At 45.1% G+C, this 69,600-nt stretch overlaps 2 protein-coding genes across 2 annotated transcripts; one reads left to right on the top strand and one right to left on the bottom strand.

Annotated features, from left to right (window-relative positions):
- Positions 1–39,667: 39,667 nt before the first annotated feature.
- Positions 39,668–59,650, top strand: LOC138368453 (uncharacterized). The gene is made up of 18 exons (XM_069330970.1): positions 39,668–39,859; positions 42,257–43,352; positions 43,399–43,412; positions 43,459–44,606; positions 44,769–45,009; positions 45,811–46,733; positions 46,943–47,238; positions 47,295–47,784; positions 47,920–48,876; positions 48,910–50,400; positions 50,526–52,952; positions 53,044–53,916; positions 54,018–54,261; positions 54,415–54,658; positions 54,730–55,428; positions 55,580–56,819; positions 57,174–57,904; positions 59,520–59,650. Exons 1-18 carry the CDS (start codon positions 39,668–39,670, stop codon positions 59,648–59,650), a joined length of 13,437 nt encoding a protein of 4,478 aa, XP_069187071.1.
- A 584-nt stretch (positions 59,651–60,234) lies between these two features.
- Positions 60,235–63,437, bottom strand: LOC123748611 (ovarian abundant message protein-like). The gene is made up of 2 exons (XM_045730774.2): positions 63,324–63,437; positions 60,235–60,561 (listed from the first exon to the last, which is right to left on the bottom strand). Exons 1-2 carry the CDS (start codon positions 63,435–63,437, stop codon positions 60,235–60,237), a joined length of 441 nt encoding a protein of 146 aa, XP_045586730.2.
- Between the last annotated feature and the right edge of the window lie 6,163 nt (positions 63,438–69,600).

The following is a 69,600-nucleotide window of genomic DNA, read 5'->3' as shown; positions in this document are numbered from 1 at the left end:
AGTAGTGTTGCTGGAGTGTTGTAGTAGTGTTGCTGGAGTGTTGTAGTAGTGTTCCTGGAGTGTTGTAGTAGTGTTGCAAGAGTGTTGTAGTAGTGTTGTAATAGTGTTGTAGTAGTGTTGTAGTAGTGTTGTAGTAGTGTTGCTGGAGTGTTGTAGTAGTGTTGCTGGAGTGTTGTAGTAGTGTTGCTGGAGTGTTGTAGTTGTGTTGCTGGAGTGTTGTAGTAGTGTTGCTGGAGTGTTGTAGTAGTGTTGCTGGAGTGTTGTAGTAGTGTTGCTGGAGTGTTGTAGTAGTGTCGTAATAGTGTTGCTGGAGTGTTGTAGTAGTGTTGTAATAGTGTTGCTGGAGTGTTGTAGTAGTGTTGCTGGAGTGTTGTAGTAGTGTTGCTTGAGTGTTGTAGTAGTATTGCAGTAGTGTTGCTGGAGTGTTGTAGTAGTGTTGCTGGAGTGTTGTAGTAGTGTTGCAAGAGTGTTGTAGTAGTGTTGTAATAGTGTTGCTGGAGTGTTGTAGTAGTGTTGTAATAGTGTTGCTGGAGTGTTGTAGTAGTGTTGCTGGAGTGTTGTAGTAGTGTTGCAAGAGTGTTGTAAGAGTGTTGTAGTAGTGTTGCTGGAGTGTTGTAGTAGTGTTGCTGGAGTGTTGTAGTTGTGTTGCTGGAGTGTTGTAGTTGTGTTGCTGGAGTGTTGTAGTAGTGTTGCAAGAGTGTTGTAGTAGTGTTGCTGGAGTGTTGTAGTAGTGTTGCTGGAGTGCTGTAGTAGTGTTGCAAGAGTGTTGTAGTAGTGTTGTAATAGTGTTGCTGGAGTGTTGTAGTAGTGTTGTAATAGTGTTGCTGGAGTGTTGCTGGAGTTTTGTAGTAGTGTTGCAAGAGTGTTGTAGTAGTGTTGTAATAGTGTTGTAGGAGTGTTGTAGTAGTGTTGCAAGAGTGTTGTAGTAGTGTTGTAATAGTGTTGTAGTAGTGTTGCTGGAGTGTTGTAGTAGTTTTGCTGGAGTGTTGTAATAGTGTTGCTGGAGTGTTGTAGTAGTGTTGCAGAAGTGCTGTAGTAGTGTTGCAGGAGTGTTGTAGTAGTGTTGCAAGAGTGTTGTAGTAGTGTTGCTGGAGTGTTGTAGTAGTGTTGCAAGAGTGTTGTAGTAGTGTTGCAAGAGTGTTGTAATAGTGTTGCTGGAGTGTTGTAGTAGTGTTGCAAGAGTGTTGTAGTAGTGTTGCTGGAGTGTTGTAGTAGTGTTGCAAGAATGTTGTAGTAGTGTTGTAAGAGTGTTGTAGTAGTGTTGCTGGAGTGTTGTAGTAATGTTGCTGGAGTGTTGTAGTAGTGTTGCAAGAGTGTTGTAGTAGTGTTGCTGGAGTGTTGTAGTAGTGTTGCAAGAGTGTTGTAGTAGTGTTGCAAGAGTGTTGTAGTAGTGTTGCAAGAGTGTTGTAATAGTGTTGCTGGAGTGTTGTAGTAGTGTTGCTGGAGTGTTGTAGTAGTGTTGCAAGAGTGTTGTATTAGTGTTGCTGGAGTGTTGTAGTAGTGTTGCAAGAGTGTTGTTTTAGTGTTGCAAGAGTGTTGTAGTAGCGTTGTAATAGTGTTGCTGGAGTGTTGTAGTAGTGTTGTAGTTGTGTTGCAGTAGTGTTGTAGTAGTGTTGTAGTAGTGTTGCTGAAGTGTTGTAATAGTGTTGCTGGAGTGTTGTAGTAGTGTTGCTGGAGTGTTGTAGTAGTGTTGCAAGAGTGTTGTAGTAGTGTTGTAATAGTGTTGCTGGAGTGTTGTAGTAGTGTTGTAATAGTGTTGCTGGAGTGTTGTAGTAGTGGTGCTGGAGTGTTGTAGTAGTGTTGTAGTAGTGTTGCTGGAGTGTTGCTGGAGTGTTGTAGTAGTGTTGCTGGAGTGTTGTAGTAGTGTTGCAAGAGTGTTGTAGTAGTGTTGCTGGAGTGTTGTAGTAGTGTTGCAAGAGTGTTGTAGTAGTGTTGTAAGAGTGTTGTAGTAGTGTTGCTGAAGTGTTGTAGTAGTGTTGCTGGAGTGTTGTAGTAGTGTTGCAAGAGTGTTGTAGAAGTGTTGCTGGAGTGTTGTAGTAGTGTTGCATGAGTGTTGTAGTAGTGTTGCAAGAGTGTTGTAGTAGTGTTGCAAAAGTGTTGTAATAGTGTTGCTGGAGTGTTGTAGTAGTGTTGCTGGAGTGTTGTAGTAGTGTTGCAAGAGTGTTGTAGTAGTGTTGCTGGAATGTTGTAGTAGTGTTGCTGGAGTGTTGTAGTAGTGTTGCTGGAGTGTTGTAGTAGTGTTGCAAGAGTGTTGTAGTAGTGTTGTAATAGTGTTGTAGTAGTGTTGCTGGAGTGTTGTAGTAGTGTTGCAAGAGTGTTGTAGTAGTGTTGTAATAGTGTTGTAGTAGTGTTGCTGGAGTGTTGTAGTAGTGTTGTAGGAGTGTTGTAGTAGTGTTGCTGGAGTGTTGTAGTAGTGTTCCAGAAGTGTTGTAGTAGTGTTGCTGGAGTGTTGCAAGAGTGTTGTAGTAGTGTTGTAATAGTGTTGTAGTAGTGTTGCTGGAGTGTTGTAGTAGTGTTGTAGGAGTGTTGTAGTAGTGTTGCTGGAGTGTTGTAGTAGTGTTGCAGAAGTGTTGTAGTAGTGTTGCTGGAGTGTTGTAGTAGTGTTGCTGGAGTGTTGCAAGAGTGTTGTAGTAGTGTTGTAATAGTGTTGTGGAGTGTTGTAGTAGTGTTGCAGGAGTGTTGTAGTAGTGTTGCTGGAGTGTTGTAGTAGTGTTGCTGGAGTGTTGTAGTAGTGTTGCTGGAATGTTGTAGTTGTGATGCTGGAGTGTTGCAAGAGTGTTGTAGTAGTGTTGTAATAGTGTTGTAGGAGTGTTGTAGTAGTGTTGCAAGAGTGTTGTAGTAGTGTTGTAATAGTGTTGTAGGAGTGTTCTAGTAGTGTTGTAGGAGTGTTGTAGTAGTGTTGATGGAATGTTGTAGTAGTGTTGCAGAAGTGCTGTAGTAGTGTTGCTGGAGTGTTGTAGTAGTGTTGCAAGAGTGTTGTAGTAGTGTTGTAATAGTGTTGTAGTAGTGTTGCTGGAGTGTTGTAGTAGTGTTGTAGGAGTGTTGTAGTAGTGTTGCTGGAGTGTTGTAGTAGTGTTGCAGAAGTGTTGTAGTAGTGTTGCTGGAGTGTTGTAGTAGTGTTGCTGGAGTGTTGCAAGAGTGTTGTAGTAGTGTTGTAATAGTGTTGTGGAGTGTTGTAGTAGTGTTGCAGGAGTGTTGTAGTAGTGTTGCTGGAGTGTTGTAGTAGTGTTGCTGGAGTGTTGTAGTAGTGTTGCTGGAGTGTTGTAGTTGTGATGCTGGAGTGTTGCAAGAGTGTTGTAGTAGTGTTGTAATAGTGTTGTAGGAGTGTTGTAGTAGTGTTGCAAGAGTGTTGTAGTAGTGTTGTAATAGTGTTGTAGGAGTGTTGCTGGAGTGTTGTAGTAGTGTTGCTGGAGTGTTGTAGTAGTGTTGCTGGAGTGTTGTAGTAGTGTTGCAAGAGTGTTGTAGTAGTGTTGTAATAGTGTTGCTGGAGTGTTGTAGTAGTGTTGTAATAGTGTTGCTGGAGTGTTGTAGTAGTGTTGCTGGAGTGTTGTAGTAGTGTTGCAAGAGTGTTGTAAGAGTGTTGTAGTAGTGTTGCTGGAGTGTTGTAGTAGTGTTGCTGGAGTGTTGTAGTTGTGTTGCTGGAGTGTTGTAGTTGTGTTGCTGGAGTGTTGTAGTAGTGTTGCAAGAGTGTTGTAGTAGTGTTGCTGGAGTGTTGTAGTAGTGTTGCTGGAGTGCTGTAGTAGTGTTGCAAGAGTGTTGTAGTAGTGCTGTAATAGTGTTGCTGGAGTGTTGTAGTAGTGTTGTAATAGTGTTGCTGGAGTGTTGCTGGAGTTTTGTAGTAGTGTTGCAAGAGTGTTGTAGTAGTGTTGTAATAGTGTTGTAGGAGTGTTGTAGTAGTGTTGCAAGAGTGTTGTAGTAGTGTTGTAATAGTGTTGTAGTAGTGTTGCTGGAGTGTTGTAGTAGTTTTGCTGGAGTGTTGTAATAGTGTTGCTGGAGTGTTGTAGTAGTGTTGCAGAAGTGATGTAGTAGTGTTGCAGGAGTGTTGTAGTAGTGTTGCAAGAGTGTTGTAGTAGTGTTGCTGGAGTGTTGTAGTAGTGTTGCAAGAGTGTTGTAGTAGTGTTGCAAGAGTGTTGTAATAGTGTTGCTGGAGTGTTGTAGTAGTGTTGCAAGAGTGTTGTAGAAGTGTTGCTGGAGTGTTGTAGTAGTGTTGCATGAGTGTTGTAGTAGTGTTGCAAGAGTGTTGTAGTAGTGTTGCAAAAGTGTTGTAATAGTGTTGCTGGAGTGTTGTAGTAGTGTTGCTGGAGTGTTGTAGTAGTGTTGCAAGAGTGTTGTAGTAGTGTTGCTGGAATGTTGTAGTAGTGTTGCTGGAGTGTTGTAGTAGTGTTGCTGGAGTGTTGTAGTAGTGTTGCAAGAGTGTTGTAGTAGTGTTGTAATAGTGTTGTAGTAGTGTTGCTGGAGTGTTGTAGTAGTGTTGCAAGAGTGTTGTAGTAGTGTTGTAATAGTGTTGTAGTAGTGTTGCTGGAGTGTTGTAGTAGTGTTGTAGGAGTGTTGTAGTAGTGTTGCTGGAGTGTTGTAGTAGTGTTCCAGAAGTGTTGTAGTAGTGTTGCTGGAGTGTTGCAAGAGTGTTGTAGTAGTGTTGTAATAGTGTTGTAGTAGTGTTGCTGGAGTGTTGTAGTAGTGTTGTAGGAGTGTTGTAGTAGTGTTGCTGGAGTGTTGTAGTAGTGTTGCAGAAGTGTTGTAGTAGTGTTGCTGGAGTGTTGTAGTAGTGTTGCTGGAGTGTTGCAAGAGTGTTGTAGTAGTGTTGTAATAGTGTTGTGGAGTGTTGTAGTAGTGTTGCAGGAGTGTTGTAGTAGTGTTGCTGGAGTGTTGTAGTAGTGTTGCTGGAGTGTTGTAGTAGTGTTGCTGGAATGTTGTAGTTGTGATGCTGGAGTGTTGCAAGAGTGTTGTAGTAGTGTTGTAATAGTGTTGTAGGAGTGTTGTAGTAGTGTTGCAAGAGTGTTGTAGTAGTGTTGTAATAGTGTTGTAGGAGTGTTCTAGTAGTGTTGTAGGAGTGTTGTAGTAGTGTTGATGGAATGTTGTAGTAGTGTTGCAAAAGTGCTGTAGTAGTGTTGCTGGAGTGTTGTAGTAGTGTTGCAAGAGTGTTGTAGTAGTGTTGTAATAGTGTTGTAGTAGTGTTGCTGGAGTGTTGTAGTAGTGTTGTAGGAGTGTTGTAGTAGTGTTGCTGGAGTGTTGTAGTAGTGTTGCAGAAGTGTTGTAGTAGTGTTGCTGGAGTGTTGTAGTAGTGTTGCTGGAGTGTTGCAAGAGTGTTGTAGTAGTGTTGTAATAGTGTTGTGGAGTGTTGTAGTAGTGTTGCAGGAGTGTTGTAGTAGTGTTGCTGGAGTGTTGTAGTAGTGTTGCTGGAGTGTTGTAGTAGTGTTGCTGGAGTGTTGTAGTTGTGATGCTGGAGTGTTGCAAGAGTGTTGTAGTAGTGTTGTAATAGTGTTGTAGGAGTGTTGTAGTAGTGTTGCAAGAGTGTTGTAGTAGTGTTGTAATAGTGTTGTAGGAGTGTTGCTGGAGTGTTGTAGTAGTGTTGCTGGAGTGTTGTAGTAGTGTTGCTGGAGTGTTGTAGTAGTGTTGCAAGAGTGTTGTAGTAGTGTTGTAATAGTGTTGCTGGAGTGTTGTAGTAGTGTTGTAATAGTGTTGCTGGAGTGTTGTAGTAGTGTTGCTGGAGTGTTGTAGTAGTGTTGCAAGAGTGTTGTAAGAGTGTTGTAGTAGTGTTGCTGGAGTGTTGTAGTAGTGTTGCTGGAGTGTTGTAGTTGTGTTGCTGGAGTGTTGTAGTTGTGTTGCTGGAGTGTTGTAGTAGTGTTGCAAGAGTGTTGTAGTAGTGTTGCTGGAGTGTTGTAGTAGTGTTGCTGGAGTGCTGTAGTAGTGTTGCAAGAGTGTTGTAGTAGTGCTGTAATAGTGTTGCTGGAGTGTTGTAGTAGTGTTGTAATAGTGTTGCTGGAGTGTTGCTGGAGTTTTGTAGTAGTGTTGCAAGAGTGTTGTAGTAGTGTTGTAATAGTGTTGTAGGAGTGTTGTAGTAGTGTTGCAAGAGTGTTGTAGTAGTGTTGTAATAGTGTTGTAGTAGTGTTGCTGGAGTGTTGTAGTAGTTTTGCTGGAGTGTTGTAATAGTGTTGCTGGAGTGTTGTAGTAGTGTTGCAGAAGTGATGTAGTAGTGTTGCAGGAGTGTTGTAGTAGTGTTGCAAGAGTGTTGTAGTAGTGTTGCTGGAGTGTTGTAGTAGTGTTGCAAGAGTGTTGTAGTAGTGTTGCAAGAGTGTTGTAATAGTGTTGCTGGAGTGTTGTAGTAGTGTTGCAAGAGTGTTGTAGTAGTGTTGCTGGAGTGTTGTAGTAGTGTTGCAAGAGTGTTGTAGTAGTGTTGTAAGAGTGTTGTAGTAGTGTTGCTGGAGTGTTGTAGTAATGTTGCTGGAGTGTTGTAGTAGTGTTGCAAGAGTGTTGTAGTAGTGTTGCTGGAGTGTTGTAGTAATGTTGCTGGAGTGTTGTAGTAGTGTTGCAAGAGTGTTGTAGTAGTGTTGCTGGAGTGTTGTAGTAGTGTTGCAAGAGTGTTGTAGTAGTGTTGCAAGAGTGTTGTAGTAGTGTTGCAAGAGTGTTGTAATAGTGTTGCTGGAGTGTTGTAGTAGTGTTGCTGGAGTGTTGTAGTAGTGTTGCAGTAGTGTTGCAAGAGTGTTGTATTAGAGTTGCTGGAGTGTTGTAGTAGTGTTGCAAGAGTGTTGTTTTAGTGTTGCAAGAGTGTTGTAGTAGCGTTGTAATAGTGTTGCTGGAGTGTTGTAGTAGTGTTGTAGTTGTGTTGCAGTAGTGTTGTAGTAGTGTTGTAGTAGTGTTGCTGAAGTGTTGTAATAGTGTTGCTGGAGTGTTGTAGTAGTGTTGCTGGAGTGTTGTAGTAGTGTTGCAAGAGTGTTGTAGTAGTGTTGTAATAGTGTTGCTGGAGTGTTGTAGTAGTGTTGTAATAGTGTTGCTGGAGTGTTGTAGTAGTGGTGCTGGAGTGTTGTAGTAGTGTTGTAGTAGTGTTGCTGGAGTGTTGCTGGAGTGTTGTAGTAGTGTTGCTGGAGTGTTGTAGTAGTGTTGCAAGAGTGTTGTAGTAGTGTTGCTGGAGTGTTGTAGTAGTGTTGCAAGAGTGTTGTAGTAGTGTTGTAAGAGTGTTGTAGTAGTGTTGCTGAAGTGTTGTAGTAGTGTTGCAAGAGTGTTGTAGAAGTGTTGCTGGAGTGTTTGTAGTAGTGTTGCAAGAGTGTTGTAGTAGTGTTGCAAGAGTGTTGTAGTAGTGTTGCAAGAGTGTTGTAATAGTGTTGCTGGAGTGTTGTAGTAGTGTTGCTGGAGTGTTGTAGTAGTGTTGCAAGAGTGTTGTAGTAGTGTTGCTGGAATGTTGTAGTAGTGTTGCTGGAGTGTTGTAGTAGTGTTGCTGGAGTGTTGTAGTAGTGTTGCAAGAGTGTTGTAGTAGTGTTGTAATAGTGTTGTAGTAGTGTTGCTGGAGTGTTGTAGTAGTGTTGCAAGAGTGTTGTAGTAGTGTTGTAATAGTGTTGTAGTAGTGTTGCTGGAGTGTTGTAGTAGTGTTGTAGGAGTGTTGTAGTAGTGTTGCTGGAGTGTTGTAGTAGTGTTGCAGAAGTGTTGTAGTAGTGTTGCTGGAGTGCTGTAGTAGTGTTGCTGGAGTGTTGCAAGAGTGTTGTAGTAGTGTTGTAATAGTGTTGTAGTAGTGTTGCTGGAGTGTTGTAGTAGTTTTGCTGGAGTGTTGTAATAGTGTTGCTGGAGTGTTGTAGTAGTGTTGCAGAAGTGCTGTAGTAGTGTTGCAGGAGTGTTGTAGTAGTGTTGCAAGAGTGTTGTAGTAGTGTTGCTGGAGTGTTGTAGTAGTGTTGCAAGAGTGTTGTAGTAGTGTTGCAGGAGTGTTGTAATAGTGTTGCTGGAGTGTTGTAGTAGTGTTGCAAGAGTGTTGTAGTAGTGTTGCTGGAGTGTTGTAGTAGTGTTGCAAGAGTGTTGTAGTAGTGTTGCAAGAGTGTTGTAGTAGTGTTGCTGGAGTGTTGTAGTAATGTTGCTGGAGTGTTGTAGTAGTGTTGCAAGAGTGTTGTAGTAGTGTTGCTGGAGTGTTGTAGTAGTGTTGCAAGAGTGTTGTAGTAGTGTTGCAAGGAGTGTTGTAGTAGTGTTGCAAGAGTGTTGTATAGTGTTGCTGGAGTGTTGTAGTAGTGTTGCTGGAGTGTTGTAGTAGTGTTGCAAGAGTGTTGTATTAGTGTTGCTGGAGTGTTGTAGTAGTGTTGCAAGAGTGTTGTTTTAGTGTTGCAAGAGTGTTGTAGTAGCGTTGTAATAGTGTTGCTGGAGTGTTGTAGTAGTGTTGTAGTTGTGTTGCAGTAGTGTTGTAGTAGTGTTGTAGTAGTGTTGCTGAAGTGTTGTAATAGTGTTGCTTGAGTGTTGTAGTAGTGTTGCTGGAGTGTTGTAGTAGTGTTGCAAGAGTGTTGTAGTAGTGTTGTAATAGTGTTGCTGGAGTGTTGTAGTAGTGTTGTAATAGTGTTGCTGGAGTGTTGTAGTAGTGGTGCTGGAGTGTTGTAGTAGTGTTGTAGTAGTGTTGCTGGAGTGTTGCTGGAGTGTTGTAGTAGTGTTGCTGGAGTGTTGTAGTAGTGTTGCAAGAGTGTTGTAGTAGTGTTGCTGGAGTGTTGTAGTAGTGTTGCAAGAGTGTTGTAGTAGTGTTGTAAGAGTGTTGTAGTAGTGTTGCTGAAGTGTTGTAGTAGTGTTGCAAGAGTGTTGTAGAAGTGTTGCTGGAGTGTTGTAGTAGTGTTGCAAGAGTGTTGTAGTAGTGTTGCAAGAGTGTTGTAGTAGTGTTGCAAGAGTGTTGTAATAGTGTTGCTGGAGTGTTGTAGTAGTGTTGCTGGAGTGTTGTAGTAGTGTTGCAAGAGTGTTGTAGTAGTGTTGCTGGAATGTTGTAGTAGTGTTGCTGGAGTGTTGTAGTAGTGTTGCTGGAGTGTTGTAGTAGTGTTGCAAGAGTGTTGTAGTAGTGTTGTAATAGTGTTGTAGTAGTGTTGCTGGAGTGTTGTAGTAGTGTTGCAAGAGTGTTGTAGTAGTGTTGTAATAGTGTTGTAGTAGTGTTGCTGGAGTGTTGTAGTAGTGTTGTAGGAGTGTTGTAGTAGTGTTGCTGGAGTGTTGTAGTAGTGTTGCAGAAGTGTTGTAGTAGTGTTGCTGGAGTGCTGTAGTAGTGTTGCTGGAGTGTTGCAAGAGTGTTGTAGTAGTGTTGTAATAGTGTTGTAGTAGTGTTGCTGGAGTGTTGTAGTAGTGTTGTAGGAGTGTTGTAGTAGTGTTGCTGGAGTGTTGTAGTAGTGTTGCAGAAGTGTTGTAGTAGTGTTGCTGGAGTGTTGTAGTAGTGTTGCTGGAGTGTTGCAAGAGTGTTGTAGTAGTGTTGTAATAGTGTTGTGGAGTGTTGTAGTAGTGTTGCAGGAGTGTTGCAGTAGTGTTGCTGGAGTGTTGTAGTAGTGTTGCTGGAGTGTTGTAGTAGTGTTGCTGGAGTGTTGTAGTTGTGATGCTGGAGTGTTGCAAGAGTGTTGTAGTAGTGTTCTAATAGTGTTGTAGGAGTGTTCTAGTAGTGTTGTAGGAGTGTTGTAGTAGTGTTGATGGAATGTTGTAGTAGTGTTGCAGAAGTGCTGTAGTAGTGTTGCTGGAGTGTTGTAGTAGTGTTGCAAGAGTGTTGTAGTAGTGTTGTAATAGTGTTGTAGTAGTGTTGCTGGAGTGTTGTAGTAGTGTTGTAGGAGTGTTGTAGTAGTGTTGCTGGAGTGTTGTAGTAGTGTTGCAGAAGTGTTGTAGTAGTGTTGCTGGAGTGTTGTAGTAGTGTTGCTGGAGTGTTGCAAGAGTGTTGTAGTAGTGTTGTAATAGTGTTGTGGAGTGTTGTAGTAGTGTTGCAGGAGTGTTGTAGTAGTGTTGCTGGAGTGTTGTAGTAGTGTTGCTGGAGTGTTGTAGTAGTGTTGCTGGAGTGTTGTAGTTGTGATGCTGGAGTGTTGCAAGAGTGTTGTAGTAGTGTTGTAATAGTGTTGTAGGAGTGTTGTAGTAGTGTTGCAAGAGTGTTGTAGTAGTGTTGTAATAGTGTTGTAGGAGTGTTCTAGTAGTGTTGTAGGAGTGTTGTAGTAGTGTTGATGGAGTGTTGTAGTAGTGTTGCTGGAGTGTTGTAGTAGTGTTGCAAGAGTGTTGTAATAGTGTTGTTGTAGTGTTGTAGTAGTGTTGTAGGAGTGTTGTAGTAGTGTTGCTGGAGTGTTGTAGTAGTGTTGCTGGAGTGTTGTAGCAGTGTTGCAAGAGTGTTGTAGTAGTGTTTTAGTAGTGTTGCTGGAGTGTTGTAGTAGTGTTGCAAGAGTGTTGTAGTAGTGTTGTAATAGTGTTGCTGGAGTGTTGTAGTAGTGTTGTAGGAGTGTTGTAGTAGTGTTGCTGGAGTGTTGTAGTAGTGTTGCTGGAGTGTTGTAGTAGTGTTGCTGGAGTGTTGTAGTAGTGTTGTAGTAGTGTTGCAAGAGTGTTGTAGTAGTGTTGCAAGAGTGTTGTAGTAGTGTTGCAAGAGTGTTGTAGTAGTGTTGCAAGAGTGTTGTAGTAGTGTTGTAATAATGTTGTAGGAGTGTTGTAGTAGTGTTGTAGGAGTGTTGTAGTAGTGTTGCTGGAGTGTTGTAGTAGTGTTGCTGGAGTGTTGTAGTAGTGTTGTAAGAGTGTTGTAGTAGTGTTGTAATAGTGTTGCTGTAGTGTTGTAGTAGTGATGCTGGAGTGTTGTAGTAGTGTTGCAAGAGTGTTATAGTAGTGTTGCTGGAGTGTTGTAGTAGTGTTGCAAGAGTGTTGTAGTAGTGTTGTAAGAGTGTTGTAGTAGTGTTGCTGGAGTGTTGTAGTAGTGTTGCTGGAGTGTTGTAGTAGTGTTGTAAGAGTTTTGTAGTAGTGTTGCTGGAGTGTTGTAGTAGTGTTGCAAGAGTGTTGTAGTAGTATTGCTGGAGTGTTGTAGTAGTGTTGCTGGAGTGTTGTAGTAGTGTTGCCAGAGTGTTGTAGTAGTTTTGTAATAGTGTTGCAGGAGTGTTGTAGTAGTGTTGTAGGAGTGTTGTAGTAGTGTTGCTGGAGTGTTGTAGTAGTGTGTTTAATAGTGTTGCTGGAGTGTTGTAGTAGTGTTGCAAGAGTGTTGTAGTAGTGTTGCAAGAGTGTTGTAGTAGTGTTCTAGTAGTGTTGCAAGAGTGTTGTAGTAGTGTTGCAAGAGTGTTGTAGTAGTGTTGCAAGAGTGTTGTAGTAGTGTTGTAATAGTGTTGTAGGAGTGTTGTAGTAGTGTTGTAGGAGTGTTGTAGTAGTGTTGCTGGAGTGTTGTAGTAGTGTTGCTGGAGTGTTGTAGTAGTGTTGCAAGAGTGTTGCAGTAGTGTTGTAATAGTGTTACTGTAGTGTTGTAGTAGTGTTGCTGGAGTGTTGTAGTAGTGTTGCAAGAGTGTTGTAGTAGTGTTTCTGGAGTGTTGTAGTAGTGTTGCAAGAGTGTTGTAGTAGTGTTGCTGGAGTGTTGTAGTAGTGTTGCAAGAGTGTTGTAGTAGTGTTGTAAGAGTGTTGTAGTAGTTTTGCTGGAGTGTTGTAATAGTGTTGCTGGAGTGTTGTAGTAGTGTTGGTGGAGTGTTGTAGTAGTGTTGCTGGAGTGTTGTAGTAGTGTTGTAAGAGTGTTGTAGTAGTGTTGCTGGAGTGTTGTAGTAGTGTTGCAAGAGTGTTGTAGTAGTGTTGCTGGAGTGTTGTAGTAGTTTTGCTGGAGTGTTGTAGTAGTGTTGCTGGAGTGTTGTAGTAGTGTTGCTGGAGTGTTGTAGTAGTGTTGCAAGAGTGTTGTAGTAGTGTTGCTGGAGTGTTGTAGTAGTGTTGCTGGAGTGTTGTAGTAGTGTTGCTGGAGTGTTGTAGTAGTGTGTTTAATAGTGTTGCTGGAGTGTTGTAGTAGTGTTGCAAGAGTGTTGTAGTAGTGTTGCAAGAGTGTTGTAGTAGTGTTGTAATAGTGTTGTAGGAGTGTTGTAGTAGTGTTGTAGGAGTGTTGTAGTAGTGTTGCTGGAGTGTTGTAGTAGTGTTGCTGGAGTGTTGTAGTAGTGTTGCAAGAGTGTTGCAGTAGTGTTGTAATAGTGTTACTGTAGTGTTGTAGTAGTGTTGCTGGAGTGTTGTAGTAGTGTTGCACGAGTGTTGTAGTAGTGTTTCTGGAGTGTTGTAGTAGTGTTGCAAGAGTGTTGTAGTAGTGTTGCTGGAGTGTTGTAGTAGTGTTGCAAGAGTGTTGTAGTAGTGTTGTAAGAGTGTTGTAGTAGTGTTGCTGGAGTGTTGTAGTAGTTTTGCTGGAGTGTTGTAATAGTGTTGCTGGAGTGTTGTAGTAGTGTTGCTGGAGTGTTGTAGTAGTGTTGCAAGAGTGTTGTAGTAGTGTTGCTGGAGTGTTGTAGTAGTGTTGCTGGAGTGTTGTAGTAGTGTTGCTGGAGTGTTGTAGTAGTGTTGCAGAAGTGCTGTAGTAGTGTTGCAGGAGTGTTGTAGTAGTGTTCCAAGAGTGTTGTAGTAGTGTTGCTGGAGTGTTGTAGTAGTGTTGCAAGAGTGTTGTAGTAGTGTTGTAAGAGTGTTGTAGTAGTGTTGCTGGAGTGTTGTAGTAATGTTGCTGGAGTGTTGTACTAGTGTTGCAAGAGTGTTGTAGTAGTGTTGCTGGAGTGTTGTAGTAGTGTTGCAAGAGTGTTGTAGTAGTGTTGCAAGAGTGTTGTAGTAGTGTTGCAAGAGTGTTGTAATAGTGTTGCTGGAGTGTTGTAGTAGTGTTGCTGGAGTGTTGTAGAAGTGTTGCAAGAGTGTTGTAGTAGTGTTGCTGGAGTGTTGTAGTAGTGTTGCAAGAGTGTTGTAGTAGTGTTGCAAGAGAGTTGTAGTAGTGTTGTAATAGTGTTGCTGGAGTGTTGTAGTAGTGTTGTAGTTGTGTTGCAGTAGTCTTGTAGTAGTGTTGTAGTAGTGTTGCTGGAGTGTTGTAATAGTGTTGCTGTAGTGTTGTAGTAGTGTTGCTGGAGTGTTGTAGTAGTGTTGCAAGAGTGTTGTAGTAGTGTTGTAATAGTGTTGCAGGAGTGTTGTAGTAGTGTTGTAATAGTGTTGCTGGAGTGTTGTAGTAGTGTTGCTGGAGTGTTGTAGTAGTGTTGTAGTAGTGTTGCTGGAGTGTTGCTGGAGTGTTGTAGTAGTGTTGCTGGAGTGTTGTAGTAGTGTTGCTGGAGTGTTGTAGTTGTGTTGCTGGAGTGTTGTAGTAGTGTTGCTGGAGGGTTGTAGTAGTGTTGCTGGAGTGTTGTAGTAGTGTTGCAAGAGTGTTGTAGTAGTGTTGTAATAGTGTTGCTGGAATGTTGTAGTAGTGTTGTAATAGTGTTGCTGGAGTGTTGTAGTAGTGTTGCTGGAGTGTTGTGGTAGTGTTGCTGGAGTGTTGTAGTAGTGTTGCTGGAGTGTTGTAGTTGTGTTGCTGGAGTGTTGTAGTTGTGTTGCAAGAGTGTTTTAGTAGTGTTGCTGGAGTGTTGTAGTAGTGTTGCAAGAGTGTTGTAGTAGTGTTGTAATAGTGTTGCTGGAGTGTTGTAGTAGTGTTGTAATAGTGTTGCTGGAGCGTTGTAGTAGTGTTGCTGGAGTGTTGTAGTAGTGTTGCAAGAGTGTTGTAGTAGTGTTGTAAGAGTGTTGTAGTAGTGTTGCTGGAGTGTTGTAGTAGTGTTGCTGGAGTGTTGTAGTAGTGTTGCTGGAGTGTTGTAGTTGTGTTGCTGGAGTGTTGTAGTTGTGTTGCTGGAGTGTTGTAGTAGTGTTGCAAGAGTGTTGTAGTAGTGTTGCTGGAGTGTTGTAGTAGTGTTGCTGGAGTGTTGTAGTAGTGTTGCAAGAGTGTTGTAGTAGTGTTGTAATAGTGTTGCTGGAGTGTTGTAGTAGTGTTGTAATAGTGTTGCTGGAGTGTTGCTGGAGTGTTGTAGTAGTTTTGCAAGAGTGTTGTAGTAGCGTTGTAATAGTGTTGTAGTAGTGTAACAAACTAGGCTGTTGTAAGAATTATCCAGAGTGGTTTATCGACAAAAGAGAATGGGAAGCTGAGCCCGCATGGTGACCTGACCCCCAGGGGAATTCGCGGTGGAAATAACCGACGCTTTGTTCATAGCTGCGTATAATGAATCATCCTATAGTATTCAGTAATTTAGAGAAATTAGCCTTTATTCATTTTGTATTAAAATTGTATTGTATAATAGTACTGGGTACAACATCAAGAGTATTCTAATTATTGAGTTTAAGTCACCATCAGTGACGTCACGAATCAGATCTAACTTGTAAGGCGGAGTGACCGGCGGTCATAGGTCAGCAGGGTTGACATGTCTATTATTTCTCAAAGTTTTAATAACCATTTTTGTGATCGGGAACAGCTCTGCCGTTAGAGGCTTGTGTAATTTAACTTCAGTAAAATAATTCAACCAGTCTGGATCAATTAAGTACAACAGAGTTTAATTGTTATAACTTAAACCTTGCTAGTAACTTGGTAGAACTTTGACTGACTAGGCGGAAGGATACAATGCTCTGTCTGGGGTAGACCAAACAAGGGAGAGATCAGTGTGGTCACGGAAGCAGCTGGGAGAGGTCAAACATCTTACCTCTCCCCGAGGCCAGCCCAACATCTGTAGCTGGTAAAACATAGAGGTATAGTTGCTATTGTTATGTATAGAAATAGTCTCATTTGCCATTCAGGTCAAGTAGGGAGTGTTAAAGTGACAGGGAGTGAACATATTTAGATTTTTGTTTTAGTTTTCTTTTAATAAATTAATTAAGTTAAGAATTTGCATTTTTATTGTTTCCATGTGTTTTATGTGTACACTTGTCCTGGTCACGTGGTCCACACGAGGTAAAGTTGGATTGGGCGCCGATTCTAACATCGAATCGGAATTATCATTACCGTGTAATTTATTCCACACTCAAGGTCATCGTATATAGTGGGGATCAAGCCCCAAGGTTGATTAATTAGCGTGATCGATCCAGACCTCGATCATTGCTCTTGTGTTACTGGTCTGGTGGTGGCAGCGTAGAGGCGACTCTAGGGTTTTGCTCAGAGCTTAGGTCACGTCATACTGGGTGTAGAATCCTAAGTCGGTCAATCGTCTTAGGACCACGTGGCGTGGAGATGGCTTTGGTAAAAGTTTTGGAGTCCCTTGGTAGAGAATAAAAAGTAAGAATACGGGTAGAGGGAGTAGAAGGTAGATAAGTAGAGAGAGAAACACTAACCCGTGTTACAGTAGTGTTGCAAGAGTGTTGTAGTAGTGTTGTAATAGTGTGGTAGTAGTGTTGTAGTAGTGTTGCTGGAGTGTTGTAGTAGTGTTGCTGGAGTGTTGTAGTAGTGTTCCTGGAGTGTTGTAGTAGTGTTGCAAGAGTGTTGTAGTAGTGTTGTAATAGTGTTGTAGTAGTGTTGTAGTAGTGTTGCTGGAGTGTTGTAGTAGTGTTGCTGGAGTGTTGTAGTAGTGTTGCTGGAGTGTTGTAGTAGTGTTGCTGGAGTGTTGTAGTTGTGTTGATGGAGTGTTGTAGTAGTGTTGCTGGAGTGTTGTAGTAGTGTTGCAAGAGTGTTGTAGTAGTGTTGCTGGAGTGTTGTAGTAGTGTCGTAATAGTGTTGCTGGAGTGTTGTAGTAGTGTTGTAATAGTGTTGCTGGAGTGTTGTAGTAGTGTTGTAATAGTGTTGCTGGAGTGTTGTAGTAGTGTTGCTGGAGTGTTGTAGTAGTGTTGCTGGAGTGTTGTAGTAGTATTGTAGTAGTGTTGCTGGAGTGTTGTAGTAGTGTTGCTGGAGTGTTGTAGTAGTGTTGCAAGAGTGTTGTAGTAGTGTTGTAATAGTGTTGCTGGAGTGTTGTAGTAGTGTTGTAATAGTGTTGCTGGAGTGATGTAGTAGTGTTGCTGGAGTGTTGTAGTAGTGTTGCAAGAGTGTTGTAGGAGTGTTGTAGTAGTGTTGCTGGAGTGTTGTAGTAGTGTTGCTGGAGTGTTGTAGTAGTGTTGCTGGAGTGTTGTAGTTGTGTTGCTGGAGTGTTGTAGTTGTGTTGCTGGAGTGTTGTAGTAGTGTTGCAAGAGTGTTGTAGTAGTGTTGCTGGAGTGTTGTAGTAGTGTTGCTGGAGTGCTGTAGTAGTGTTGCAAGAGTGTTGTAGTAGTGTTGTAATAGTGTTGCTGGAGTGTTGTAGTAGTGTTGTAATAGTGTTGCTGGAGTGTTGCTGGAGTTTTGTAGTAGTGTTGCAAGAGTGTTGTAGTAGTGTTGTAATAGTGTTGTAGGAGTGTTGTAGTAGTGTTGCAAGAGTGTTGTAGTAGTGTTGTAATAGTGTTGTAGTAGTGTTGCTGGAGTGTTGTAGTAGTTTTGCTGGAGTTTTGTAATAGTGTTGCTGGAGTGTTGTAGTAGTGTTGCAGAAGTGCTGTAGTAGTGTTGCAGGAGTGTTGTAGTAGTGTTGCAAGAGTGTTGTAGTAGTGTTGCTGGAGTGTTGCAGTAGTGTTGCAAGAGTGTTGTAGTAGTGTTGCAAGAGTGTTGTAATAGTGTTGCTGGAGTGTTGTAGTAGTGTTGCAAGAGTGTTGTAGTAGTGTTGCTGGAGTGTTGTAGTAGTGTTGCAAGAGTGTTGTAGTAGTGTTGTAAGAGTGTTGTAGTAGTGTTGCTGGAGTGTTGTAGTAATGTTGCTGGAGTGTTGTAGTAGTGTTGCAAGAGTGTTGTAGTAGTGTTGCTGGAGTGTTGTAGTAGTGTTGCAAGAGTGTTGTAGTAGTGTTGCAAGAGTGTTGTAGTAGTGTTGCAAGAGTGTTGTAATAGTGTTGCTGGAGTGTTGTAGTAGTGTTGCTGGAGTGTTGTAGTAGTGTTGCAAGAGTGTTGTATTAGTGTTGCTGGAGTGTTGTAGTAGTGTTGCAAGAGTGTTGTTTTAGTGTTGCAAGAGTGTTGTAGTAGCGTTGTAATAGTGTTGCTGGAGTGTTGTAGTAGTGTTGTAGTTGTGTTGCAGTAGTGTTGTAGTAGTGTTGTAGTAGTGTTGCTGAAGTGTTGTAATAGTGTTGCTGGAGTGTTGTAGTAGTGTTGCTGGAGTGTTGTAGTAGTGTTGCAAGAGTGTTGTAGTAGTGTTGTAATAGTGTTGCTGGAGTGTTGTAGTAGTGTTGTAATAGTGTTGCTGGAGTGTTGTAGTAGTGGTGCTGGAGTGTTGTAGTAGTGTTGTAGTAGTGTTGCTGGAGTGTTGCTGGAGTGTTGTAGTAGTGTTGCTGGAGTGTTGTAGTAGTGTTGCAAGAGTGTTGTAGTAGTGTTGCTGGAGTGTTGTAGTAGTGTTGCAAGAGTGTTGTAGTAGTGTTGTAAGAGTGTTGTAGTAGTGTTGCTGAAGTGTTGTAGTAGTGTTGCTGGAGTGTTGTAGTAGTGTTGCAAGAGTGTTGTAGTAGTGTTGCTGGAGTGTTGTAGTAGTGTTGCAAGAGTGTTGTAGTAGTGTTGCAAGAGTGTTGTAATAGTGTTGCTGGAGTGTTGTAGTAGTGTTGCAAGAGTGTTGTAGTAGTGTTGCTGGAGTGTTGTAGTAGTGTTGCAAGAGTGTTGTAGTAGTGTTGTAAGAGTGTTGTAGTAGTGTTGCTGGAGTGTTGTAGTAATGTTGCTGGAGTGTTGTAGTAGTGTTGCAAGAGTGTTGTAGTAGTGTTGCTGGAGTGTTGTAGTAGTGTTGCAAGAGTGTTGTAGTAGTGTTGCAAGAGTGTTGTAGTAGTGTTGCAAGAGTGTTGTAATAGTGTTGCTGGAGTGTTGTAGTAGTGTTGCTGGAGTGTTGTAGTAGTGTTGCAAGAGTGTTGTATTAGTGTTGCTGGAGTGTTGTAGTAGTGTTGCAAGAGTGTTGTTTTAGTGTTGCAAGAGTGTTGTAGTAGCGTTGTAATAGTGTTGCTGGAGTGTTGTAGTTGTGTTGTAGTTGTGTTGCAGTAGTGTTGTAGTAGTGTTGCTGAAGTGTTGTAATAGTGTTGCTGGAGTGTTGTAGTAGTGTTGCTGGAGTGTTGTAGTAGTGTTGCAAGAGTGTTGTAGTAGTGTTGTAATAGTGTTGCTGGAGTGTTGTAGTAGTGTTGTAATAGTGTTGCTGGAGTGTTGTAGTAGTGGTGCTGGAGTGTTGTAGTAGTGTTGTAGTAGTGTTGCTGGAGTGTTGCTGGAGTGTTGTAGTAGTGTTGCTGGAGTGTTGTAGTAGTGTTGCAAGAGTGTTGTAGTAGTGTTGCTGGAGTGTTGTAGTAGTGTTGCAAGAGTGTTGTAGTAGTGTTGTAAGAGTGTTGTAGTAGTGTTGCTGAAGTGTTGTAGTAGTGTTGCTGGAGTGTTGTAGTAGTGTTGCAAGAGTGTTGTAGAAGTGTTGCTGGAGTGTTGTAGTAGTGTTGCAAGAGTGTTGTAGTAGTGTTGCAAGAGTGTTGTAGTAGTGTTGCAAGAGTGTTGTAATAGTATTGCTGGAGTGTTGTGGTTGTAGTGTTGCAAGAGTGTTGTAGTAGTGTTGCTGGAATGTTGTAGTAGTGTTGCTGGAGTGTTGTAGTAGTGTTGCTGGAGTGTTGTAGTAGTGTTGCAAGAGTGTTGTAGTAGTGTTGTAATAGTGTTGTAGTAGTGTTGCTGGAGTGTTGTAGTAGTGTTGTAGGAGTGTTGTAGTAGTGTTGCTGGAGTGTTGTAGTAGTGTTGCAGAAGTGTTGTAGTAGTGTTGCTGGAGTGCTGTAGTAGTGTTGCTGGAGTGTTGCAAGAGTGTTGTAGTAGTGTTGTAATAGTGTTGTAGTAGTGTTGCTGGAGTGTTGTAGTAGTGTTGTAGGAGTGTTGTAGTAGTGTTGCTGGAGTGTTGTAGTAGTGTTGCAGAAGTGTTGTAGTAGTGTTGCTGGAGTGTTGTAGTAGTGTTGCTGGAGTGTTGCAAGAGTGTTGTAGTAGTGTTGTAATAGTGTTGTGGAGTGTTGTAGTAGTGTTGCAGGAGTGTTGTAGTAGTGTTGCTGGAGTGTTGTAGTAGTGTTGCTAGAGTGTTGTAGTAGTGTTGCTGGAGTGTTGTAGTTGTGATGCTGGAGTGTTGCAAGAGTGTTGTAGTAGTGTTGTAATAGTGTTGTAGGAGTGTTGTAGTAGTGTTGCAAGAGTGTTGTAGTAGTGTTGTAATAGTGTTGTAGGAGTGTTCTAGTAGTGTTGTAGGAGTGTTGTAGTAGTGTTCATGGAGTGTTGTAGTAGTGTTGCTGGAGTGTTGTAGTAGTGTTGCAAGAGTGTTGTAATAGTGTTGTTGTAGTGTTGTAGTAGTGTTGTAGGAATGTTGTAGTAGTGTTGCTGGAGTGTTGTAGTAGTGTTGCTGGAATGTTGTAGCAGTGTTGCAAGAGTGTTGTAGTAGTGTTTTAGTAGTGTTGCTGGAGTGTTGTAGTAGTGTTGCAAGAGTGTTGTAGTAGTGTTGTAATAGTGTTGCTGGAGTGTTGTAGTAGTGTTGTAGGAGTGTTGTAGTAGTGTTGCTGGAGTGTTGTAGTAGTGTTGCTGGAGTGTTGTAGTAGTGTTGCTGGAGTGTTGTAGTAGTGTTGTAGTAGTGTTGCAAGAGTGTTGTAGTAGTGTTGCAAGAGTGTTGTAGTAGTGTTGCAAGAGTGTTGTAGTAGTGTTGCAAGAGTGTTGTAGTAGTGTTGTAATAGTGTTGTAGGAGTGTTGTAGTAGTGTTGTAGGAGTGTTGTAGTAGTGTTGCTGGAGTGTTGTAGTAGTGTTGCTGGAGTGTTGTAGTAGTGTTGTAAGAGTGTTGTAGTAGTGTTGTAATAGTGTTGCTGTAGTGTTGTAGTAGTGATGCTGGAGTGTTGTAGTAGTGTTGCAAGAGTGTTATAGTAGTGTTGCTGGAGTGTTGTAGTAGTGTTGCAAGAGTGTTGTAGTAGTGTTGTAAGAGTGTTGTAGTAGTGTTGCTGGAGTGTTGTAGTAGTGTTGCTGGAGTGTTGTAGTAGTGTTGTAAGAGTTTTGTAGTAGTGTTGCTGGAGTGTTGTAGTAGTGTTGCAAGAGTGTTGTAGTAGTATTGCTGGAGTGTTGTAGTAGTGTTGCTGGAGTGTTGTAGTAGTGTTGTAGGAGTGTTGTAGTAGTGTTGATGGAATGTTGTAGTAGTGTTGCAGAAGTGCTGTAGTAGTGTTGCTGGAGTGTTGTAGTAGTGTTGCAAGAGTGTTGTAGTAGTGTTGTAATAGTGTTGTAGTAGTGTTGCTGGAGTGTTGTAGTAGTGTTGTAGGAGTGTTGTAGTAGTGTTGCTGGAGTGTTGTAGTAGTGTTGCAGAAGTGTTGTAGTAGTGTTGCTGGAGTGTTGTAGTAGTGTTGCTGGAGTGTTGCAAGAGTGTTGTAGTAGTGTTGTAATAGTGTTGTGGAGTGTTGTAGTAGTGTTGCAGGAGTGTTGTAGTAGTGTTGCTGGAGTGTTGTAGTAGTGTTGCTGGAGTGTTGTAGTAGTGTTGCTGGAGTGTTGTAGTTGTGATGCTGGAGTGTTGCAAGAGTGTTGTAGTAGTGTTGTAATAGTGTTGTAGGAGTGTTCTAGTAGTGTTGTAGGAGTGTTGTAGTAGTGTTCATGGAGTGTTGTAGTAGTGTTGCTGGAGTGTTGTAGTAGTGTTGCAAGAGTGTTGTAATAGTGTTGTTGTAGTGTTGTAGTAGTGTTGTAGGAATGTTGTAGTAGTGTTGCTGGAGTGTTGTAGTAGTGTTGCTGGAATGTTGTAGCAGTGTTGCAAGAGTGTTGTAGTAGTGTTTTAGTAGTGTTGCTGGAGTGTTGTAGTAGTGTTGCAAGAGTGTTGTAGTAGTGTTGTAATAGTGTTGCTGGAGTGTTGTAGTAGTGTTGTAGGAGTGTTGTAGTAGTGTTGCTGGAGTGTTGTAGTAGTGTTGCTGGAGTGTTGTAGTAGTGTTGCTGGAGTGTTGTAGTAGTGTTGTAGTAGTGTTGCAAGAGTGTTGTAGTAGTGTTGCAAGAGTGTTGTAGTAGTGTTGCAAGAGTGTTGTAGTAGTGTTGCAAGAGTGTTGTAGTAGTGTTGTAATAGTGTTGTAGGAGTGTTGTAGTAGTGTTGTAGGAGTGTTGTAGTAGTGTTGCTGGAGTGTTGTAGTAGTGTTGCTGGAGTGTTGTAGTAGTGTTGTAAGAGTGTTGTAGTAGTGTTGTAATAGTGTTGCTGTAGTGTTGTAGTAGTGATGCTGGAGTGTTGTAGTAGTGTTGCAAGAGTGTTATAGTAGTGTTGCTGGAGTGTTGTAGTAGTGTTGCAAGAGTGTTGTAGTAGTGTTGTAAGAGTGTTGTAGTAGTGTTGCTGGAGTGTTGTAGTAGTGTTGCTGGAGTGTTGTAGTAGTGTTGTAAGAGTTTTGTAGTAGTGTTGCTGGAGTGTTGTAGTAGTGTTGCAAGAGTGTTGTAGTAGTATTGCTGGAGTGTTGTAGTAGTGTTGCTGGAGTGTTGTAATAGTGTTGCTGGAGTGTTGTAGTAGTGTTGCTGGAGTGTTGTAGTAGTGTTGCAAGAGTGTTGTAGTAGTGTTGCTGGAGTGTTGTAGTAGTGTTGCAAGAGTGTTGTAGTAGTGTTGTAATAGTGTTGTAGGAGTGTTCTAGTAGTGTTGTAGGAGTGTTGTAGTAGTGTTCATGGAGTGTTGTAGTAGTGTTGCTGGAGTGTTGTAGTAGTGTTGCAAGAGTGTTGTAATAGTGTTGTTGTAGTGTTGTAGTAGTGTTGTAGGAATGTTGTAGTAGTGTTGCTGGAGTGTTGTAGTAGTGTTGCTGGAATGTTGTAGCAGTGTTGCAAGAGTGTTGTAGTAGTGTTTTAGTAGTGTTGCTGGAGTGTTGTAGTAGTGTTGCAAGAGTGTTGTAGTAGTGTTGTAATAGTGTTGCTGGAGTGTTGTAGTAGTGTTGTAGGAGTGTTGTAGTAGTGTTGCTGGAGTGTTGTAGTAGTGTTGCTGGAGTGTTGTAGTAGTGTTGCTGGAGTGTTGTAGTAGTGTTGTAGTAGTGTTGCAAGAGTGTTGTAGTAGTGTTGCAAGAGTGTTGTAGTAGTGTTGCAAGAGTGTTGTAGTAGTGTTGCAAGAGTGTTGTAGTAGTGTTGTAATAGTGTTGTAGGAGTGTTGTAGTAGTGTTGTAGGAGTGTTGTAGTAGTGTTGCTGGAGTGTTGTAGTAGTGTTGCTGGAGTGTTGTAGTAGTGTTGTAAGAGTGTTGTAGTAGTGTTGTAATAGTGTTGCTGTAGTGTTGTAGTAGTGATGCTGGAGTGTTGTAGTAGTGTTGCAAGAGTGTTATAGTAGTGTTGCTGGAGTGTTGTAGTAGTGTTGCAAGAGTGTTGTAGTAGTGTTGTAAGAGTGTTGTAGTAGTGTTGCTGGAGTGTTGTAGTAGTGTTGCTGGAGTGTTGTAGTAGTGTTGTAAGAGTTTTGTAGTAGTGTTGCTGGAGTGTTGTAGTAGTGTTGCAAGAGTGTTGTAGTAGTATTGCTGGAGTGTTGTAGTAGTGTTGCTGGAGTGTTGTAATAGTGTTGCTGGAGTGTTGTAGTAGTGTTGCTGGAGTGTTGTAGTAGTGTTGCAAGAGTGTTGTAGTAGTGTTGCTGGAGTGTTGTAGTAGTGTTGCTGGAGTGTTGTAGTAGTGTTGCTGGAGTGTTGTAGTAGTGTTGCAAGAGTGTTGTAGTAGTGTTGTAATAGTGTTGCTGGAGTGTTGTAGTAGTGTTGTAGGAGTGTTGTAGTAGTGTTGCTGGAGTGTTGTAGTAGTGTTGTAATAGTGTTGCTGGAGTGTTGTAGTAGTGTTGCAAGAGTGTTGTAGTAGTGTTGCAAGAGTGTTGTAGTAGTGTTGCAAGAGTGTTGTAGTAGGTGGGTGTTTTGGGTGTGAGAGGGGAAGGGCCACGCGGTGCGAGCTCCGCGGAAAACAATATATAACTAGGGACATTTCAGTGATACAGGAACTAAACACAGTCAGATAACTTTTAAAGTGTGTCTCAACATATTAAGCAATATATCATTGTGATTACCATCCGACCGTTTGTGTTAAAGGAAAAATAAGTGAACTTCGTGTGTAGTCAAGGCCTGCCCTCGTGGTGCCAGGAGGCCTTAGGCGATAGTTGCCAAGTCGTCAATAAATCACATCTCTCGCTATTGAAACATCAAGTAATCAGTGCCCATAGTGCAAAGCTCTCTATGCAAAACCTGTGTCTATTATAACAAATTAAGATAACATAGTCTAATATCAAGTGAACAAATTACACACAAAATAAGTCCGTCGTGTGTGTGTAAACAAGGGCCACTTGGAGGTAGGCCCACCCCAGTACCCTCTTGTGTGTGTATTCTTTCAAATAGTGTAACGTACTCAGGTAACTAGTGCCCAGACACAGAAACTAGACGCCTCTACTGTATGATAACTAGTGGGAAAATGCAAGTAATGTAATCTAACAAGTGAACAAAACAAATTAAGAGTGCGACACGTGGTAGCAACAGTGGCCGTCCATACAGCCTCTTCCAGGCCTATCTCAAGTTGGTAAACACCCACGGTCAACACCCACGGCCAGCTCCCACGGCCAGCACCCGCGGTCAACTCCCCCACCGGTCAACACCCCACCTTGTAAGACCATCACCACTGAACAGAAGTGTTAAAAAAATGGCTTTGATAAAAACGTGCATAGAATGCAACATGAAGGTAGATTACCAACAGAGCTTTCAATGCCAACTCTGTTCAGCAGCCATACACAAAAAATGTGCCAACATGACTAACAATTCAAGGAGAAATGGTCCCAGTGACCACTCTGTGTACTGGCTCTGCAAAAAGGATGATGTAACTTTTTTGAAATTGATGGAAATCCTGGATAAAACTCCCGCCGAAAACAGAGAATTACTAATTAATGCCTGCATAGCAATTTCTAATGTCTTCAAACAAACTGTACATGACACCAAGGTACAACCAGCTGTAGCACAGAGCTCTGTGGCAGCGGCGCCTGAGCAGGGCGCGGAGTCGGGGATGCCTGAGCAGGGCACGGAGTCGGGGATGCCTGAGCAGGGCGCGGAGTCGGGGATGCCTGAGCAGGGCGCGGAGTCGGGGATGCCTGAGCAGGGCGCGGAGTCGGGGATGCCTGAGCAGGGCACGGAGTCGGGGATGCCTGAGCAGGGCGCGGAGTCGGGGATGCCTGAGCAGGGCACGGAGTCGGGGACCCCTGAGCAGTGCGCGGTGTCGCAGGCACCGGAGCAGAGCGCGGTGTCACAGGCACCGGAGCAGAGCACAGTGTCGGGGGCGCCGCAGCAGAGTGCGGTCCCTGGCAGAGGGAAACAAACAAAACAAGGCCCCAAAATCTGTTGGTATTACAGATGGGCTACCTGTAAGCATGGGGAATCGGGAAGAATTAATGGAACATGTACACACAATCACCCTAGAAAGTGCAGAAACCTCCTCAATACAGGTAAATGTACCAAAAGCTGTGAATTCTTTCACCCAGAAATTTGCAAGAACTCTTTGGACAGGAAAGAGTGCTTCAATGCTGAATGCCCAGCTTTTCATATAAGAGGTACCAGGCGAATAAAACCGACAGACTACCACTATGAAAACAGCCACTACTCCATCAACCGGGATAATTTTTTAGCAAGAGGAGGAGGAGAAGAATGGCTAAAAATGACCAGACTCTACCACCAACTCGGTCAAATGCTAGAGAGGACGCAAACACAGTGGCCTCCTTACCAGAGCCTCAGATATTAACACCAATTAAAGCATCCAGCACTTCCACTAACACGATAACATCATTTATATTTGCCAACATCCAGGGTATAAAAACACGCAAATCCAACAAAGTTCATTTTATAGATGGTCTCCTTCATGAGGCAAATGCAGTGTTTGCAGCCCTAACGGAAACTCACACAAAGGACTACCTTGATGGTGAAATATGGATCCCAGAATACAATCTCTTCAGATGTGATAGGAAACACCGGCTTCAGGGTGGGGTCAGCCTCTACATCAAAGACACACTCATCTGTACTGAGCTGCTAAACACCTCAAATGATATGGTGGAAGTGCTGATAGTCAAAATAGAGATCCTAAATGTAGTTGTTGTCCTTGTATATAAGTCACCGGAGGCAAACCCTCAGCAGTTTAAAGACCAACTAATGAAAATAGAGCACTGCTTGGAAAACCTCACAAATCCAGCTCCGAACATCATCCTGCTTGGGGACTTCAACCTACGGCACCTGAAATGGAAGCACCTGGCTAATACAGTAATATCAGAAAGAATACCAGGAAGTAGCCTAAATGAGCAGGCACATGCAAATGACCTGCTACGGATGTGCGATAGGTTTGCCTTAAACCAGCAAATAGTAGAACCAACTAGGAAGGAGAACACGCTGGACCTCATTTTCACTAATAATGATGAGTTGATCGGGAACATAATGATTACAAATACCTGTTACTCAGATCACAACTTAATTGAGGTACTGACAACCATGGGGAATGGACCTCCAAAACCAGTCCAGATTCCCGGTGGAGGAGATTTCAGCAAATTCAACTTCAATAATAAACGGATAAACTGGGAGCAAATAAACCAGGACTTCACAGAAATAAACTGGGAAGAACAGCTAGGAAATGCAAACTTGAACCAGTGCCTGGAAAAAATAAGCTCAGTAGCGCTAGAAATATGTTCAAACCGCATACCCCTAAGAAAAAAGAGAAAGAGATGCAGATTGGAACGGGAACGTCGTTCCTTATATAGGCGAAGAAAACGAATCGCGGAACAACTTGAGAGTCGCACCCTATCTCAAGAACGGCGAAGAAGGTTAGGTAGAGAAATAGAAACAATTGAACTCAAGCTACAAGAATTATACAAAACCCAGGAGAGGCAAAGAGAGCAAAAGGCCATCAGTGAAATAGAGAGAAATCCGAAATATTTTTTCTCCTATGCAAAATCAAGATAAAAAACCACATCTAGTATCGGGCCCCTGCGAAAGGGAGATGGAACTTTCACAGATGACAACAAAGAAATGAGCGAGTTACTGAGGAAGCAGTACGACTCTGTTTTCAGTGAGCCATTAAATGCACTAAAGATTGATAACCCAAATGAATTTTTCATGGATATGATACCAACATCAAATCACATATCAGACGTCGCCCTATCCCCACTAGATTTTGAAGAAGCCATAAACAGTATGTCTATGCACTCTGCACCAGGCCCGGATTCTTGGAACTCCATATTCATCAAGAACTGTAAAAAACCACTATCGCAGGCCCTTCACATTCTGTGGAGACAAAGCCTAGATACTGGCGTTATCCCTGACATACTAAAAACAGCAGAGATAGCACCACTCCATAAAGGAGGAAATAAGGCAGAGGCAAAAAATTACAGACCGATAGCACTAACATCGCACATCATAAAAATTTTTGAGAGAGTGCTAAGAAGTAAGATCACAAAATACATGGAATCACAGCATCTCCATAACCCCGGACAACATGGTTTCAGAACAGGGCGCTCTTGCCTGTCGCAGTTGCTGGACCACTATGATATGGCATTAGATGCTATGGAAGACAAACAAAATGCTGATGTAATTTACACAGATTTCGCAAAAGCTTTTGATAAATGTGACCATGGTGTTATTGCACATAAAATGCGTTCAAAAGGAATTACCGGGAAAATAGGCAGATGGATCTACAATTTCCTGACTGACAGAACCCAATGTGTAATAGTCAACAAAATAAAATCCAGCCCATCAACCGTGAAGAGCTCAGTCCCCCAGGGTACTGTGCTTGCTCCAGTACTTTTTCTCATCCTCATATCGGACATAGACCAGAACACAACCTATAGCACTGTATCATCCTTTGCAGATGACACTAGGATTTTCATGAGAGTTGGCAACATAGAGGACACGGCAAACCTCCAATCAGATGTAGATCAGGTCTTTCTATGGGCTACAGAAAATAATATGGTATTCAACGAGGATAAGTTTCAGCTCATGCGCTACGGAAAAATTGAAAACATAAAAACAGGAACCACGTACAAAACGCAGGCAAATCATAACATAGAACGAAAAGGCAATGTAAAGGACCTGGGTGTACTCATGTCGGAAGACCTTACCTTTAAAGAACACAATAAAGTAGCCGTCACAACTGCAAGAAAAATGACAGGTTGGATAACAAGAACTTTTCACACTAGAGATGCTATACCGATGATGATACTTTTCAAAACGCTTGTGCTATCTAGAGTGGAGTACTGCTGCACAATGACAGCCCCTTTCAAAGCTGGAGAAATTGCTGACCTAGAGAGCGTGCAGAGATCCTTTACTGCTAGAATCCACTCAGTAAAACATCTAAATTACTGGGACCGACTAAAGAGCCTAAATCTGTACTCCCTTGAGCGCAGGCGGGAGAGATACATAATAATTTACACGTGGAAAATAATTGAGGGGCTGGTCCCAAACCTGCACACAGAAATAACACCACATGAGACCAGAAGACATGGCAGGATGTGCAGAATACCCCCGTTGAAAAGCAGAGGTGCAACAGGTACTCTGAGAGAGAACTCTATCAACATCAGAGGCCCGAGACTGTTCAACACGCTTCCACTACACATAAGGGGCATAACTGGCAAACCCCTCACAGTGTTCAAGAGAGAACTGGATAAGCACCTCCAAAGGATACCTGATCAACCAGGCTGTGACTCATACGTCAGGCTGCGAGCAGCCGCGTCTAACAGCCTGGTTGATCAGTCCAGCAACCAGGAGGCCTGGTCGACGACCGGGCCGCGGGGACACTAAGCCCCGGAAGCACCTCAAGGTAGGTAGTAGTGTTGTAATAGTGTTGTAGGAGTTTTGTAGTAGTGTTGTAGGAGAGTTGTAGTAGTGTTGCAAGAGTGTTGTAGTAGTGTTGTAATAGTGTTGCTGTAGTGTTGTAGTAGTGTTGCTGGAGTGTTGTAGTAGTGTTGCTGGAGTGTTGTAGTAGTGTTGCAAGAGTGTTGTAGTATTGTTGCTGGAGTGTTGTAGTAGTGTTGCAAGAGTGTTGTAGTAGTGTTGTAAGAGTGTTGTAGTAGTGTTGCTGGAGTGTTGTAGTAGTGTTGCTGGAGTGTTGTAAGAGTGTTGTAGTAGTGTTGCTGGAGTGTTGTAGTAGTGTTGCAAGAGTGTTGTAGTAGTGTTGCTGGAGTGTTGTAGTAGTGTTGCAAGAGTGTTGTAGTAGTGTTGCTGGAGTGTTGTAGTAGTGATGCAAGAGTGTTGTAGTAGTGTTGCTGGAGTGTTGTAGTAGTGTTGCTGGAGTGTTGTACTAGTGTTGCAAGAGTGTTGTAGAAGTGTTGCTGGAGTGTTGTAGTAGTGTTGCAAGAGTGTTGTAGTAGTGTTGTAGTAGTGTTGCAAGAGTGTTGTAATAGTGTTGCTGGAGTGTTGTAGTAGTGTTGCTGGAGTGTTGTAGTAGTGTTGCAAGATTGTTGTAGTAGTGTTGTCATAGTGTTGCTGGAGTGTTGTAGTAGTGTTGTAATAGTGTTGCTGGAGTGTTGTAGTAGTGTTGCTGGAGTGTGTTGTAATCCACAAGTTAGTAGGAATTATTAGCTAGAGGATCATTACTACAACACTTAACGAATGATGATTGAAAGTACATGTTAAGTAGACAGACTATGGATCACATATCTAAGAAAGGTCAATGGATTAAGACCGAAGCTGTTTAGCCAAATTAATAATTCCTGGAAAGAGGAATTATTCATCGTCAGGCTTCTAGGAACAAGATTACCGCTCTAGGGATAAGGTTAATCGGATTATACCTTCCTCAAGAGGCGTGGTGAAATGTTTGAGGCCATGGTTGGCTGGAGTCAGTCTGGTTGTGGAAGTTGAACTAGCAAGTCCTCGGAGGTCTCCGGTTGTAGCAGCAACGAAGTGTAGCAGACAGCTATGCGAGAACCTGTTGTGATCTTAGTGACCAAGTTAAGTCTGCAGTATGTGAGTATTGAATGTAAGACTAACCGGGTGTGGAGCGTTGTAGTAATCATTCCGTATTAGGGACTTAGGCGGAAGTTACGAGTGTGGGTGGTGACCGCGGAGGTCAAGTGGTCTATGGGTATTTTAAGTGTATTGACCTAATTGAGTATGTTAATTAATATAGTATTAATTGTCAGAGTCTATTCTTGTAATTAAATGACAAAACCCGACGGCCTTTAAATACCTTCCGTATGTTTATTCAATGTGTTCCAGTACAAACCTAGTGGTACGCCTCAAGGGTCTGGTGTGTGTAGGAGTACACGGTGGTAGTAACGGTTGCTGAGGCAAGGTGTTATGTGTTGTGTAATCGCTGTGTTCGGAATGAACCGGGGTTCAGCGTCACGACAAGTGTTGTAGTAGTGTTGCTGGAGTGTTGTAGTTGTGTTGCTGGAGTGTTGTAGTAGTGTTGCTGGAGTGTTGTAGTAGTGTTGCAAGAGTGTTGTAGTAGTGTTGCTGGAGTGTTGTAGTAGTGTTGCTGGAGTGTTGTAGTAGTGTTGCTGGAGTGTTGTAGTTGTGTTGCTGGAGTGTTATAGTAGTGTTGTAGTAGTGTTGCTGGAGTGTTGTAGTAGTGTTGTAAGAGTGTTGTAGTAGTGTTGTAATAGTGTTGCTGGAGTGTTGTAGTAGTGTTGTAATAGTGTTGCTGGAGTGTTGTAGTAGTGTTGCTGGAGTGTTGTAGTAGTGTTGCTGGAGTGTTGTAGTAGTGTTGCTGGAGTGTTGTAGTTGTGTTGCTGGAGTATTGTAGTAGTGTTGCATGAGTGTTGTAGTAGTGTTGCAGTAGTGTTGCTCGAGTGTTGTAGTAGTGTTGCAAGAGTGTTGTAGTAGTGTTGTAATAGTGTTGCTGGAGTGTTGTAGTAGTGGTGTAATAGTGTTGCTGGAGTGTTGTAGTAGTGTTGCTGGAGTGTTGTAGTAGTGTTGCAAGAGTGTTGTAGTAGTGTTGTAAGAGTGTTGCAGTAGTGTTGCTGGAGTGTTGTAGTAGTGTTGCTGGAGTGTTGTAGTAGTGTTGCTGGAGTGTTGTCGTTGTGTTGCTGGAGTGTTGTAGTTGTGTTGCTGGAGTGTTGTAGTAGTGTTGCAAGAGTGATGTAGTAGTGTTGCTGGAGTGTTGTAGTAGTGTTGCTGGAGTGTTGTAGTAGTGTTGCTGGAGTGTTGTAGTAGTGTTGCTGGAGTGTTGTAGTAGTGTTGCTGGAGTGTTGTAGTAGTGTTGCTGGAGTGTTGTAGTAGTGTTGTAATAGTGTTGCTGGAGTGTTGCAAGAGTGTTGTAGTAGTGTTGCAAGAGTGTTGTAGTAGTGTTGCAGAAGTGTTGTAGTAGTGTTGCAGAAGTGCTGTAGTAGTGTTGCTCGAGTGTTGTAGTAGTGTTGCAGAAGTGCTGTAGTAGTGTTGCTGGAGTGTTGTAGTAGTGTTGCAGGAGTGTTGTAATAGTGTTGTAGGAGTGTTGTAGGAGTGTTGTGTGAGTGTTGCGTGAGTGTTGTAGTAATGTTGTAGTAGTGTTGCAGGTGTGTTGTAGTAGTGTTGTAGAAGTGTTGCAGGAGTGTTGCAGGGGTGTTGTAGTAATGTTGCAGACGTTTTGCAGGAGTGTTGCCGAAGTGTAGCAGGAGTGTTGCAAGAGTGTTGTAGTAGTGTAGCAGGAGTGTTGCAAGAGTGTTGTAGTAGTGTAGCAGAAGTGTTGCAAGAATGCTGTAGTAGTGTTGCAGGAGTGTTGCAAGAGTGTTGTAGTAGTGTTGCATGAGTGTTGCAAGAGTGTTGTAGTAGTGTTGCAGGAGTGTTGCAAGAATGTTGTAGTAGTGTTGCAGGAGTGTTGCAAGAGTGTTGTAGTAGTGTAGCAGGAGTGTTGCAAGAGTGTTGTAGTAGTGTAGCAGAAGTGTTGCAAGAGTGTTGTAGTAGTGTAGCAGGAGTGTTGCAAGAGTGTTGTAGTAGTGTTGCAAGAGTGTTGTAGTAGTGTTGCAGGAATGTTGCAAGAATGTTGTAGTAGTGTTGCAGGAGTGTTGCAAGAGTGTTGCAAGAGTGTTGTAGTAGTGTTGCAGGAGTGTTGCAAGAGTGTTGTAGTAGTGTAGCAGGAATGTTGCAAGAATGTTGTAGTAGTGCTGCAGGAGTGTTGCAAGAGTGTTGTAGTAGTGTTGCAGGAGTGTTGTAGTAGTGTTGCAAGAGTGTTGTAGTAGTGTTGCAGGAGTGTTGCAAGAGTGTTGTAGTAGTGTTGTAGTAGTGTTGCAAGAGTGTTGTAGTAGTGTTGCAGGAGTGTTGTAAGAGTGTTGTAGTAGTGTTGTAGTAGTGTTGCAAGAGTGTTGTAGTAGTGTTGCAGGAGTGTTGCAAGAGTGTTGTAGTAGTGTTGCAGGAGTGTTGCAAGAGTGTTGTAGTAGTGTTGCAGGAGTGTTGCAAGAATGTTGTAGTAGTGTTGCAGGAGTGTTGCAAGAGTGTTGTAGTAGTGTTGCAGGAGTGTTGCAAGAGTGTTGTAGTAGTGTAGCAGGAGTGTTGCAAGAGTGTTGTAGTAGTGTTGCAGGAGTGTTGCAAGAGTGTTGTAGTAGTGTTGCAGGAGTGTTGCAAGAGTGTTGTAGTAGTGTTGCAGGAGTGTTGCACATGTATAAGTATTCTCTAATTGTACACCAATATTTGTATAATATTGCAAGAGTGTCGTATTAGGGTTATAGGATGTTGCAGTAACATTATATATGTGTTGTTTGAGTGTTGTGAAAGTATTGTATGTGTAGTAGTAGTAGTAGTGTTGCTTAAATATTGAATAATGTTGTAGAAATGTTGCAGAAGTATTGTATAAGTGTTGTAGGAGCGTTGAAGAAGTGTTGTGAAAGTATTTTTAAGAGTCTTAGAAGTGTTGTGTAAATATTGTATAAGTATTGTAGGGATGTTGTGTATGTATTGCATAAGTGTTGTAGGAGTGTTCTGTAATTATTGTGTAGGTGATGTAAGGGTGTTGTGCAAGTATTGTTAAAGTGTTGAAGGAGTTATGTGTAAATATTGTTTAAGTGTTGTGAGGGTGTTTTATAAGTATTGTATAATTGTAGGAGTGTTGTAGGAGTTTTGTGCAAGTCTTTTAAGTGTTGTAGGAGTTTGATTAAATTTTGTGTGTCGTAGTAGTGTTTTGTAATTACTGTATAAGTGTAGAAGTAGTGTTATGTAAGTATTTTACAAGTCAAGGAGTTTTGTGTAAGTATTTTGTAAGTATTATAGGTGTGGGGAAATCTTACCACATCATCCATAAATTCCTTGATACAACATGCAGAAGAAAATAGTGCGATTATTATATTAATTAAACATTAATTAAAATTATATTGGTGAGTCCTGAAAAGGATGACATACCAGACAAATTTGTTCCAAAAAATCGAGAAATATATTATCACATCGCCAGAGCATCTCACACCCGAACCCTATTATCAGGATGGAACTATTAAAAAGCACTTCTCTAAATTAAACTGAATTATCAGCAATTAAATCAATCAAAAAGAGCTTCTCCTTCCGGTATCCATGAAAAATGTTCTGGGGACGCATCACTAGAGCGGAGGGGGGGAGGGGGGGGATCATTTGTTGATCCCTACTAATGACGCCATTAGTAAGGATCAAGCATTCCGAGCCAGCGAGTCATCGAATCACTGTTGTATCGTGTACCAGTTTGCGCTACACGAAGCTCGCCGCGGGGATTGGTAGTAATAATACCAATGTAAACGGACGACTTCGACCACGACAACAACAGGAAAGGGTTTTAAATGTCCGTCTTTACCGTAAATTACTTTGATTGGCCAATATGTGTGAGTGTGTTGTAAGGTTCAGGCGGACATAACGCACAACTCCCAGCCCTCAGGGGTGAGAGTGTATCATAACTCGAGTTGATTGGGTTATTTAACATGCATTGGCTATTATGCAATGTAGCCATGCATAATATAAATTATGCATGGCTACATTGTAACGTTTGGGCAGACGGGAGTCAGAACTGGTAGTGAGGAATTGTCGTTCATGTTGAACCAGCGTCACCAGACACCACGCCATTATCGCAGCAGGACCAACTCACCTGGAAGCTATCCGAGCCATTTTGACTGTCGAGGCCTCCCCACTCCAACACTCCCCACTCCAACACTCGCCACTCCAACACTCCCCACTCCAACACTCGCCACTCCAACACTCCTCACTCCAACACTCCCCACTCCAACACTCCCCACTCTAACTCTTCACACTCCAACACTCTACTATCCCACACTCCACACTCCATCACTCCGCCCACCAACACTCCCCACTCCAACACTCCTCACTCCAACACTCCTCACTCCAACACTCCCCACTAAAACACTCCCCACTCCAACACTCCCCACTCCAACACTCCCCACTCCAACACTCCCCACTCTAACTCTTCACACTCCACACTCCATCACTCCGCCCACCAACACTCCCCACTCCAACACTCCTCACTCCAACACTCCTCACTCCAACACTCCCCACTCCAACACTCCTCACTCCAACACTCCTCACTCCAACACTCCCCACTCCAACACTCCCCACTCCAACACTCCCCACTCCCCACTCCAACACTCCCCACTCCAACACTCCCCACTCTAACTCTTCACACTCCAACACTCTACTATCCCACACTCCACACTCCATCACCCCGCCCACCAACACTCCCCACTCCAACACTCCCCACTCTAACACTCCATTCTCCAACAATCAGTCCTCAAACACTCCACACCCCAACATTCCATACTCCAACAGTCCACATAGTAACACTCCACTCTCCAGCACTACACACTCCAGCACTCCATAGTCCAACACTCCACTTAGCAACACTCCACTCTCCAGCACTCCACACTCCAACACTCCATACACTTCACACTCCAACATTCTATAACTCAACACTCCACATTGCAACCCTCCACTCTCCAACACGGCACGCTCCATTAATCCAGTCATCATCACCCCACACTCCAACACTCCAATAATCAATACTACAACAATTCACACTCCAACACTCCACTCTTCCAACACTACAACCTCCAACACTTCACACTCCAACACTCCACTCTTCCAACACTACAACCTCCAACACTTCACACTCCAACACTCCACTCTTCAACACTCCACACTCAAACACTCCACACTCCAACACTCCACTCATCAACACTTCCAACTCCAACACTCCACACTCCAACACTCCAGCAATCAACACTACAACACTCCAGACTTCCAACACTCCAACCGCCAACACTCCACTCTCCAACATTTTACGTTGCAACACTCCACATTCCAACACCCCAACACTCCCCACTCCAACACTTCACACTCCAACAATTAGCTCCCCCAATATTCCACACTCCAACACTCCACACTCCAACAATTCACATTACAAAACTCACACCCCAACACTACACACTCCAACAGTCCACACTCCAACAATTCACGTTACAACACTCCACTCTCGAACACTCCACACTCCAACACTCCACACTCCAACACTCCAACACCCAGCTCTCTAATAATCAAGTTTCCAATGGGACTCGCTGCCGGTACCATAGCTAGCTGGCCGCACGGATTTGTTCCCTGGAAAACTGACGATTCTGAGCGCCCATCAGCTCAAATCATCGCGGTTTTGTGAGGAAGAATACATCAATGCCCCAAGACCCAGAGAATATCTTGTTTGGGAGGAAACAATACCGATTTCGTCTACAATTGATGGACAAACAACCTTGCTGATTATCTGCTGTCCAGCTGACTGGTATTCTGCACAACCCAGCCTGGTATTCTGCACAACCCAGCCTGGTATTCTGCACAACCCAGCCTGGTATTCTGCACAACCTGGTATTCTGCACAACCCGCAGGCGACCCCACACTCTCGTGCCACACTCGGTGCCCATGCCCGTTTTTTTTGTGAACATCGAATCACTGACCAGGTCACTTAGAGTCCTACCCTGAAGGGCGAGGTGATACCCCGCGGGCATCGCAATAAGGGGGCGCCTTAGAAGGTGTACTGAGCCTTTTCAGGAAAAGGTAAACCAAATAGCTCAATTAGGTGTTAGGTATCCCTGATTCCACCTGGAGAAATCATTTTACGACCTCCGTTGGAGGGAAAATAATTTTTCTAGGCCTTGGAGTGTCTCAGGCATTAGGTAGGGCAGTGAATCGGTCCTCACTACGTGGAGACGTCATGGGTAAGGCTAAGAGAAAGATGCAATGGAGGCAGCTTTCAGACGAGGAGGGACAGTGGACAGTGGTGCAGCAGGCACCGAAGAAAATTCTTATCGAGGATTCACCACGTGCTTCTACCAGCAAGACACCAGTCATAATAGACCTTGAGAGGACAGCACCGGTCACTTACCAGCCAGTGTCAGACAATGCTTCTCTGTCCACAACCCAGCCACAAGACGACAGTATGAGACAGGAGAATACAGTACCAGTCTCACACCAGAAATCGTCAGACTCTGCATATCTCCCAAAATTCAAGATAATGCAGACAGACCACTTTCCTACAGTATATTAAGTAGTAACGGCAATGGAAAAGGAACAACCAGAGTTCAAACTTTCCATCAGTCATCCTGAAAGGAGAAATAATAATGTCACCACGAGACCAACAGATTGGAAATTAATTAGAAATATAAAATTCCTGCAAGGGAAACCTGTAAGCTTGGAAAAGTTACACCCTTCAGAAAGACGCACACAGGTCGTGTATTTGGGATACCCAATCGACTTTCCCCCTGGATCCAGTACTAAAACATAAGCAAATCCTGAATGCGGAACGATGCCGTACAAAAGTAGACAAAGCAGCGACACGTCATGTTTTGGTGACTGTCATGGGACTTGCGCCAGAAACATTCATTCTTGGAAATTGTGGAATATACCGACAGAGACCATACGTCCCGGAACCCTCTACGCTGCTTCAGATGTCAGAAATATGGCCACCATCAATCACGCTGCACTGGACAGGAGAGATGCAGAGTGTGCAGCCTGAGACATCCAGCCAAAGACTGTATAGCCAAGCACAAGGCAAACCAGACTACAACAGCCAAATGTCCAAATTGTGGAGGCAAACATCAGGCCTGCTCTGCACAGAAAGAAAAGGTGCAGACAGCTCAGGCCAGGATAAACACACAGACCAGCACCACATACACCAACACCAACGTCTGGAACACTCGTGCACAGTCACAACACACACTCACTCTCATAGAACAAAATTTTCCGAATCTATCCATTCCATATCAGAAAATACACAAAAAATGCTGCAGAAATACAGCAAAAGTAAAACAAAACAAAAATCAATTACTTTTGGAAAAAACTCAACAAATTTACATTTATACCAAGGTCCAGCTGAAAAACATCGTGAAGATCACGGAAGAGACCATTATCAATTGTCTATAGATGATGCAGAAAGCGTCACTATCTTGAGGTTATCTTGAGATGATTTCGGGGCTTAAGTGTCCCCGCGGCCCGGTCCTCGACCAGGCCTCCACCCCCAGGAAGCAGCCCGTGACAGCTGACTAACACCCAGGTACCTATTTTACTGCTAGGTAACAGGGGCACAGGGTGAAAGAAACTCTGCCCATTGTTTCTTGCCGGCGCCTGGGATCGAACCCAGGACCACAGGATCACAAGTCCAGCGTACTGTCCACTCGGCCGACCGGCTCCTACACTACAAATAACTCAAGAAATCACTTGTGTAATAATGAACAAGATCGAGTAGCATACCACAGTTATACTAGAAATAGACAGTTTGAGACAAGACGAAGCACAAGAGGACAAACAACGTGACATGGACATACAAACTACCAACAACAGTCGGGTAGTCAAGACACCAGGCCATTAACATTCATAAAAGCAACTGCAAGAAGCAGTGACCACTCAAGAGCAATAGAATCTTACAACACAAGAGACAGACATCAACAGCCAATGCAGTCTGATATACAACGACACCAACAAAGAAGCAGAAATGCACAGGTTCCAACAACACAAGAGGCGGACACGATCACTCAGTGCAACCCAATATGCAGCAACATCAACAACGAAATACTAGATGGCAGAGATGGACAGATTCCGACAACACAAGAAACGGCCATGAGCACTCAATGGAGTCCGACGTGCAGCAATGCCAACAGCAAAGTGATGGACAACAGGGATGCTCATATTCCAATAATGCCGGGGATTACCATGAGCAATCAGTGCAGTCCGATTTGCAGCGACACGACTTGTGAGGTGGAGAATATAGACGTCGATTTCGAGGAGGAGTTCTACTAGAACAGGCAACACCAATCGAAACCGTCATCTGGCCATTACGAATTCTGCCGTAGAACATACAAGGTCTAAGAAATAAAAAACACACCCTTCAGGAAACTGCAATCAGTACGAAAGCAGACATAATCGTTTTGGAAGAAACTCTTTTTCCCAGACACGAAGTCCTTCAGATTAGCTGGATATCAGCACTGTATTATACCGCATGAACAGGGAAGACAAAGAGAGTTAATGACCGTAGTCAGAAACACCATACCCAGCAAGAAAATAGACCCAGTTTCATGTAGGGATGGAATAGTGGTATTGGCAGTAGGAGTGAATATGGCTAATATTGAGCTCCTCATATACAACGTCTATAAGCCCCCTAGACGTAAACTAGAAGCAGAGGCAATGCTTGGCTTAGCCACGCAAGGAAATCTAATTATTGCTGCGGGTGCAATAAGTTAGGTGCGACTGGGCCAGCCAATGCAGATGGGCGCCATTTAGCTGCAGCTCTGCGAGAAGTACCTGAAATTACACATCTTAACACTGGGGAACCCACTCACATTCAAGGGGGTTCCCTTGATCTTACATTAATCTCTACAGCACTCAAGCATCAAGGAAAGTGGGAGGTAGACCCGGTGATCACCAGTGACCACTATGCTACTGTCACAACACAACTTGAAAAGTTGTGACCACTATGTGATCACTATGCTACTGTCACAACTTGAAAAATGTTATGCAATAAACACGCCTCCTAAGGATTTGAACTTACACGAGACCAATCTGCAGGAAGCCATTGCAGCTACTGCAAACAAAGCTTTTCCAATCATTATCCCAGGAAACAACAAAACGAAAGAACTATTGGTTCTATAGTAATGACGTTAAAGAACAAAACCAGAGTCAACATCTTCAGAAAAAATCTAAAGAGAAACCCAACACCAGAAGGAAGAACTCTGCTAAGAGCGGTGGTTTCTGAAGCAAGACGAGTTTCTAGAGAGGTAAAGGAGGTAAAATGGTTTGAGTGGTGTCAAACTCTAATTGAACATAGATATGGGATCAGATTAAAACCATATCAGGTCGACCAACCCGACCACAGGCATGTATTAAACAACTGCAGGAGGCTTAGAGACTTGCTCTCCAATTTGCAGAAAGAGCAGTTTCATATCAGCATCCTGCAATGGTCAGAAGGCAGCCAGAACAAATAAAACAAGAAAGGTTGAGAGTCATTCATTAGAGCATAGCTACAAATGACGAATGTGACTGTCCCTTCACCAAAAAAGAGTTAATCAGAGCCAAAAAAGTGGCAAGGACACTGTACCAGGTGCTGATAACATTACATTCTCAATGATCACACACACAGATCCTGCTGGAGAACAAGGGATATTGGATGTCATCAATGCATCTTGGCAGCAAGGCAAACTACCGACCTCTTGGAAGAAAGCAGAAATCATTCCAATTCCTAAGCTGAAAGAACCTGGCAATTACAGACCCATTTCATTAACATTATGCATTAGTAAAACTGCAGAACGGATGGTCTTAAATGGACTATCAAGGAAAACTGGAGACCTGCATAAACACATATTTGGCTTCACTAGAGTAGTAGGTACTGCCAACTGCATAGCAACATTACTAGGAACAGTTCACTCAGGTCCAGCTATAGTGATCTTCCTTCATCTAGAAAAAGCATTCGAACTTTGCAAGTCCGCAAGCATTTTTACACACCTTAATTTAAAAAGGTGAAAAGGAACATATGCTAGGATGGGTTCAAGATTACCTAAGTCACAGGTATGCCAGAGTAAAGTTGCAAGGACAAGTGTCGGACTACCACTTGCATGAGAATGGGACTCCACAAGGAGGAGTCCTCAGTCCTAGTCATTTTAACATCCTTATAGAAAACCTCGTTACCATGACATTTGCAGAAGGGGTTAAATTACTAAGCTATGCTGATGATATAGCATTAGTCATTACAGGTCCTTCACTTCTAAATAAAGCACAAGGTGCATTAGATAAAGTAACATCTGAATGCAGCATTTTAGGGCTAAAAATATCTGCACAGAAGTCTAAGGCAATGAGACTAAGTGGCAACACCCTAGACAGGCACCTACGCATTCAAGACATTAACCTTCTGTGGGTTACATAATATCAATATCTCGGAGTGTGGATAGATTATAAAATGACATTCAACAAGCAAATTCAATATCTGAAGAAGAAAGCAAAATCATGATTGAATTTAATGAGAGCAATCACATGGCTCGGTCTAAGAGTGATACACAAAGTGTTAAGAATGTTTTACACGCCGTTCGTTCCCTAGTTGATTATGCAGCGCCTGCCTTACTCACTCATTCTCCTGGTCAGGAGGCAAACGTTGAGGTTATTCAAATGATGCAATGAGAGTCATAATATGGGCTCCCAGATGGACTAAAATACTGAACCTAAAACTAGAAACCAAGGTAACGTCGATTGAAATAAGGGGAAAAGGAATTGCTGTATGTATGCTGACCAAGATATTGAATACACCTAGAATCAGTTAACTTAAAGATATAATCACTGGAGCACTAACTCTAGACAGAAGAGCCTCCAATAGTAACACGTGAACCCATTGTGGGATAAACACCATCAATACATTCGATATAACAAATACAATCACTGAGAGGGGTACGAAATACATGCAGACTTCGTTATGCAAGCCTCTTGGGAATATCTGCCAGCAGACTTTAAGATTATGACTCTTGAAGGAAAAAAGGACCAGACTAATCCTCATCTGCTACGAAATATTGCACAGATGGATATAGAAGCAAACTTTGCATCTTACAGCTTCACATACTTCACAGATGGATCAGCAGACCAGCAGGGACAAGAAACCGGAACTGCAGTTAGGGCAGGAAACTGTAAATAAATGGAGACTCTCAAACGGGTGTTCAACTTTATAAATAGAGATGTTGGTCATTCAAAAGGCTTTGGAACATGCTCTTGCTGAACACAGACAACATGTTATTATACATAGAGATTCGAGAACTGCCATTGAAACCTTGCACCAAGAACACATACGGGACAACATCCATCTGATCACAAATGTCATATCATTATTGCAAACACTTAAATGTCAAGGCCGTCGGGTACTTATTGTTGGAAATATCCAACAATTTTCATACATTTTTTGTATTTTTATACAACATTTTGTATTAACCACAAGTAGTTACTAAAATTACTAACTTGTAGAATTAATCAGACAAATATTTCATACAACGCAGTACCCTACCAAATCCTTCCTGGTCTCCATGCCGCCGTGATGTCTCGTCAGTCAGAAACAGGGAATATATCCACTTTGTTGGATTTAAACATAGTCCAGATAATTACTTTCCTTTACTAAGGATAATTGCTTACTAATCAGTTTATTTACGTAGCACATTACTCCTTACTGGAACTCGCTTATTTAGTTAAAATTATTCACTCCAGTGGAAATTAAGAAAAGGTAAAATAATTCCACTTTATATTCCTCTCATTTGTTTACGCAGCTTTAATAAAGCGACTTACGCTGCGAGAGGTTATATTATAACATGATACATTTAATTGTGACATATATATTAGTCACAACCTCTTCCTTCCCTACTTAACTTCGAAATACTTAAATTCATTTACGCTCGAGGTACCTACCGAGAGCCGCGCATGCGCAGTAGGGGGAAGGAGGAAGGAGAAGCCAAAAGAGGAGGCGTGGCCTCCATCTTGCCAAAGTTACTGTATTGCAGAGCTCCCACTTAATGACTCATATTTACGTCATCTTTGCAACAGCGGGTGCCAGAGTTCGTGGAGGTCTCCATCTGCATTCAACACAAGTCCCGGTGAGCATAATTTTTTGATTGTACTACTGATATTTGTTAAGGAGTGCACTTTATTAACATTTATCGTGTAGGTTGCTCGTTGGTTACGCCACGCGATAACATCATAACCAATGTTAGTTTCAATTAAGTCCAGGCTCCCCATTTTCAATCAGATATAGTGACATATTCACTCTAGCCTAGACAACTTTTACATTTGATCTTGCTTTCAGTGGGAGTGGTAGCGGGGAAAGGGGAATGATAACTTTTCCTTCCATGTGCATGCTCGGACAGCGTGTGGCAACAAGTGTGCCCTCATGACCGCTCTACATTTTTACAATGAAATCAATGGAACAGCTAAGCTGATCTTGTATTTCTAGTAGTGTAGTAAATTTTGTAACCTACTAACATATAATCACAGGAATGATTTCTATTGAAATTGCCATTTATATTTTGATATACATTACTAACTGATTCCATTTTATATCTTGATTATATGTGTGTGTACTATAATAGGAATTTATATTTACGTTTCTTCCTAATGAAGAACCAGCATTAGATTATTGGTGCTAGGACGAATCGTATTTAAGCGCTCATTCCCCCCTATTTGTGAATGTTAATTTGACTCTTATTTCATGATAAAATACAGTCCCATTAAAATCTATATGACACTAGCTCTTGGAATTAATATCAAACCACTTGCTCATTTTTCGTTTTCCACTTTTTCACAAAAAGTGCTGATCCTTCGTAGCTATTGAAGTTTTCATTATTTAATTCAAGTATTGGAGTCAGATTTTCCCACTCTTATCAACTGGGTGCCCAGTCATGTGGGAATGATAGTAAATGACATTGCAGATGAAGCTGCAAAACTTACAACTAAGAGAAGAAATGTAGATATTTACATACCACAGAATCTATCACAGATTAAGAAAGCAATTAGAAACAGAGCAATGCAAAAGATGTACAGTGACCACAACACAGCAGTTGAAACATCAGGATCTGCGGGTTGGTACAAGAATTCAACCAACTACGAACCGCTTATTTTGATGAAAGGGAGCAGTAGAACAACAAAAGTACACTTACATCGCATCAGGCTTGGATACCCATGAGCATGAGAAATAGGCTTACAGGTTCCGGAAGATGAGAGGAAATGTCAGCACTGTGAAGAAATACCCGACAGATCACTGGAACATTATTTAACACAGTGCACAGTTACAAACGCATTAAGACTTCAACTTAAACTCAACAGAACAGAAGTTGTTAAACACATGGAGCAAAATCTTCCTGAAGCGACCATACGAGTCATATATACTCATACTCCGCCTAAGTAAAACAGATACCAGCAGCACCTAGAGTGTGCCAACCAGAGGCTTAGGGCTCGTGCAGGAATATCCCTGCAAAAAAAGTCTCCAACACTCAATCATCTCCCCATCACTTAGCTCTCCCACTCTCAGTTCTCCAACACTCAGCTCTCCAACACTCAGCTCTGCCACTCTCAGTTCTCCAACACTCAGCTCTCCAGCACTCAGTTCTCCATCACTCAGCTCTCCAACTCTCAGCTCTCCAACACTCAGCTCTCCAACACTCAGCTCTCCAACTCTCTCAGCTCTCCATCACTTAGCTCTTCAACACTCAGCTCTCCAACTCTAAGCTCTCCAACACTCAGCTCTCCATCTCTCAGCTCTCCATCACTTAGCTCTTCAACACTCAGCTCTCCAACTCTCAGCTCTCCAACACTCAGCTCTCCAACTCTCAGCTCTCCAACACTCAGCTCTCTAACTCTCAGCTCTTCATCACTCAACTCTCCAACACTCAGCTTTAAAACTCTCAGCTCTCCAACACTGAACTCTCCAACACTAAGCTCTCCAACACTCAACTCTCCAACTCTCAGCTCTCCAACATTCAGCTCTTTAACACTAATCTCACCAACACTCAGCTCTCCAACTCTCAGCGCTCCAACATTCATCTCTCCAACACTCAACTCTCCCCCACTCAGCTCTCCCACTCTCAGTTCTCCAACATTCAGCTCTCCAACACTCAGCTCTCCAACACTCAGCTCTCCAACTCTCAGCTCTCCAACTCTTAGCTCTTCAACACTCAGCTCTCCAACTCTCAGCTCTCAAACAATCAGCTCTCCATCTCTCAGCTCTCCATCACTTAGCTCTTCAACACTTAGCTCTCCAACTCTCAGCTCTCCAACTCTCAGCTCTCCAACACTCAGCTCTCCAACTCTCAGCTCTCCATCACTCAGCTCTTCAATTCTTAGCTCTACAACACTCAACACTCTAACACTCAGCTCTCCAACTCTCAGCTCTCCAACACTCAACTCTCAAACACTCAGCTCTCGAACTCTCAGCTCTCCATCACTCAACTCTCCAACATTCAGCTTTCCAACACTCAACTTTCCAACACTAAGCTCTCCAACACTCAACTCTCCAACTCTCACCTCTCCAACATTCAGCTCTTTAACACTCATCTCTCCAACACTCAGCTCTCCAACTCTCACCTCTCCAACACTCAACTCTCTCCCACTCTGCTCTCCCACTCTCAGTTCTCCAACATTCAGCTCTCCAACATTCAGCTCTCCAACACTCAGCTCTCCAACACTCAGCTCTCCAAATCTCAGCTCTCCAACTCTCAGCTCTCCAACATTCAGCTCTCCAACTCTCAGCTCTCCAACTCTCAGCTCTCCAACACTCAGCTCTTTAACACTCAGCTCTCCAACTCTCAGCTTTCTAACACTCAGCTCTACAACACTCAGCTCTTTAACACTCAGCTCTCGAACACTCAGCTCTTTAACACTCACCTCTCCAACTCTCAGCTCTCCAACACTCATCTCTCCAACACTCAGCTCTCCAACTCTCAGCTCTCCAACATTCAGCTCTCCAACACTCAACTTTCCCCCACTCAGCTCTCCAACACTCAGCTCTCCAACACTCCACTCTCTAACACTCAACTCTCCAACATTCAGCTCTACAACACTCAGCTCTTTAACACTCAGCTCTCCAACTCTCAGCTCTCAAACACTCAGCTCTCCCACTCGCAGTTCTCCAACACTCAGCTCTGCAGCACTCAGTTCTCCATCACTCAGCTCTCCAACTCTCGGCTCTCCAACTCTCAGCTCTCGAACACTCAGCTCTCCAACACTCAGCTCTCCAACTCTCAGCTCTCCAACTCTCTGCTCTCCAACTCTCCAACACTCAGCTTTCCAACTCTCAGCTCTCCAACACTCAACTCTCCAACACCTAGCTCTCCAACACTCCACTCTCTAACACTCAACTCTCAGCTCTTCAACGTTCAGCTCTCCAACACTCATCTCTCCAACACTCAGCTCTCCAACTCTCAGTTCTCCAACATTCAGCTCTCCAACACTCAGCTCTCCAACACTCAGCTCTCCAACTCTCAGCTCTCCAACCATCAGCTCTCCAACTCTCAGCTCTCCAACTCTCAGCTCTCCAACTCTCAGCTTTCCAGTTTTCAGCTCTCCACCACTCAGCTCTTTATCACTCAGCTCTCCAACTCTCAGCTCTCCATCACTCAGCTCTCCAACACTCAGCTCTTTACCACTCAGCTCTCCAACACTCAGCTCTCCATCACTCAGCTCTCCAACTCTCAGCTCTCCAACACTCAACTCTCCACCACAAAGCTCTCCAACACTCCACTCTCCAACACTCAGCTCTCCAACTTTCAGCTCTCCAGCTCTCATCTCTCCAACACTCACCTCTCCAACTCTCAGCTCTTCAACACTCAGTTCTCAAACACTCAGCTCTCCAACAATCAGCTCTCCAACACTCAGCTCTCCAAGTTTCAGCTCTACAACACTCAGCTCTTTAACACTCAGCTCTCCAACTCTTAGCTCTCCAACACTCAGCTCTCCAAGACTCAGCTCTCCAACACTCAGCTCTTCAACTCTCAGCTCTCCAACACTCAGCTCTTTAACACACAGCTCTCTAACACTACACTCAGCAACTCTCTGCTCTCCAACACAGTCAGCTCCCCATCTCAACTCTCCAACTCTCTGCTCTCCAGCACTCAACTCCCAACACTCAGCTCTCCAACACTCAGCTCTCCAACTCTCAGCTCTCCAACTCTCAGCTCTCCAACACTCAGCTCTTTAACACTCAGCTCTCGAACACTCAACTCAGCAACTCTCTGCTCTCCAACACAGTCAGCTCTCCATCTCAACTCTCCAACTCTCAGCTCTCCAGTACTCAGCTCTAAAACACTCAACTCTCCAACTCTCAGCTCTCCAACACTAAGCTCTTTAACACTCAGCTCTCAAACTCTCAGCTCTCCATCACTCAGCTCTCCATCACTCAGCTCTCCAACACTCAGCTCTTTAACACTTAGATCTCCAACACTCAACTAAGCAACTCTGAGCTCTCCATCACTCAACTCTGCAACTCTCAGCTCTCCAACACTCAACTCTTCACCACAAAGTACTCCAACACTCGGCTCTCCAACTCTCAGCTCTCCAACTCTCAGCTATCCAACTCTCAGCTTTCCAACTCTCAGCTCTCCAACACTCAGCTCTTTAACACTCAGCTCTCCAACTCTCAGCTCTCCATCACTCAGCTCTCCAACACTCAGCTCTCCAGGACTCCACTCTCCAACACTCAGCTCTCCAACACTCAGCTCTCCAACACTCAGCTCTTTAACACTCAACTCTCCAACACTCAGCTCTCCAACTCTCAGCTCTCCAACACTCCACTCTCCAACACTCAGCTCTCCATCACTCAGCTCTCCAACACTCAGCTCTCCAACTCTCAGCTCTCCAACACTCTGCTCTCCAACACTCAGCTCTCCAACTCTCAGCTCTTCAACTCTCAGTTCTACAACTCTGCTCTTTAACACTCAGCTTTGCAACTCTCTGCTCTCCAACACTCAGCTCTCCAACATTCAGCTCAACAACTCACTACGCTCCAACACTCAGCTCTCCAACTCTCAGCTCTCCAACACTCAGCTCTCCAACACTCAGCTCTTCAACACTCAGCTCTCCAACACTCAGCTCTACAACACTCAGCTCTCCAACACTAAACTCTGCAACACTCTGCTCTCCAACACTCAGCTCTCCAGCACTCAGCCCTCCAACATTCAGCTCTCTAATACTCAGCTCCCCAACTCTCAGCTCTCTAACACTCAGCAATCCATCACTCAGCTCTCCAACACTCAGCACTCCAACACTCAGCTCTCCAACACTCAGCTCTCTAACACTCAGCTCTCCAACTCTCAGCTCTTTAACACTCAGCTCTCCAACACTCAGCTCTCCATCACTCAGCTCTCCATCACTCAACTCTGCAACTCTCAGCAGTCCAACAATCAACTCTCAACCACAAAGCTCTTCAACACTCCACTCTCCAACACTCAGCTCTCCAACTCTCAGCTCTCCAGCTCTCAGCTCCCCAACACCCACCTCTCCAACTCTCAGCTCTCCAACACTCAGTTCTTCAACACTCAACTCAGCAACTCTCTGCTCTCCAGCACTGTCAGCTCTCCAGCACTCAGCTCTCCAACACACAACTCTCCAACTCTCAACTCTCCAACTCTCACCTCTGCAACACTCAGCTCTTTAACACTCAGCTCTCCAACTCTCAGCTCTCCATCACTCTGCTCTCCAACACTCAGCTCTCCAACACTTAACTCAGCACTCAGCAACTCTCAGCTCTCCATCACTCAACTCTCCAACACTCAACTCTATACCACAAAGCTCTCCAACACTCCACTCTCCAACACTCAGCTCTCCAACTCTCAGCTCTCCAACTCTCAGCTCTCCAACTCTCAGCTCTCGAACTCTCAGATTTCCAACTCTCAGCTCTCCATCTCTCAGCTCTTTAACACTCAGCTCTCCAACTCTCAGCTCTCCATCACTCAACTCTGCAACTCTCAGCTCTCCAACACTCAACTCTCCATAACAAAGCTCTCCAACACTCAGCTCTCCATCTCAACTCTTTAACTCTCAGCTCTCCAGCACCCAGCTCTCCAACACTCAACTCTCCAACTCTCAGCTCTCCAACTCTCAGCCCTCCATCACTCAGCTCTTCAACACTCAGCTCTCCAACTCTCAGCTCTCCAACTCTCAGCTCTCCAACACTCAGCTCTCCAGCACTCAGCTCTCCAACTCTCAGCTCTCCAACTCTCAGCTCTCCATCACTCAGCTCTCCAACACTCAGCTCTTTAACACTCAGCTCTCCAACACTCAACTCAGCACTCAGCAACTCTCAGCTCTCCATCACTCAACTCTCCAACACTCAACTCTCCAACACTCCACTCTCTAACACTCAGCTCTCCAACTCTCAGATTTCCAACTATCAGCTCTCCATCTCTCAGCTCTTCAACACTCAGCTCTCCAACTTTCAGTTCTCCATCACTCAGCTCTTTAACACTCAGGTCTCCAACACTCAACTCAGCAACTCTCAGCTCTCCTTCACTCAACTCTGCAACTCTCAGTTCTCCAACACTCAACTCTCCATAACAAAGCTCTCCAACACTCAGCTCTCCATCTCAACTCTTTAACTCTCAGCTCTCCAGCACCCAGCTCTCCAACACTCAACTCTCCAACTCTCAGCTCTCCAACTCTCAGCCCTCCATCACTCAGCTCTTCAACACTCAGCTCTCCAACTCTCCGCTCTCCAACTCTCAGCTCTTCAACTCTCAGCTCTACAACTCTGCTCTCCAAAACTCAGCTTTCCAACTCTCTGCTCTTCAACACTCAGCTCTCCAACACTCAGCTCTCCAACACTCAGCTGTTCAACACTCAGCTCTCCAACACTCAGCACCGCAACTCTCTACTCTCCAATACTCAGCTCTCACCTCCCAGCTCTCCAAAACTCAGCTCTCCAACATTCAGCTCTCCAACACTGAACTCTTTAACACTCTGCTCTCCAACACTCAGCTCTCTAACACTCAGCTTTAAAACACTCAGCCCTCCAACACTCAGCTCTTCAACACTCAGTTCTCCAACACTCAGCTCTCCAACTCTCAGGTCTCTAACACTCAGCTCTCTATCACTCAGCTCTCCAACACTCAGCCCTCCAACACTCAGCTCTCCAACACTCAGCTCTCCAACTCTCAGCTCTCTAACACTCAGCTCTCCAACACTCAGCTCTCCAACTCTCAGCTCTCTAACACTCAGCTCTCCATCACTCAGCTCTCCAACACTCAGCTCTCCAACACTCAGCTCTCCAACAGTCAGCTCTCCAACTCTCTGCTCTCTAACACTCAACTCTCCAACACTAAGCTCTCCAACACTCAACTCTCCAACTCTCAGCTCTCCAACATTCAGCTCTTTAACACTAATCTCTCCAACACTCAACTCTCCAACTCTTAGTACTCCAACACTCAGCCCTCCAACACTCAGCTCTCCAACACTCAGCTCTCCAACACTCAACTCTCCCCCACTCAGCTCTCCCACTCTCAGTTCTCCAACATTCAGCTCTCCAACACTCAGCTCTCCAACACTCAGCTCTCCAACTCTCAGTTCTTCAACACTCAGCTCTCCAACTTTCAGCTCTCCAACTCTCAGTTCTAAAACACTCAGCTCTCCAACTTTCAGCTCTCCATCACTCAGCTCTTCAACTCTTAGCTCTACAACACTCAACACTCTAACACTCAGCTCTCCAACTCTCTGCTCTCCAACACTCAACACTTTAACACTCAGCTCTCCAACTCTCAGCTCTCCAACACTCAACTCTCAAACACTCAGCTCTCCAACTCTCAGCTCTTCAACACTCAGCTCTCCACCACTCAACTCTCCAACATTCAGCTTTACAACACTCAACTCTCCAACACTAAGCTCTCCAACACTCACCTCTCCAACTCTCAGCTCTTCAACACTCAGTTCTCCAACACTCAGCTCTCCAACACTCAGCTCTCCAACACTCACCTCTCCAAGTTTCAGCTCTACACCACTCAGCTCTTTAACACTCAGCTCTCCAACTCTCAGCTCTTCAACACTCAGCTCTCCAACACTCAGCTCTCCAACACGCAGCTCTTCAACTCTCAGCTCTCAAACGCTCAGCTCTTTAACACACAGCTCTCTAACACTCAACTCAGCAACTCTCTGCTCTCCAACACAGTAAGCTCTCCATCTCAACTCTCCAACTCTCAGCTCTCCAACACTCAGCTCCCCAACACTCAGCTCTCCAACACTCAGGTCTCCAACTCTCAGCTCTCCAACTCTCAGCTCTGCAACACTCAGCTCTTTAACACTCAGCTCTCCAACACTCAACTCAGCAACTCTCTGCTCCCCAACACTCAGCTCTCCAACACTCAGGTCTCCAGCACTCAACTCTCCAACTCTCAGCTCTTTAACACTCAGCTCTCAAACTCTCAGCTCTCTATCACTCAGCTCTTCATCACTCAGCTCTCCAACACTCAGCTCTTTAACACTCAGATCTCGAACACTCAACTCAGCAACTCTCAGCTCTCCATCACTCAACTCTGCAACTCTCAGCTCTCCAACACTCAACTCTTCACCACAATGTACTCCAACACTCCACTCTCCAACACTCAGCTCTCCAACTCTCAGCTCTCCAACTGTCAGCTATCCAACTTTCAGCTTTCCAACTCTCAGCTCTGCAACACTCAGCTCTTTAACACTCAGCTCTCCAACTCTCAGCTCTCCATCACTCAGCTCTCCAACACTCAGCTCTCCAGCACTCAGCTCTTTAACACTCAACTCTCCAACACACAGCTCTGCAACTCTCAGCTCTCCACCACTCCACTCTCCAACACTCAGCTCTCCAACTCTCAACTCTCCAACACTCTTCTCTCCAACACTCAACTCTCCAACTCTCAACTCTTCAACTCTCAGTTCTACAACTCTGCTCTTTAACACTCGGCTTTGTAACTTTCTGCTCTCCAACACTCAGCTCTCCAACATTCAGCTCTTCAACTCTCTGCTCTTCAACACTCAGCTCTCCAATACTCAGCTCTACAACTCTCTGCTCTCCTACACTCAGCTCTCCAACACTCAGTTCTCCAACACTCAGCTCTCTAACACTCCGCTCTGCAACTCACTACTCTCCAACACAAAGCTCTCCAACTCTCAGCTCTCCAACTCTCAGCTCTCCAACACTCAGCTCACCAACACTCAGCTCTCCAACACGCAGCTCTTCAACTCTCAGCTCTCCAACGCTCAGCTCTTTAACACACAGCTCTCTAACACTCAACTCAGCAACTCTCTGCTCTCCAACACAGTAAGCTCTCCATCTCAACTCTCCAACTCTCAGCTCTCAACCACTCAGCTCCCCAACACTCAGCTCTCCAACACTCAGGTCTCCAACTCTCAGCTCTCCAACTCTCAGCTCTCCAACACTCAGCTCTTTAACACTCAGCTCTCCAACACTCAACTTAGCAACTCTCTGCTCCCCAACACTCAGCTCTCCAACACTCAGGTCTCCAACACTCAACTCTCCAACTCTCAGCTCCCCAACACTCAGCTCTTTAACACTCAGCTCTCCAACACTCAACTCTCCAACACTCAGCTCTCCAACACTCAGCTCTCCAACTCTCAGCTCTTCAACTCTCAGCTCTACAACTCTGCTCTCCAACACTCAGCTTTGCAACTCTCTGCTCTCCAACACTCAGCTCTCCAACAGTCAGCTCTCCAACACTCAGCTCTTCAACACTCAGCTCTCCAACACTCAGCTCTCCAACATTCAGCTCTCCAACACTCAGCTCTCCAACACTGAACTCTTTAACACTCTGCTCTCCAACACTCAGCTCACCAACACTCAGCTTTCCAACATTCAGCCCTCCAACACTCAGCTCTTCAACACTCAGTTCTCCAACACTCAGCTCTCCAACTCTCAGGTCTCTAACACTCAGCTCTCCAACACACAGCTCTCTAACACTCAGCTCTCCATCACTCAGCTCTCCAACACTCAGCTCTCCAACATTCAGCTCTCCAACACTCAGCTCTCCAACTCTCAGCTCTCGAACACTCAGCTCTCCAACACTCAACTCTCCAACACTAAGCTCTCCAACACTCAGCTCTCCATCACTCAGCTCTCCAACACTCAGCCCTCCAACATTCAGCTCTCCAACACTCAGCTCTCCAACTCTCAGCTCTCGAACACTCAGCTCTCCAACACTCAACTCTCCAACACTAAGCTCTCCAACACTCAACTCTCCAACTCTCAGCTCTGCAACATTCAGCTCTTTAACACTAATCTCTCCAACACTCCGCTCTCCAACTCTCAGCGCTCCAACATTCAGCTCTCCAACACTCAACTCTCCCCCACTCAGCTCTCCCACTCTCAGTTCTCCAACATTCAGCTCTCCAACACTCAGCTCTCCAACACTCAGCTCTCCAACACTCAGCTCTCCAACTCTCAGGTCTCTAACACTCAGCTCTCCAACACACAGCTCTCTAACACTCAGCTCTCCATCACTCAGCTCTCCAACACTCAGCCCTCCAACATTCAGCTCTCCAACACTCAGCTCTCCAACTCTCAGCTCTCGAACACTCAGCTCTCCAACACTCAACTCTCCAACACTAAGCTCTCCAACACTCAGCTCTCCATCACTCAGCTCTCCAACACTCAGCCCTCCAACATTCAGCTCTCCAACACTCAGCTCTCCAACTCTCAGCTCTCGAACACTCAGCTCTCCAACACTCAACTCTCCAACACTAAGCTCTCCAACACTCAACTCTCCAACTCTCAGCTCTGCAACATTCAGCTCTTTAACACTAATCTCTCCAACACTCCGCTCTCCAACTCTCAGCGCTCCAACATTCAGCTCTCCAACACTCAACTCTCCCCCACTCAGCTCTCCCACTCTCAGTTCTCCAACATTCAGCTCTCCAACACTCAGCTCTCCAACACTCAGCTCTCCAACTCTCAGCTCTCCAACTCTCAGCTCTTCAACACTCAGCTCTCCAGCTCTCAGCTCTCCAACAATCAGCTCTCCATCTCTCAGCTCTCCATCACTTAGCTCTTCAACACTCAGCTCTCCAACTTTCAGCTCTCCAACTCTCAGCTCTCCAGCACTCAGCTCTCCAACTCTCAGCTCTCCATCACTCAGTTCTTCAACTCTTAGCTCTACAACACTCAACACTCAAACTCTCAGCTCTCCAACTCTCAGCTCTCCAACACTTAGCTCTTTAACACTCAGCTCTCCAGCTCTCAGCTTTCTAACGCTCAGCTCTACAACACTCAGCTCTTTAACACTCAGCTCTCCATCACTCCGCTCTTTAACACTCACCTCTCCAACTCTCAGCTCTCCAACACTCATCTCTCCAACACTCAGCTCTCCAACTCTCAGCTCTCCAACATTCAGCTCTCCAACACTCAACTTTCCCCCACTCAGCTCTCCCTATCTCAGTTCTCCAACACTCAGCTCTCCAACACTCTACTCTCTAACACTCAACTCTCCACCATTCAGCTCTACAACACTCAGCTCTTTAACACTCAGCTCTCCAACTCTCAGCTCTCAAACACTCAGCTCTCCCACTCTCAGTTCTCCAACACTCAGCTCTGCAGCACTCAGCTCTCCAACTCTCGGCTCTCCAACTCTCAGCTCTCGAACACTCAGCTCTCCAACACTCAGCTCTCCAACTCTCAGCTCTCCAACACTCAGCTCTTTAACACTCAGCTCTCCAACTCTCAGCTTTCTAACACTCAGCTCTACAACACTCAGCTCTCCAACACTCAGCTCTTCAACTCTCAGCTCTCCAACACTCAGCTCTTTAACACACAGCTCTCTAACACTCAACTCAGCAACTCTCTGCTCTCCATTACAGTCAGCTCTCCATCTCAACTCTCCAACTCTCAGCTCTCCAGCACTCATCTCCCCAATACTCAGCTCTCCAACACTCAGCTCTCCAACTCTCAGCTCTCCAACTCTCAGCTCTCCAACACTCAGCTCTCCAACACTCAACTTAGCAACTCTGCTCTCCAACACAGTCAGCTCTCCATCTCAACTCTCCCACTCTCAGCTCTCCAGCACTCAGCTCTCCAACACTCAACTCTCCAACTCACAGCTCTCCTACACTCAGCTCTTTAACACTCAGCTCTCCAACTCTCAGCTTTCCATCACTCAGCTCTCCATCACTCAGCTCTCCAACACTCAGCTCTTGAACACTCAGATCTCCAACACTCAACTCGGCAACTCTCAGCTCTCCATCACTCAATTCTTCACCACAAAGCTCTCCAACATTCCACTCTACAACACTTAGCTCTTCAACTCTCAGCTCTCCAACTCTCAGCTATCCAACTCTCAGCTTTCTAACTCTCAGCTCTCCAACACTCAGCTCTTTAACACTCAGCTCTCCAACTCTCAGCTCTCCATCACTCAGCTCTCTAACACTCAGCTCTCCAACACTCAGCTCTCCAACACTCAGCTCTTTATCGCTCAACTCTCCAACACTCAGCTCTCCAACTCTCAGCTCTCCAACACTCCACTCTCCAACACTCAGCTCTCCAACACTCAGCTCTCCAACACTCCACTCTCCAACACTCAGTTCTCCATCACTCAGCTCTCCAACACTCAGCTCTCCAACTCTCAGCTCTCCAAAACTCTGCTCTCCAACACTCAGCTTTCCAACTCTCAGCTCTTCAACTCTCAGTTCTACAACTCTGCTCTCCTACACTCAGCTTTGCAACTCTCTGCTCTCCAACACTCAGCTCTCCAACATTCAGCTCTACAACTCTCTGCTCTACAACACTCAGCTCTCCAACACTCAGCTCTGCAACACTCAGCTCTCCATCACTCAGCTCTCTAACACTCTGCTCTGCAACTCACTACTCTCCAACACTCAGCTTTCCAACTCTCAGCTCTCCAACACTCAGCTCTCCAACACTCAGCTCTTCAACACTCAGCTCTCCTACACTCAGCTCTACAACACTCAGCCCTCCAACACTCAGCTCTCTAACACTCAGCTCTCCAACTCTCAGCTCTCTAACACTCAGCTATCCATCACTCAGCTCTCCAACACTCAGCCCTCCAACACTCAGCTCTCCAACTCTCAGCTCTTTAATACTCAGCTCTCCAACACTCAGCTCTCCAACACTCAGCTCTCTAACACTCCGCTCTGCAACTCACTACTCTCCAACACTCAGCTCTCCAAATCTCAGCTCTCCAACACTCAGCTCTCCAAACACTCAACTCTGCAACATTCTGCTTTCCAACACTCAGCTCTCCAGCACTCAGCCCTCCAACACTCAGCTCTCTAACATACAGCTCTGCAACTCTCAGCTCTCTAACACTCAGCTATCCATCACTCAGCTCTCCAACACTCAGCCCTCCAACTCTCAGCTCTCCAGCTCTCAGCTCCCCAACACTCACCTCTCCAACTCTCAGCTCTCCAACACTCAGTTCTCCAACACTCAACTCAGCAACTTTCTGCTCTCCAACACAGTCAGCTCTCCATCTCAACTCTCCAACTCTCAGCTCTCCAGCACTCAGCTCTCCAACACTCAACTCTCCAACTCTCAACTCACCAACTCTCAGCTCTGCAACACTCAGCTCTTTAACACTCAGCTCTCCAACTCTCAGCTCTCCATCACTCAGCTCTCCAACACTCAACTCTTTTACACTCAGCTCTCCAACACTCAACTCAGCACTCAGCAACTCTTAGCTCTCCATCACTCAACTCTGCAACTTTCAGCTCTCCAACACTCAACTCTCCACAACAAAGCTCTCCAAGACTCCACTCTCCAACACTCAGCTCTCCAACTCTCAGCTCTCCAACTCTCAGCTCTCCAACTCTCAGCTTTCCAACTCTCAGCTCTCCATCTCTCAGCTCTTTAACACTCAGCTCTCCAACTCTCAGCTTTCCATCACTCAGCTCTTTAATCCTCAGCTTTCCACCACTCAACTCAGCAACTCTCAGCTCTCCATCACTCAACTCTGCAACTCTCAGCTCTCCAACACTCAACTCTCCATAACTAAGCTCTCCAACACTCCACTCTCTAACACTCAGCTCTCCATCTCAACTCTTTAACTCTCAGCTCTCCAGCACCCAGCTCTCCAACACTCAACTCTCCAACTCTTAGCTCTCCAACTCTAAGCTCTCCAACACTCAGCTCTCCAACACTCATCTCTCCAACTCTCAGCTCTTCAACTCTCAGCTCTACAACTCTGCTCTCCAACACTCAGCTTTGCAACTCTCTTCTCTCCAGCACTCAGCTCTCCAACACTCAGCTCTGCAACTCTCTACTCTCCAACACTCAGCTCTCCAACTCTCAGCTCTCCAACACTCAGCTCTCCAACATTCAGCTCTCCAACACTCAGCTCTCCAACACTGAACTCTTTTACACTCTGCTCTCCAACACTCAGCTCACCAACACTCAGCTTTCCAACACTCAGCCCTCCAACACTCTGCTCTTTAACACTCAGTTCTCCAACACTCAGCTTTCCAACTCTCAGCTCACGAACACTGAGCTCTCCAACTCTCAGCTCTCCAACACTCAGCTCTCGACACTCAGCTCTCCAACACTCAACGCTCTAACACTCATCCGTCCAACACTCAGCTCTCCAACACTCAGCTCTCCAACTCTCAGCTCTCCAACACTCAGCTCTCCAACACTCAGCCCTCCAACACTCAGCTCTCCAACACTCAGCTCTCCAACTCTTAGCTCTCGAACACTCAGCTCTCCAACACTCAGCTCTCCAACACTCAGTTCTTAAACACTCAGTTCTCCAACACTCAGGTCTCCAACACTCAGCTCTCCAACACTCAGCACTCCAACACTCAGCTCTCCAACTCTCAGCTCTCCAACACTCTGCTCTCCAACACTCAGCTCTCCAACTCTCAGCTCTTCAACTCTCAGTTCTACAACTCTGCTCTCCTACACTCAGCTTTGCAACTCTCTGCTCTCCAACACTCAGCTCTCCAACATTCAGCTCTACAACTCTCTGCTCTACAACACTCAGCTCTCCAACACTCAGCTCTGCAACACTCAGCTCTCCATCACTCAGCTCTCTAACACTCTGCTCTGCAACTCACTACTCTCTAACACTCATCTCTCCAACTCTCAGCTCTCCAACACTCAGCTCTCCAACACTCAGCTCTTCAACACTCAGCTCTCCTACACTCAGCTCTACAACACTCAGCCCTCCAACACTCAGCTCTCCAACTCTCAGCTCTCTAACACTCAGCTATCCATCACTCAGCTCTCCAACACTCAGCCCTCCAACACTCAGCTCTCCAATACTCAGCTCTCCAACACTCAGCTCTCCAACTCTCAGCTCTTTAACACTCAGCTCTCCAAAACTCAGCTCTCCAACACTCAGCTCTCTAACACTCCGCTCTGGAACTCACTACTCTCCAACACTCAGCTCTCCAAATCTCAGCTCTCCAACACTCAGCTCTCCAAATCTCAGCTCTCCAACACTCAGCTCTCCAAACACTCAACTCTGCAACATTCTGCTTTCCAACACTCATCTCTCCAGCACTCAGCCCTCCAACACTCAGCTCTCTAACATACAGCTCTCCAACTCTAAGCTCTCTAACACTCAGCTATCCATCACTCAGCTCTCCAACACTCAGCCCTCCAACACTCAGCTCTCCAACACTCAGCTCTCCAACTCTCAGCTCTTTAACACTCAGCTCTCCAACACTCAGCTCTCCATCACTCAACTCTGCAACTCTCAGCTGTCCAACAGTCAACTCTCCACCACAAAGCTCTTCAACACTCCACTCTCCAACACTCAGCTCTCCAACTCTCAGCTCTCCAGCTCTCAGCTCCCCAACACTCACCTCTCCAACTCTCAGCTCTCCAACACTCAGTTCTCCAACACTCAACTCAGCAACTTTCTGCTCTCCAACACAGTCAGCTCTCCATCTCAACTCTCCAACTCTCAGCTCTCCAGCATTCAGCTCTCCAACACTCAACTCTCCAACTCTCAACTCTCCAACTCTCAGCTATGCAACACTCAGCTCTTTAACACTCAGCTCTCCAACTCTCAGCTCTCCATCACTCAGCTCTCCAACACTCAACTCTTTTACACTCAGCTCTCCAACACTCAACTCAGCACTCAGCAACTCTTAGCTCTCCATCACTCAACTCTGCAACTCTCAGCTCTCCAACACTCAACTCTCCACCACAAACCTCTCCAAGACTCCACTCTCCAACACTCAGCTCTCCAACTCTCAGCTCTCCAACTTTCAGCTCTCCAACTCTCAGCTTTCCAACTCTCAGCTCTCCATCTCTCAGCTCTTTAACACTCAGCTCTCCAACTCTCAGCTCTCCATCACTCAGCTCTTTAATACTCAGCTTTCCAACACTCAACTCAGCAACTCTCAGCTCTCCATCACTCAACTCTGCAACTCTCAGCTCTCCAACACTCAACTCTCCATAACTAAGCTCTCCAACACTCCACTCTCCAACACTCAGCTCTCCATCTCAACTCTTTAACTCTCAGCTCTCCAGCACCCAACTCTCCAACACTCAACTCTCCAACTCTCAGCTCTCCAACTCTCAGCTCTCCAACTCTCAGCTCTCCAACACTCAGCTCTCCAACTCTCAGCTTTTCAACTCTCAGCTCTACAACTCTGCTCTCCAACACTCAGCTTTGCAACTCTCTTCTCTCCAGCACTCAGCTCTCCAACACTCAGCTCTCCAACACTCAGCTCTTCAATACTCAGTTCTCCAACACTCAGCTCTGCAACTCTCTACTCTCCAACACTCAGCTCTCCAACTCTCAGCTCTCCAACACTCACCTATCCAACATTCAGCTCTCCAACACTCAGCTCTCCAACACTCAGCTCTCCAACACTGAACTCTTTAACACTCAGCCCTCCAACACTCAGCTCTTCAACACTCAGTTCTCCAACACTCAGCTCTCCAACTCTCAGGTCTCTAACACTCAGCTCTCCATCACTCAGCTCTCCAACACTCAGCCCTCCAACACTCAGCTCTCCAACACTCAGCTCTCCAACTCTCAGGTCTCTAACACTCAGCTCTCCATCACTCAGCTCTCCAACACTCAGCCCTCCAACACTCAGCTCTCCAACACTCAGCTCTCCAACTCTCAGCTCTCGAACACTCATCTCTCCAACTCTCAGCTCTCCAACACTCAGCTCTCGACACTCAGTTCTCCAACACTCAGCTCTCCAACACTCAGCTCTCCAACACTCAGCTCTCCAACACTCAGTTCTCCAACACTCAGCTCTCCAACACTCAGCTCTCCAACACTCAGCCCTCCAACACTCAGCTCTCCAACACTCAGCTCTCCAACACTCAGCTCTCAACACTCAGCTCTCCAACACTCAGTTCTCCAACACTCAGCTCTCCAACACTCAGTTCTCCAACACTCAGCTCTCCAACACTCAGCTGTCATGTACAAGTGCCAGTTAGGAATGCTGATTGTGAACCTGAAATAAATTATCTGTACTCATCTGTTATGTTCAGAATCGACTACTCCAATTAGTCCTAAAACTATTTTCACAGTGAGATATAGCAGTTTATATATTGTTTAGCTAATATATGGTGCCTGCGTTTGCTATATAAACGACCCGGGTACCCGGCACATCTGAGAATTGTAATACGGTATGAACATGGGTAAGAGTTCCTTCAAAGTATAAGCGATCAATTATCACTTGTTGAAGTCAATCATCACAGTAATTATTGTAATGAAACATTTTGATGGTTACTGTGAGGAGACACTGATATACATAACTAATAGAGTCAGAACTCGACAATGTGATGTTGAAGAGGCCAGAATGTGCCAGAAATAGAAACGTATTTGGCAGCTTTCTCAAAACTCCAAAACTGGCCATGCGTCCTGTTACCCGTACGACACACTCACTAGAAGGAATGCAGTGGGTTATCTTGAGGTTATCTTAAGAGGATTTCGAGGCTTAGCATCCCCTCGGCCCGGTCCTCGACCGGGCCTCCTTTTTGTTACACATCCCCAGGAAGCAGCTGTCTAACTCCATGCTCCCTATTTACTGCTAGGCGAACAGGTGCACCCGGGTGAAAGAAACTCTATTTGTTTCCCCATGGGCATATTTTTGCCCATTTGTTTCCACCTCCTACGGGAATCGAACCCGGAACCTTAGGACTACGAGTCCCGAGGGCTGTCTACTCAGCCGTCAATTCATACATCGAATTTGTAAGATGCACGGCTGTGAGGCAGCTTCCTCTTGAGATGATGTCAAGAATCATTAAGTGAACTAGGATGATATAAAGGGAGTTAGATGTGAGAGCAGTATGGGAAAACGGGTTTGATTGACAGTGTAACTAACACTAATCTATTAAAGAAAATTTCCACTATTACACACGATTCCTTAACATTAAGAGAGAGTATCCCAGCCACACAAGCTAGACGAGCACACCCACCGCCCCGAGGCTTTGGTGCATAATGACCACTTGGTCTCTGCCACTTGCAACAGGCGCCACAACTATACCACTGGTGATGACTCCCAGTACTGCCTAGACAGGGGAATGTTGTGCTTGTACAACAACATTTTGTCACACAACAACGCACATAATGCACAGTAATAATATATCTTAACATAACTACAAATGATCAAAGTACGCAACAGTGATATTGTTGTGAACTATCGTTGTACATCATTTTACACAACAATCTATATATAGTGTAAATACAAAGTACACAACAATGATGCAGCCTGTCCGATGAGGACAGGCTTCATCTGTAAAAGACGCTAGTGAAGTTTCACTGTAGGCAGCTGGTTGAATCCGAGGCCTCATTCACAGCATAACCACATAAAAGTGAAAGCTTTAACATCTATATACTTTGCAGGCCTTTTCACACATTCTAATCTCACCACGCTAACGAGAAACGATGAGCTGCTGACATCAGGTCAGCTGTCGAAGGAAGGAAACTATCAGAACCGCAAGCCGTTACTACAATATGACACTTGGTCAGGATAAATATTTGGAATGGGACGGGGGGAAGGAATGGTGCCCACCCATTTGGACGGTCAGGGAGTGAACCTGCATGAAGCGAGACCGTCGCTCTACCGTCCAGTCCAAGTGGTTATTGAGATGGGTCCCACCTCACAGATGGCGCACATGGCTAATTTGTGCAGGTGGAAGAGATGTACGATAACACACTACACACCCTGGGATGCGAGACTTGTCAGAGATCATTATAGTGGCGGTTGAGTACACGTGCAGTGTACTCAGCCGTCACTGAGCAAAATTTATATATTTTTGTGAAATTTGCAAGTTTCCACACCAGTGAATCTGTCTCAAAGGAATGAGGCCAGAGGTGTCACAATTAATTGTTTTTAATTATTTTAATATTTTGTTCAAATTGTTAAAACGTGTTTAGGTGGTGGCTGGTGCCCAATTTGTCGCTGAGTAACTATGCTGCTAAGTGAGGGTTGCTGGGAACTAGTGAGTAAGTGGGTATAATGAATAATCTCATAGTGTAAAGGCAGGTACTTGCAGCTGAGACCCGCTCTCACTTTCCGTAGACCGTTGCTAGGCTTTCATAAGCACCCGCCTTGTATCTACTCGTCGCCTTGTACCCACTCGTCGCCTTGTACCCGCTCGTCGCCTTGTACCAGCTCGTCGCCTTGTACCAGCTCGTCGCCTTGTACCCGCTCGTCGCCTTGTACCAACTCGTTGCCTTGTACCAGCTCGTCGCCTTGTACCAGCTCGTCGCCTTGTACCCGCTCGTCATCTTGTACCAGCTCGTCGCCTTGTACCCGCTCGTCACCTTGTACCAGCTCGTCGCCTTGTACCAGCTCGTCACCTTGTACCAGCTCGTCACCTTGTACCAGCTCGTCGCCTTGTACCCGCTCGTCGCCTTGTACCCGCTCGTCGCCTTGTACCAGCTCGTCGTGAACTCACAGTAATCGTCACTCCACTGTACATCCACATTAATGTTGATCAATGGTCAAGATATCTTCATATGGTACCATCAGCAATATGCAAATACAAGATATAAATAATTACAAGTAATTAAAGCAACTGCCTATTACTACCTATTAATCAATGGTGAATATCGTTTTGTAAAATCTATTAAGCATTACTCAAACCTCTCTCAGAATAAAAATTGTAATCACACTAGGGTATTTTTAACAAGTAATAATGTTGTGATTGATTCCACAAACAAGCATATGTAAATGTATTCATCAATATATATATAGGCCAGCCTATCTTTAACAATTTATTCTCGAATGCCTCTAATCTTCTAAGACGCATATGAATATGTGTATAGACATACTTCAATACTCTTAATAATATTCATAAGTTTAAATGTTTTATTCCCAATGTTTTCTTATTTAAATCTTAAGTTCACTAATAGCGCTGTCTGGCAACGTTTACTCCCAGAGGTTCAACTAGGTGGCGACCCCATATACCCCCTCTCTCCCATGGGCAGGCAATGTCTAGGGCCCTCATTACCTAAGCTGGAGTGCTGAGGGATGGTTCTATAACCAGCTCCGACGTTAATAGATTACTTATTTAATTTGTCAAAGCTCTATAACACTATTGTCGCCTCATTAACTCACTCAAATGATTATTGACAATAATCTGTGGTGCACCTGATGCTAGAACACTCCCTTTAAACATGCTCTGTCTTCAAGCAGTTTCACTGATGACTAACAGAACACATTTGTGGCAGCTGTGACCTTCGTGTCCTTGCACTAGGCTCGACAATAGTGTTGTCAATATACACATATGATCACTGTAACGGCCTAGGAACTCAGTGTCTGACTTCACGAATAGCCGTCCAATGCTATATATCCTCCTTATATATTGGTTGACGCGCGCTTCATTTGTCCTCATGTCAGGCGTCGACCGCTTGGATCATTTCGGCACCACAAGTTTTCTATAAATCGAGTCTCGTTTCCTTCTGACAAGTGATAGCAAGCTGGGTGATGGAGAAAGGTTGACAGACCTTTCCATTCCTATATAGTCCATCGCTACTCATGAACAGTTGAGTCGCACCTTTGATTAAGTTTCCAATAGACGAGACTACTAATGGGGAAGCACCAGGCAGACCTTCCCCGTTGACGGACTGTAAAGGAGCCTGGTAAAGGAGACATCAGGCCTGCTCAATGCTGTGGCACATGCTAGTTCGGTTTTAATTGGTTACTGGACATCGTCTACGTTTGACGGTAGAGCTAAGGTGACGTCTTTTCGAAGATTATGACACTAGAACATAAGAAGACTCCTTCTCCACGGCGTGCTTAGCCTTTTCTGGGGCTGTGAACTGACCGCTGGTGGAGATTGCGATCATAGATGTGCTCCATGTGGACGTTCTTGATTTGCTTGGGCTGGAAAAGCTCTCATCTACTCGGGTGGCGGTGTCCTTCAACTCGAGTCTGCTGTTGTTACGGACCCGAACCCAGCGTCCGAGCACGGAGCAGTGACGACCGCGCCATCTGTGGGTCAGCTCCCGAAACCCCCTCCAAATGGACGACGCCATCTAGCGAGGGCGGGATATACCGGCCACAGGGGCTGGTTTCCCGTCTTAATCAGCTAGTGACATAGCCGCTGTTGACCTCTGGTGAGGTGATACTTAGACAGCAACGCCATCTAAGGAGTGGATAGGTGGACGTTTGCGTCTAAGCCTGTAAGTGAGGTGCCCTAGAGTGTAACCAGTACTGATGACGTGTCTGATTACAGAGTCGACCTGGGACTGCTGAATCGGACGGTGGATCAGTCTACCCAAGGCAGCCATAGTATCTCCACGTGTTTGCTGCAGAAGCTGTGAGTCACCCTCCCGGATGAACTCTGTTGTGTTAGCCTGCCTGTGAGGTGGCAGAACCAGGAATTGTCATACCCGGGGCTGACTGGTGGAGAAGACTAGCCACTGGGGTGTTGTTGAGAGAGGAGAGTGAATTGTGGAATCACACGAGGCTCCTGCCTAGGGCTCGCAACCCTAGTATAGGTCGTGGAGTGGCCTACATAGCAGAGCTGATTGGAACCTGCCAGCTACAGGCTGGATTTGTGGTTGAAGGCCTCCACGATGGTGCACCCAGTGGGACTGTGATTTGGCTGGCCTGTGGCCAGGGTAGACTCGCTTAGAGAATCGAAGGATTCATCGTGAGGCCACAAGAAGAGAACCAGGGCTAAGCATCGTTGAGCACCGTGGAACATTCCGCGTCTTCAGAGGAAGACCATTATGTACATAAGTGTTTATACCCCTCCGTGTGACAGTTTATATATTTATTGGTGGTGGTAATATATATATTTAATTTAGTGTATTTGTATCCCTTCCCCTTTAATTTTCTTGCATTACGGAACACACCCCTTGAAAGCCACTACTAACTTGGGGCCGGATACCCAAACTCTAATAACATCAGAGAAGAACCCCAGTTGCGACCCAATAGGGCCGTAACAGCTGTACCGGGAGTTTGTGGTGCGCAAGGATGCACGCACAGTTGCTATTCCTGCATCGGCTGTGTCTGTGGAGGTTTCGGATCCCTGGAGGGCGATGCAATATGTGAGCATTCATGGTGTGCCGGTCGCTTTCCCCATGGACGACCTGAAGTCGGTGTTTACGCGATAAGGTGTGGTGGTGGTTCACCGCTTCAACACTTTGAGTGCGGGCCGGCTGCGAGGGTTACGTATGGGCACTCGTACGCACGTTATGCGGGTTACGACACCCATTCCGTCCAGGGTTTTGTATCGTGGGCTCTCGCTCCAGGTCTTTTATCAGGGCCAGACGTGGACCTGTTTCCGGTGTGGTGCTGAGGGCCATGTGACGCTCCTCGTGCTGAGGCTCCTTCGGTTTTCTTGGAGGGTGACTTCCCCTGCTTGTCTGAGCATGGGGCTTCCTCGGCGCCTATTCGCTCTGTCCAGGTGCCTGGTGTGGTTCCCGCTGTGGTTTCGGCTGGCGCTCCATCTGGCCCTGGTATGTCTGCCCCACCGGTGAGCTCTGTGGACCTGGGGGCTTCTGCTTCGGGTGTTCGGTAGTTGCGGAGGTGCATCCGCGGCCGGTTGCTTCCGTGGGAGCCTTGGATGCTGCTGTAGGGGTGGTGCCTGCCTATCCTGCCGACGATCGTCTGCTTCCCGGGGGTTCCGGGGTTGTGGTGGGTGAACGCTCTCCCCCGCCCCCTGCCCCTGCCACCCCCTCTGCCCCGCCATCTGCATCGTCTCCCTCGTCGCCTTCGGTGGTCTCCTCACCCTTCGGTCCGTCTTCTCCTGCGCCGGCCTTGTCGTCCGTATTGGATGCCTCCAGTGTGCTGGAGTGTGCTCTCGCGCCTGCTGAGCCTGCTCATTCTCCGTTTCTGGTCTCCGGGAGTTCCGGGGCTGTCGGGGCTGTGGTGGGTGAGCCCTCCCCCCTGCCCTCTACCTCGGCTACCTCGTCGCCTTCGGCGGATTACTCGCTCCCTCGTGCCTCTTCGCCTGCGCCGGCACTGTCGTCCGTGCTGGATACCTCATGTGTGCTGGAGTGTGCTCTCCCGCCTGCTGGTCTGATCCTTCTCCGTTTCTGGTATCCGGGCATTGTAGTGGCTTTTTGCTCCGGGCGGTTGTGGCTGCTGTCCTGTATGTTAGTGTTGCCCTGGCTTTGGGGCCGCCTGCCGTTGGTTCTTCTGGGGCACCGCTTGCTGGGGGTGACTGTTCCTACGATCTGCTGCCTCTTTTTAAGCGCCGTCGCTCGGCTCGGAGTAAGTCGCCTCACCGGTCGTGTGCAGAGGAGCGTGATGCGATGGACAATGACGATGTGGTCGAGGCTGTGTTGCCTCCGGTGGTGCCTTCGGTGTTGGATGCTGTGCCTCCTGCTGGTGGCTCCCCTCAGTGGGCGGTTGCCCCTGGTGTTCGCGACCAGTCGTGGTGTTGTCGAATGATGTGCGGCGGGGGGACTCTGCTCCTGTTCCGGATGGTGGGAGTGCTGGTACCCCTGTGGAGCCACCCTCCGCGGGACTCGGTGCGGTGTCTGGCGTCGACCGGGGTGCGCGCCCTGGTGGGTGGGCCGCACACAGTGTGTGGCCTGCCGTGCAGTCCAGTGTGTTTCCTGGTGTGCGGCCCTGTGACAAGCTTCCTAGGAGGAAACCCTTCCCTTTCGTCCTCTCGTCCGGCGAGGTGGTCGGCCCCGAGGCGACTGTGGAATATGACTGTGATGACCTGGTGCCTCTTGTTCCCTGGTGCCCATCTACCATCTGGGTCCCACGAGTGCAGTGTTTTGTCACGGATGTGCCGAATTTGATGCCTCAGCCTATTGCGCCTTATGGACGTCCGATTCCTGACGTTAACCAACTACTTTGGGAAGTTTATTGCTTACGGTTTCCAGCTCAGGAGTACCCGGAGAAGTATGAGTGATTGATGTGTTTGGTTTCTGTCTGTGTTGTGCGTGATGATTCCTCGGTGCTTGCGTGCATGGGAGGGTATCCTTGTCTGTGAGTGTGGGCGGTGTGGGTGTTGTTCTTTGCCCATGCGTGGCCTGTTTTGTTGTGCTTGCCTTTTATCCGTGTTTGTGGTGGGGTTGTATGCGGTTGTGGGTGTTTGGTGTTATTTGTTGCGTGTCATTGCGCGCACCCCGTGTTTTGTGTTGGGATGGCGGGCGGTGTGGTTGTGTATGTTGCTTACGTGCATGTGTTTCTTTTCTTGGCCTCGTGTATTGCTTTCTTATTTGTACTACATTTCTGTTCTTTATGTTTTTCTGTTTGTATTTCACTGTTTATGTATTTCGCTGTTTTTTTATATTGTTTCCTGTAGCTATGAATTTTTACCTCTGTCAATGATTTCGGAGGCCTTTTCCATGTCCATGTAATTGCTGTATGTCCATTTTTCATGTTTGTTTTGTAGTTTACCTCAGTACCTGGCGTTTCTAGGTTCTGGTGATGTTCTGTGTTATTCTGTACCTGTGTTTGTCTTTCTGTTTATGTAGTGTGTATTCTGCTATACCTTGTATAATTCTTTAAAAAAAAAAAACTACGGCAGTAAATGATGGTGTCTGGGTCTCGGGCGTAGTGATCATTGCTGTTGGATGGGCTATATATGTAGACTTATATAGTTTGCATCAATATTTAGCTAAATGACATAAAAATCCCTATATAATATAGCTAATCGTAATGTGGTACTGACTAGAAAAGGGAAGGAAACTATCATGAGAAAGCACCAAGCCATTACGGCTATATTGCACTTGGAAGGGATCAGTATTAAAGGTTTGGGATGGGACGGGGGTAAAACGGGAGTGGATGCAGTAATTACAAGGCTCCAAGTACCACATGCCGGCAGGTCTGTAGAGGCTAATGATTGGACATTCAGTAATATACGCTGAGAGCTCATGACCCAGTTAATGTCCTCATGGAGTAGGGAGGTCACCTATTGACAGCCACCTGCCACAGGAATTTGGAGGTCACAGTACCACCTGCCACAGGAATTGGGAGGTCACAGTATCACCTGCGACAGGAATAGGGAGGTCACAGTACCACCGGCCACAGGAATAGGAAGGTCATAGTCCCATCTGCCACAGGAATTAGGAGGTCACAGTACCACCTGCCACAGCAATAGGGAGGTCACAGTACCACCCGCCACAGCAATAGGGAGGTCATAGTCCCATCTGCTACAGGAATTGGGAGGTCATAGTCCCACCTGCCACAGGAATAGGGAGGTCATAGTCCCATCTGCCACAGGAATTGGGAGGTCATAGTCCCACCTGCCACAGGAATAGGGAGTTCACAGTCCCACCTGCCACAGCAATAGGGAGGTCATAGTCCCACCTGCCACAGCAATAGGGAGGTCATAGTCCCACCTGCCACAGGAATTCGGAGGTCATAGTCCCACCTGCCACAGGAATAGGGAGTTCACAGTACCACCTGCCACAGGAATTGGGAGGTCACGGCCACCTGCCACAGGAATAGGGAGTTCACAGTACCACCTGCCACAGGAATTGGGAGGTCACGGCCACCTGCCACAGGAATAGGGAGTTCACAGTACCACCTGCCACAGGAATTGGGAGGTCACGGCCACCTGCCACAGGAATTGGGAGGTCACAGCCACCTGCCACAGGAATTGGGAGGTCACAGCCACCTGCCACAGGAATTGGGAGGTCACAGCCACCTGCCACAGGAATTGGGAGGTCACAGCCACCTGCCACAGGAATTGGGAGGTCACAGCCACCTGCCACAGGAATTGGGAGGTCACGGCCACCTGCCACAGGAATTGGGAGGTCACAGCCACCTGCCACAGGAATTGGGAGGTCACAGCCACCTGCCACAGGAATTGGGAGGTCACAGCCACCTGCCACAGGAATTGAGAGGTTGAAGGATCACCTGCCACAGGAATTGAGAGGTTAAAGGATCACCTGCCACAGGAATTGAGAGGTTAAAGGATCACCTGCCACAGGAATTAAGAGGTTGAAGGATCACCTGCCACAGGAATTGAGAGGTTGAAGGATCACCTGCCACAGGAATTGAGAGGTTGAAGGATCACCTGCCACAGGAATTGAGAGGTTGAAGGATCACCTGCCACAGGTACCCGAAGCCTGACCTGATCCAGGCAATTACTCTTACTCCGGTCTACTGGACGTTTGGTTCTGCCCATATATAGAGGCATCAGATTTAAGTAAATTATATATTATGTTTGCAGGCATTTGAAAAAGAGTAATTTCACAATTCTCATATACCAACGTATGGAGCCGTATAGTCTTAACAACCATCAACTATTGATGGGGGATATCAAGGATACCTTGTGTCAGAGATGGTCTAGTTCATTTTTTTATTGAATTATAATTAGGCCGCTATGTCTATGTACAATATGTTATATTTGAATCAGACGACATTCATACAAAAAGATATTCTGAACTGTAATCACCTACTTGAAATCACCTAGTTGTGCATGCGGGGATTTAGCTTTGCTCTTTCGGCCCGCCTCTCAACTGTTACTACTATTTTTTTTTCCACACCGCACACACACACCCCAGAAAGCAGCCCGTGATAGCTGACTATCTCCCAGGTACCTATTTACTTCTAAGTAACAGGAGCATCAGGGTGTAAGAAACTCTGCCCATTGTTTCTCGCCGGCGCCGGGAATCGAACCCGGGACCACAGGATCACGCGTCCAGCGTGCTGTCCAGTCAGCAACCCGTTCTCGCAAATTCGTAAAGTCAATATTGACTTATTAACTGCGTGCATAGGTGATATACTAAACATAATAGATACCCTTAAAAAGATTCATAGAAAACACCGACCTTACCTAACCTTGTTAGTATCTTAAGATAAGCATCTTATTGCTTCTTAATTACAATTATTACTTAACCTATACCTATTATAGGTTAGGTAATAATTGTAATTACGAAGCAATAAGATGCTTATCTTAAGATACTAACAAGGTTAGGTAAGGTCGGTGTTTTCTATGAATCTTTTTAAGGGTATCTATTATGTTAAGTATGTCACCTATGCACATATTTAATAAGTCAATATTGACTTATTAAATTTGCGAGAACGGGTTGCCAGTCAGCCACCGGCCCCACGATATTGTACTAGCCTCGCTGTATTACGTATTATGTACAGTATTATGTACAGTGAGTAGGTTGTTCATTATGTACAACAAGTAGGTTATTTATAATTGCTATTATGAAGGTCTTGCTGTTTATCTTGCAGAAAACTTTTCAATTCAAGACTACATATTCTCAAGCTAATTAAACTTTCCTTTCTCTAAACCGGTTACCAACACTGCAAACACTGAGTTGGGCATTACAGTTATATTGGAACTAAAATCTCTCTAATACCTTTTGTCCTCTTGATATAAAACTCACCTTTCTAGAAACCAACACACTTAGTGGCAGTCTGGTCCTCACTGCTCGTCTCGTTTCCAATGCTGCTGATGTTTGTTCTATTTCCTGTCTCTCGTGTTCACTCCAATGCTTCCATGACACGAGTCATGCTCTTAATGACAGACGAAGAGAACACAAAAGTATTATTAAGTTTGCAGTCATGATGTTCTCTTCCGTCATGACAGAAGTGAACAGTGTTCTCTTCTGTCATATTAGGGATTCTCATCGTGCTATTAATTGATCATGTTCTAAAATAAACTTTCCAGCCTCTACCCTTTACAGACGCCATACTGTCGAATTGGCTCTCATACACAACGTGTGCAGCATGAACCTGAGTTCCGGTTCATATAAAATTGGTTATTAGAGACAGGAAGATTGCATATTTAAGATATATATATAGTTTGATGAGGTTGAAGACACTTTTACTTGACTATATATCATAAAAAGAATGAACGGGTCTGCTTCCACCACTCACTGTTGTAATGAGGGATGTGGGGAAATTCCAGGCAGCTAATCTCTCTTTTTCAAATTGACTTTAATAAAATAAAGTTATGTCTTCCCTCGACTCGGGCCAACGCCCTTAAGCTGGTTCCTCTCTCAAAGTAATTTTACATTAACAAGGGAACCTAGCTACAATACTGTGTAAATAATTATATTCAGTCTTATTGATTACTTTTTTGTTAACTTTAGAGACTAAACTAGTCTATTAACAATGTTTCATAATGTAAAAATACGATGACTTCCATGACGTCACAGAGTCTCCCATTTTCCATCCTGAAGGGAATACAGACTAGGGGAGACTGTGTTATTTGTGTGTGTGTGTGGTTGTGTGGGTCGGTTTCCCGACAAGGGAAGAATATTGTTTGTCTCTGAGTCATGCTTTGGATGTCGGGTTTATTATGACGTTTAATGTATATACTGATAAATTGATGTTGTCTTGCATCATGTTCTGTAGTTCAGTGGGAAGCTCAGGCATTCTCTCATGCTAGTGATTCTTGTGTATTCTGGGGCTTCAATAGCCACCCTCATGACTGCACTCTGTATTATGTTGAGTGCAATACATGAAGTACTCAGCTGTGTTCTCTGTCCTCTCTCCCAATCTCCCTCTCATCCCTCACTCTAACCTCTACCCCTTAATTCCCGT

The sequence above is a fragment of the Procambarus clarkii genome, chromosome 25 (genome assembly GCF_040958095.1).
Source record: "Procambarus clarkii isolate CNS0578487 chromosome 25, FALCON_Pclarkii_2.0, whole genome shotgun sequence".
Taxonomy (NCBI): Eukaryota; Metazoa; Arthropoda; class Malacostraca; order Decapoda; family Cambaridae; genus Procambarus; species Procambarus clarkii.
This window is presented reverse-complemented; position numbering and strand designations above follow the sequence as displayed.

Coding starts and splice junctions, on each gene's coding strand:
- LOC138368453 (XM_069330970.1), top strand. CDS start 39,668: ATGCAAGCCTCTTGGGAATATCTGCCAGCAGACTTTAAGATTATGACT. Junction 45,010..45,810: donor CTCCAACTCTCAGCTCTCCA/GTACTCAGCTCT, acceptor TCCAACACTCAG/CTCTACAACACTCAGCTCTC. Junction 55,429..55,579: donor ACTCAGCTCTCCAACACTCA/GTTCTTAAACAC, acceptor TTCAACTCTCAG/TTCTACAACTCTGCTCTCCT.
- LOC123748611 (XM_045730774.2), bottom strand. CDS start 63,437: ATGGCCCTCAGCACCACACCGGAAACAGGTCCACGTCTGGCCCTGATA. Junction 60,562..63,323: donor GGTGTCGTAACCCGCATAAC/GTGCGTACGAGT, acceptor GTTCACGACGAG/CTGGTACAAGGCGACGAGCG.